A 70,029-nucleotide genomic window follows, 5' to 3' on the forward strand; every position below is an offset into this window, starting at 1 on the left:
ACACACACGCACACACACACGCACACGCACCTTGAGTCCAGCTGTGCTCGGGGCTCTTTGGAACCAATGTTATGGGGATGAGGTTGGAGAGAAAAGGTGACGTGGCTGCAGGCTTGCTCACCAGAACACCACCCTGAGAGGCCTGAGCTGCAGGGAAGAAACTCCACTTCCAGAGTCAGCCACGTTGTGAGGAAGCCCCACCACGTAGAGAGGTCAGATCTGCACCCTGAGGTCCACAGTTCAGGTAGGAAACTGCGGGAGCAATGAGACTTCAGACAATCTTGCCTCCCAGCCGTGGAGTCAGCAGGAGGCGCCAGGCTTCCCAGAAGGGGCCCCAGGCTGTGGAGCAGAGACCGGCCGCCCACACAGTCCTTTCCGAAAAGATCATTGGTTCACGCCCCTAAGCTCAGGGTGGTCTGTTGCGTTGCGACAGGACAGAGGTTGGCTGCCTTGACAAACCCAAAGCATCTCTGATCCTGGGCAGTAGGCAGGAACCAAAGAGACCTTGAGGAGATGGCCAATGAGGGCCTGAGAGAGAGTAAGGGAGATGGGATGGGGAAACAAGACCCTTGCCATGAGATGGCCCAAGGAGAGCAGTGGCCACCTGCAGTGAAGAGTGACAACGTGCCTGGCAGTCCAGGGGTTCAGACTCCGTGCTTCCAACACACAGGGTGCAGGTCCATGAGATGGCCCAAGGAGAGCAGTGGCCACCTGCAGTGAAGAGTGACAACGTGCCTGGCAGTCCAGGGGTTCAGACTCCGTGCTTCCAGCACACAGGGTGCAGGTACAGTCCCCGGTTGGGGAGTTAAGATCCCACACTCCTCACGGCCAAACAGTCAAGACGTCAAACAGAAACAATTTTGTAACAAGATCCAATAAAGACTTAAAAATTCAGTTCAGTTCAGTTCAGTTCAGTCGCTCAGTGGTGTCCAAATCTTTGCAACCCCATGGACTGCAGCACGCCAGGCCTCTCTGTCCATCACCGTCTCCAGGAGCTTACTCAAACTCATGTCCATCGAGTCAGTGATGCCATCCAACCATCTCATCCTCTGTCATCCCCTTCTCTTCCCGCCTTCAGTCTTTCCCAGCATCAGGGTCTTTTCAAATGGTCCATATCAAAAAAAAAAAAATTTAAAAACAAAGAGGACTTAGCTGGTGGTCCAGTGTTCCGGAGTCTGCCTGCCAGTGCAGGGAACACAGGTTCGATCCCTCATCCCGGAAGATCCCACAGAGCAACGGAGCCCATGGGCCGCGACTACTGAGCCCGCGTGTGGCAACAGCTGAAGCCTGGGTGCCTAGAGCCGGTGTTCTGCAGCAGGACAAGCCACCGCATTGAGAGGCCAGCCCACCGCAACTGGAGAGCAGCCCCCTCTCTGCAACTGGAGAGAGCCCACACACAGCAACAAAGACCTCCTGCAGCCAAAAACCAAATAATTGTTTTAAAAAGAAGCACAATTGAATGTTAAGAAACAAAGAAAGGAAATGGACCTAATTAACTGAGTGGTCTGGCAGATATTTTCTGTAAAAGGCCAGAGAGTAAATGTTTGAGATGCTGAGAAGTATAAGGACCGTCTCTGGTGCAACTCTGCAAGTCTGTGGTCGCAGCTCAAACTCAACCATCGATAATACATAAATCATCAGGCGTGGCGGCATCCCAGTAGAACTTTGTTCACAAAAGCAAGCGGCAATTGGATGTGGGCCGCGGGCCATAGCTGGCTGATCTTTGATCTAGCCAAGGCTCCCAGGAAAAATAATGAAACGGCCACCTCTCTTCTCCTTGCTGCCCAGGATCAAATGCCAGAGGACAGAGGTGAGCCAAAGGGAGAGCTGAAATTTTTAAGAAAAAAATTAGAGAAAATGTAAAGGCACCACGACCTGCTGGGTTTCCAAATGGAAGTGTTTCTCGTTCCCCAGCCTGGTCAGAGTCTGCAGTGTCTATGACGCTTTCAGTGGCAATTTGTCTCAAAATGAAAAATGGCTTCTGGAAGAAGACCAACTCTAGAGCAGGGCTCCAGGATCCTTTATCAGCATTTGGAAAGAGCCAAGGGGGAACCTTACAGAGAAAAACCCTCTAAGGAACCTAAAGTATGTCTCTTTCATTAAACAAAAATGTCTCTGTCCTTACACAGTCAACAATAGGTTTGGGAAATCTCAGGAACCTCCGAGGGACCTCAAGACAGAGAACAGCTTCTCCTAAATAAATGTGTGGCTGTGTCTGATCTAAGGAACTGAACATCAGTAAGATTCATGGGAAACCCACAAAGTCTTAAGAGGATTATACTAGTGGAAACACAGAGATGGTAATAAATACAGATGCTCTTGGACTCTGAACGACTGTGGTCAAGAAGACTGAGAAAGTCACTTGGTTGCAAACACAGGTCACTTCTCACGGCAAAGGAGGGATGAACCAGGAGCCATGGAGTACAGTCCCCAGGAAGGGGAACGAGCCTATTCAAGCTGGGCTTCAGAATTGCCATCAACTGGAGACTTCCACAGGCTTCTTGCTTTTTACATTCCCCACTGTTGTGTGCTGGCTGTGGGCAGGGGTGGGGATACCTTTATCCTTGGCTCACAGATCTTCAGGTGGTTTTTCTTTTTTGACTCCGTGCTCAGGGATCGAGGAACCGCACGCAGCAGGTCCACACTTGGGCCTGAGGTTCGTGACAAGACCCTGCGCCTCGCGTCCGGGCCTGAGGCCGTGAGAGTGAGCCTTTCTGGGGGCGTGAAGGGAGGTGGGTGTGTTGTACATGAGAAAGGAACATAAATAATCTGTGGTCAGAAGGCAGACACTGTGGTCTTTCTGAAACGTCCACGACTTCCTTGGGGCTCCTCCCACGGAGAGGTGGAGGTCCGTGTCCCTTCTTGTATCTGAGCAGGCTTGAGACCTGCTTGGAAGCAGCAGCAGGTGGTAGAAGTGAGATTGCCCCGAGGTGGCTTTGCCTCCACCACAGAGGCCCCGGGTGCTTGGAGTCTGAGCCGCTGTAAGAGCTCCAGCCTCCCAGATGGCCGTGCTGTCGGGCAGCCGTGTGCCGCAGCCCTCAGGCCTCCTCTCACGTGAACCACGCATGTCACTGGCACTTCCGGCCTTCACCCTGGTCCTCAATGGAGCATCGTGACCTTCCTCATCACCATCCCTACTCCGACCCAACTCTCCATCTAGTTCAGAGACCCCGAGTGTCTGGGCTGAGGACACCATTGGCTGTGCACAAGTTCTCCGCAGCCTTCCCTCCCCGAGGCCCCCCCTGCTGCCCAAGCACACCCTTCGTTTGGCCCAGCAGCAGCCCCTGCCGCCCGCCTGCTGGCCCAAGCCGTGGTCCCCTGGACCTCCCACGAGTCCCCGCCCCGGGCCTGCCTAACTGGCCTGCCAGCCTCTCTGGCCACACAGGCTTCCAGGAGGGCCGGCCGTGCCCTGCTTTGGTGCTGTTGACACTGCCAGCCTCACGGCCCATTTTGGCCTGTGGTTCTGTGGTGCCCTCTCCCAGCTCGCCCGCCCTAGTTAGAATATCAGCCCCAAGCAGGTGCAGGCCGGTGTTTGGGCCTTGGCTTTAACCCCCAGCCCACCCAGTGTCTAGCACAGGACAGGCGCTCTAGGAATTTGTGTTGAATGAGTGAATGACCTCTGAGGTCAGCCAGGCCCCTCTCCCATGCCAGCCCTGTCTGGCATGGTCCATGAACCCAGCAGAGGCGCCCTGCCCCCATCCCACCCAACTCTTGCAGGATTGGAATGGGGAGACGAGGCCTGCTTTTCTGGGATCCAGCTGGGGCTTGCAAAGCATGCAGACCCCAGATGCTCCCGAAGGCCCTGCCTCCGTCTTCGTCCTGCCCATCCAGCAGCTCTGACCTTGGCCCGCTGACTCAGCATCTCTGGGGTTCTGGGGCCACTCCCTGCCCAGCGGCGGTAGTTAGAGCTCCCGGGGGTGAGCTGCGCTGTCCACCCGCCCGCTGCCTCTGTCTCCAGCACTGAGTCAGACACACGGTCTGACAGAGCTCTCCCCACCTCCTCCCCACATCAGTCCTCCACCTCATCACCCCGACTCGTAAAGGAGGGACTGGAGCTCTGAGGGGAGCCGCAGCCGTCCACACAGCAGGGAGGAGAGTCTGGATTTGAACCCAGGTCCGTGTGGCTGTGTTGCTCAGCCTGGACAGGGTTGGGGGGGTTTCCCTCCTGGGGATCTGACCTTGCCCCACGGGTCACATTACCATCTGTGGTGCTGGGGTCAGGGGAAGGTGTCAGCTCCCCACACCAGGGAGCAGTGAAGGCAAGGGGACCACGCTGCCTGCCAGGTGCACAGTAGGTGCACAGATGGCTGATGGGGGCAGTCACGGCCCTACGTATGGTGTAGGTCCCCTGCCTTGTTACATGAGCAGAGTATGCTGACCTCCAGGGGTGTCCACCCAGGGTCACTGGGTGATGACCCCTCAGTGGGCAAACAAGAACGGACCTACTGTGTGCGCCACACTGCACAGGGAGGGGCCGGGTCGGCCCTGGCTGCGGGGTCCCCTGCCTGCCTTAGACCTGCCCCCGGAAGTGCAGAGAGGCAGCCCCAGTCCACACAGCTATCTGTCCCCTCTCCCCACGCAAGCGCCCAGAGGCAGCACCTTTGAGCTGTCGCTCACTGTAACCCGATCAGCCACAGGACAAGGATCTGAAGCCCCAGGACAGCAGACATCTTAATTAGCGGCTTTTCCGGAGCAGCCCGAGCCCCAGACATCTCCTAACTTGTCTGGGCTTCCCGGCTGCATTGCCGGAGGCTGCTTCGTCACCGAGCGGCTCACCATGCATGTGCTCCCCACGCGTGTGCTCCCCACGCGTGTGCAGGCCTGGACTGTGGCCTGTGAGGCTGAGAGATGCTGACGCTTACACCTGGGACCTGCCTGGCCCAGGACACACCGTCGTCTCCCTTCCGTGTGCGCAGACTTGAGCTACCGTCCACAGAGGCAGTCCCACAGGGAGCATGGTCCTGGGCAGGAAGGTTTGGGAAGCTGGCGCTGTCAATGGACAGTCCAGCAGAGAGTGGTTCCCAAACCTGGGCAGTCGGAACCTGCCAGAACCTGATGCGAGCTGGGGCAGGGACTGTTTCCTGGGCCAAGCCCTGGACCTCTGGGTGGGGGTGGGGGGTACAGCTAGTTTTCAGCTAGTGACCGACCGGGAGAAGCCACCCCCAGGGTCCCCTGTGACCCAGAGCTGATGTACCTGGCAGGGGTGCTTCAGGTGGGCCTTCGAGACCAAGGGGGTCCGAGGCAGGTGAGCAGGAGAAGGGGAGGACAACTTGAGCGGGAACGAAACAGCCTGGACGAGGCCTGGCCACATGAACACAGAGCCTTGCTCAGACGCACTGAGTCCAGTGAGGCAGAGCGTGGCGGCGGGCGACCGAAGAAGGGAGCACGCAGGAGGGGGCCAGGCCAGGGGCACCCAGCCGAGCTCAGCTCAGCTCAGGGGGCCAGTGTGGACAGGCGCTGGGAGAACAAGAAATCACCTCCCTTCCAGGAGACGCAGCGGCCGCCTGGGGGACGCAGGGCAGCCTCTGCAGCCAGGCCAGCTTCAAGGCCCCTCTCGAGGGGGTACCAGCCTATGCGTGTGGGCCCCTTGCCTCTCCGAGCGTCAGTTCCCTCACTGGCAAAGTAGAGAAGCCCCTATACCTTCCTTCCTGCCACAGACACTCAGCGGGGCACATTCCCATCTTCACAGCCACCCAGGGTTGGGTGGAAAGAGCTCTGGAAAAGGGCTGGACGTGGTTCAGGTTTTTGATCATGTCATAACACCCAAGTCAATGACACCTCCCGCCATCCGTACCGCATCCACGAGCAGCTGAGGCATCTGAGTCTGCAGGCCTGGGATGGGGAGACCTCGAGGGACAGGGAAGGAAGACGCCAGCTGAGCCTGTAAAATTCAACTGCCAGAAAGACCGAGAGCGAATGAAGTCGAGACAGCATCGTCAGCAACACGAGAGCACAACCGGCCTCAGGGAAGACTCGGAAGAGCGTCAATTCAGGCGCGTCTCCAGACAGGAAGCCCTGGAAGGTGGCCCTCTCACCGGGCTCCTCCTCCAGCCACCGCCTCCATACGCACCTCCAGGGTATCCCGGCACGTTGCTTCTGCTCTGGGGTTCCAGGGGTCCAGCTCCCACAGGGCCCGAGGACACTTCCAGAGGTGGAGCATCCACGTGATGGAATTACCCGGTGACCACCTAGCTGGTGCTTGAATTCTTACTGGCCACGTCTGTGCCCAGCGGAGGGATCAGGTAAGGACAGGAAGGGGGTGGGGGGAGTGGGGCGGGTTGGGGTGTGGTCACCTGGCTCAGGAGAGCATCATGTCTGAAGATGGGGGAAGTTTGGGAGGGGATGAGCCCCCCATTGGGAGGTGTCAATCTCGCCTGAGGGCTGCAATGGAAGAGGCCCTCCTGGGGGTGAAGGGGGGACAAAGGGCTTGGTGATGAAGCGGCTCCCTCGGACCCTAAGACAGGTCCCCAGAGGCCCCGCCTGGCCCCTGAGGACGCCATCTGCACTCCCCGCGCACCAAGCTGGCTGCGCCCAGTGTCTTGGCAGGACCTCTCAAGAGCGGCTGAGGTCGTGACCCCTGCCCTGTCCAGATGGGCCTGGGCTGACCCCGTCCGCGACGAGCGAGGACAATGGCCCCTGTTGTTGGCCGGTCGCCCTCGGCCACATTCTGCAGGGACCTAGTGACCCTGAACAGGGGCCGTGAAGAGGTCCCCGCTGACTCAGCGAGATGTCCACTCACTAATGAAGGGCCGTTGGAAAGGGCATTGACCTTGGTCAGCAGGCAGGAGCCCTCCATCCGGGGGGCTACCACAAGGAGAGAGAGAGAGAGGGTGACGATGTCTTACCTGCCCCCCTGGCCAGAGGGCTCGCCCAGCAACTCTGGAGACCACTGCCTGGGGCCGCCAATGTGAACATCAGCCCCAGAGACAAAGCCAGGACAGGGACACAGCTCAGGGTCAAGGCACCATCCCCAGTGATGAGGAAAGTGGCAAATGACCACACAACCACAGTGATCACAGCCAGGACCAAGAGCAGCCCCAGTGCGCTGGGAGGGCAGAGTGGCCTTAACCTAACCTGGAAGTCAAGGAAGGCTGCCTGGAGGAGGTGACTTAGAGCCAGGTCTCCAAGGATGGATGGCTTTGGACAGACATCACAGAAGGAGAAGGGGTTTGCAGATAGGAAGCTGTGTGGACAGTGATCTGGAGGCAGAGAAAGAGTCAACTGATAGTCTGTCGTGACGGCAGTACCAGCTGCTGACGGGTGAAGGGGACAGTGGGAGGCCCCGAGGGCCAGAGAGAGACGGTCAGATGAGTTAGAAACACCCGCTCTGCGTTGGAGCGGGGGACAGCGAGGCCAGGAAGCCAGTGAGGCGTGGTGGAGGGTTCTGGAGAGGGATGATGTGGGGTGACACAGGAGGCAGGAAAGAGGCAAAGGTGTGGGCCTGGTGATGGTCCAGGTAGAGGCGGGTCCGGAGGACTTGGACTCCCGCGGGCAGTACTGCAAAGCCAGACCGGCTTGCAGAACTGTGGGCGAGGCCGCCGCAGCCTGAGCCAGAACGCGCGGCGGGGCGAGGCCGCCGCAGCCTGAGCCAGAACACGCGGTGGGGCGCACGGCCGCTGCAGCCTGAGCCAGAACGCGCGGTGGGGCGCACGGCCGCCGCAGCCTGAGCCAGAACGCGCGGTGGGGCGAGGCCGCCGCAGCCTGAGCCAGAACGCGCAGCGGGGAGGGCACACGGCACAGGGACGTGAGAACAGCTGGCATTTCTGGGGTGTGGAACCCGTGCAGGGGAGGAGCATGACAGGGGTCAGGGGCCCGCTGGGGACATGTGGACCCCAGCAGGCGCTCCAAGTAGGGCTGGAGGGGCCCCTCGGCAGGACAGAGGGTCTGGGGTTTACAAAGGAGAATAAGCCATAGGTAAAAAAACCTCTGCGACCTCTGCCCACATCAGGCCGGGACCTGGTGCTCAAGCTTGGGCGAAGGCCAAATGCCATCCCATGCTGTTCCATGCAGTTGCACGCTGTTCCCTTCAACTGCTATCAAGGCGGGCCCACAGACACAGGCAGAAGGAGGTACACTCCTCCTCAGTCACCTGGAACGCAGGAGCTGTGTCACTTTAGACACATTGCTGTCCCTCTCTGAGCTCCAGTTGTCTCCTATCAAACGTGTTATCTGACCTCTGTGCTGCTTGTCCCCCGCAGCCATTTGTAACCACACGTAAAGATGCAAAAGTGCCTTGCCTTCCCAGGGATGGTCTCTGTGAAAACACATCCTCCTGGGGGGAGTTTAAATGCTCTTTCCAAGCACGGGTAAGACATCTACACAGCTCGACAACCAGGTCGAAAGACGAACCTCAACAAAGTTCAAAGGGTAAGTGTTATCTAGACTACGTTCTCCAGAGTGAACAGTGAAAGTGAAGTCAGTCAGTCATGTCCGACTCTCTGCGACCCCACGGACTCCTCTGTCCATGGGATTCTCCAGGCAAGAGTACTGGAGTGGGTTGCCATTTCCTTCTCCAGGGCATCTTTCTGACCCAGGGATCGAACCCAGGTCTCCTGCATTGTGGGCAGACGCTTTACTGTCTAAGCCACCAGGGAAGAATGATGTTCTCTAACCACAACGCAATCAATTTCAAAATTAAAAATAAAGCTCATTTAAATGTACATACCTAGAAGTCTGTGCATCCGGTCACAGAAGACCTGGACACAACTTAGCGGCTAAACGACAGTAACAGCATGTAAGCCTGTAAACTTAGACACAGTCCTGAGAATCTCCTGTGTGAAAGAGGAAATGATAAACCATCTAACGGTGAATGGAGATGAAAATGTTGTCCTCTGAGAAAATAAGATAGAAAAGTCCCCAGCAAAACCAAACAGGAAGAACGTGCTGCAGAGAAAGGACACTGGAATGAAGAAGAGAGCAAAACAGACGTAGGACGGCTTTAGAAATCATTGAAGAAGTATTCTTCAAGGAATACTACAATTCAACGTAGTATTTGTACACACAGATACGTTCTGTGTGTAAGGATAGCGGACAGTGTTCCTGGAAATAAATTAATTAGCAAAATTAATTAACGGTGAAATAGAAGACATGGGCAAACCAATAGCCAATGCAGAAGGCGAACTGATTAGCGCAAATACGCATCTCCAAAAGCAAACGAAAGCTATCCAGTTTAAATAGTGTCACAGCAAGTTATCGAGCCCTCAAGGAACAGACAAGCCCTAGTGTGTGCGTTCTGCCTCACTGAATGAGGAGGGGCAGACGGGAAACCAGTTCCTTTTCTGAGACGAGTACAACCTAATGCCCAGAGATAAGTGACAACTCACAAAAAGAAGACGTGGGGCTGCCCTGGTGGCCCAGTGGCTAAGAATCCACGTGCCAAAGGAGAGGACTCGGGTTCCATCCTTTGTGTGGGAAGGTCAGGTTTGATCCTTTGCGTCGGAAGGTCCTGCATGCTCACGGCAACTAAGCCCATGCACCACAACTGCTGAAGCCCGTGTGCCTAGAACCCCTGCTCTGCAAAGAGAAGCCACAGCACTGAGAAGCCGGAGCTCCGCAGCTAGAGAGGCGCCCCGCTCGCCACAACTAGAGAGAGCCTGTGCTCAGCAACAAAGACCCAGCACAGCCGGAAAGAAATAAATAAAAGTGCAAAAAACACCAAAAAGCGGATGCTATACCAATTTCAATTACAAACATAGATGCAAAATAATCTTAAGAGGCAGATTTGCAAATCAAATCTAGCAGTGTGGAGAGCTACAGCTCCTTTTAGTTTATCCCACAAACGCCAGCAGAGTTCTCAATTCAAAATTTTAGTGATAAGCAATGGCATATCAAGAGATGAAGGGAGGACTATGCTATGCTATGCTAAGTCACTTCAGTCATGTCTGACTCTGTGCGACCCCATAGATGGCAGCCCACCAGGCTCCCCCATCCCTGGCATTCTCCAGGCAAGAACACTGGAGTGGGTTGCCATTTCCTTCTCCAATGCATGAAAGTGAAAAGTGAAAGTGAAGTCGCTCAGTCGTGTCCGACTCTTAGCGACCCCATGGACTGCAGCCCACCAGGCTCCTCCGTCCATGGGATTTTCCAGGCAAGAGTACTGGAGTGGGGTGCCATTGCCTTCTCCAGAAGGGAGGATGGATGTAAAATAAAAAATCAATTTGGTCATTTTAAGAGATGCCAAGCAAGCATTCAATAGAATTCATTCACCGATGTTTCATTTTCAAAATAATTAACTATGAATAGAATGAAAATTCCTTATTTGGGTAAGTTTAAACAAAGTACAAGCTGCACTGCCAAACCAAGGGACCCAAAAGGCATCAGGACAAGATCACTTTTCCTGCGACGTGTGACAGCGCAGAGAAAGCAGGGAGACCATCAGACAGGCGGCTCTGCTGCCCTAGTTCACCAGGGATGCAGGCTCCTCCAACCTCCTGTGTGGTTTTCACACATCCCAGGGTGTAGTCTTTGCCCACCTGGTAAACGTGGGCTCACCAGCACCACTTCCGCAGAGAGGGAAAGTAACAGAATTTGCACACATCACTTCTTGGGCATATGACCAAATCAAGACCGAAAAGTACACTTTCCATCTGGTATCCTTGTGCCCTCTAAAACCCGGAGTGGTTCTACTACCAGAAAAAAAAGTGAAGGGAGAAGGGGTAGCTGGGGCGATTCCCAGGCTCTACCACAGCCAACAGAAATAATCTATCAGAAACATAGATTATTTCCACGTATTCCCATTAAAGTCACGAACAAGGCAAGGATGTCCTCGTCATTTATGTTCAACATTGTACTGATGGATGTAGATGATGCAATAGGACAAGGAAAAAGTCAAAGAAGCAAGTGTTGGAAAATACTATGACTGGTCACATAGAAAGCCCGAGATAATCTATGAGCAAACTGGTACAAGGAGCACAAATAACTCCACAGGAACAACTAAGAGCAGCAAATTTGCTGGATACAAACACTGCAGATTTTCCAGATGCCACCAATGATCAATAACAAAATCATTAGAGAAAAGATCCCAATCTTAAGCAAGTCAAGCTATAACCTTTAGAACTATGCACGCTGTCTACTGGGGAAAGTTATGAAATATAATATATTCATGGATATAAAGACTCAGGTCATAATGATGTCAGTACTCCCTAACTTAGCCTATTCAATAAACTTTGAATAAAAAATTCTAACAGAGCTTTTTCCCCATGAGATTTGGAAAGCCCGTACATAAAGGTAATAGAAGGAAAAGGATCAAAAACTTTAAAATGTTTAGGAAATGAAAACGTATAAAAGCATTACTTTAAAATTGTTACAATTAACAAAGAGTGTGAATGGGTCAAGACAGAACAAACTGGAAATCTCAGAAATACAAAGAGATGGTTGGATGGCATCCTTGACTCAATGAACATGAGTTTGAGCAAACTCAGGGAGAGAATGAAGGCCAAGGAAGCCCGGAGTCTCGCAGTCCTTGATGTAGCAGACACGTCTTCATGACTGAACAACAGCAACAGTGGAAACGTGACTTTTGACAAAGGAAGGAACACAGATCATCAAGAGAAGGGCAGAGCCCACTCCAGTGTTCTTGCCTGGAGAATCCCAGGGACGGGGGAGCCGGTGGGCTGTCATCTATGGGGTTGCGCAGAGTCGGACACGACTGAAGCGACCTAGCAGCAGCAGCAGAGCATCCAGCACAGGTGCTGACTGGGACCATGTGGGGGCTTTCCACGTGAAAAACGGAATTCCTACCTCACACCAGACACAAAAACCAGTTTCCAGGGCGTTAGAAACAAAGATGAAAGAACTACACAACTTCCAGGGGAAGAAAAGCAGAAGGTAATATCTTTATGACCCCGTGTGAAGTGAAAGTTGCTCGGTCGTGTCTGACTCTTTGCGACCCCACGGACTATTCAGTCCACGGAATTCTCCAGGCCAGGATACTGGAGTGGGTCGCCACGCCCTCCTCCAGGGGATCTTCCCAACCCAGGGATCGAACCCAGGTCTCCCGCCTTGCAGGTGGATTCTTCAGCAGCTGAGCCACAAGGAAATTTTTCAATAACAGGGAGGAATTTTTCAATCTAGTACAAAAAATACAAACCATGAAAGGAAACAGCAACAACTTGGACTCAAGTCCACACTGTCTTTTGAGTCCTCTCTGGAACCGGGCAAGCCATCACTTCCGGCACATCCTATTGGCCCAAGCGGACTCCACCCGCAGAGGGAGGAGCTACAAGGTCACGTGGCAAAGCTGCAGAGAGACGCAAGGAGGGCAGAGAGCTTGGGCCACTGTTCCCTCAAGGAAGGCGACTGAGCAAGGTGGTGGAGTGCAGTGCAGGTGGAGTGCAGGGTAAAGCGTCTGCTTGCATGCAGGAGACCTGGGTTCAATCCCTGGGTCAGGAAGATCCCCTGGAGAAGGAAATGGCAACCCACTCCGGTATTCTTGCCTGGAGAATCCCATGGACGGAGGAGCCTGGTGGGTTATGGTCCATGTGGTCTCAGAGTCAGACACGACTGAGCAACTTCACTTCACTTCTGGGAAAGAAGGAGCCGGGGTGGCTCAGGTTCAGCTCCTCAGTCCCGCTGTGACCCACCTGCCCTACAGCTCACTGAGCCAGAACCGGGAGGGGGCAGAGTGCAGCAACCCGCAACTTAAGTACAAAGAGCTTCAGCAGAAAAACACTGAGCTTTTGATGCAATTATTTCAGATTAATTCCCCAATTCATTCCACAGGGAGTGAATACCAAACAAGACGACAGCAAGCTCAGTGGAACAGGGCGATTAAGGCAAAACCAGAAGCATTTAAAGGGGCTTCCCTGGAGGCTTAGGGCATCCCAGGTGCTGCAGTGGGAGAATCCACCTGCCAGCGTAGGAGACACAGGAGATGCGGGTTCGATCCCTGGGTCAGGAATATCCCCTGGAGAAAGAAATGGCTGCTCACTCCAGCATTCTTGCCGGGAAATCCCATGGACAGAGGAGCCTGGTGGGTTACAGTCCGTGGGGTCACAAAGAGTTGGAGATGACTTACCGACTGAACAAGAAGAAGCCTTTAAAACTGTGCGTAGGCTCCAGGAGGGCAGGTGTGGCACCCACCCAGCCCCCAGCCCCGGCACCTGACACCAGAGAAGAGATCAGAGCGGATACCCAGGCTGGACACAGACCACCGAGGGCCCCAGTTTGGAAACCCGAGCTTGGAAGCCAAGGTCAAAAGGAGATTTCAAGGAGCCCCTTTCACGCCGGCCTGCAGAGCCGACTCACCCCAGAGCTTTGAGGACGGAGGTGCTCATTAATCACTCCCTTCAGCAGCGCAGCCGGGCATGGGGCACAGCTGGTCCAGGTGAGGGGCCGGCCCTCCCTCACCAGAGCCCTTGCTACGCTGATGAGAGAGCCTGGAGGGGAGCAGGGGGCACCGGGGACCCTGTGATACAGGGTCTGTGGCTGCAAACGTCTGAAGGGATTTCCTTCCAGAAGCAGCCGCGGGGTGATGCCCCAGGGTGGGGATGGGCGCGAGCAGTGTGCACTCGAACCCCTGTAAGACTCTGCGAGGGGCTCGGCGGTCACTCGGGGACTCTGGAGAGAATCTGGTGGTCCCTGTGACCCGTTCCTGCAACTTCCACGTTGGGTCTGTCTGTTCACCCAGACCAGGAAACACGGGAGGTGCCCTGGCTACCCACCCCCCTACCAGGCATCGAGTCCTCCAAAACCTTGCCCGCCCACTCCCCCAGGCCCATGTGGCTGCCTGCAGTGACCCCCGCAGGCTCCTGGCATCCAGAGGATGTCCTCACTGCTCGCCTGTGGCTCGTGCCTCCCCCGACCAGGATCGACTCACCTCCCTGTACCGCCCAAACCCCTGCGTGGTTCCCCTTTGTCTGCAACACAAGTACTCTTCCCAAACCAGGGACTCAAGGCTCAGGGAGACCCCCAGACTCAGCCCTGACCATGTCCCCTGTCCCAGGGGCCAAAAAGGACCACACCGGCTTGGTATTCCTGTTCCTGTGTTCCCACTGCTCCCAGAACCTCATCGAACTGGCGAGTTCCAGTGGATCTTGTAAGACTCTCCGAAGTGACAACACCTCCAGGAGGAAGGCTTCCTGGAGGTCCCAAGAGGAGTTGATCCCCCACCTTTGTGCGGCAGCCGGCAGCAAGGGATTCCCCTCTGGCTGAGAGGGGACGACTTCCCCCGTGGCCTTGTGCTGACGCCCTTTTCATTTCCACAACCACAGTGCCCAGAACATGGGGATAGGTGAGACGTCTCCCCCAAGGGGGACTCGCTGAGAGCTGCTGAGATGAGATACGGCCCCCAGCCTGGCTCGATTCTGGCCTGGCGACCTGCGAGAGGCCAGGCCTGGCAGGGGCGTCAGCCAGGAAAGGGCTCCCTTTCTGAACAGAGGATGCCAAGGATGCCAGCTGCTCTCCCCGGGGCCCCTGTGGCCTCCCCGAGCCGCTCCGAGCCCCACCGGAGGGGGCAGCTCTGCCAGAGGTCACTGAGGCCTGGACACACGGCTCCCAGGTTCTGGAGAAGGCAGGTAAGCTGGCGGGGAGTAGGGGTGCCCTCTGTCAAAGCCCCCCATCGGAGGTAAGGCCCTGAGCCACACACGACGGCTCACGTTTCGTGGCCTGAGCTGGTCCCGTGACCCCCGGCCAGCGCACTTTCCCTGCCTATAGGGGCCGCCTCCCTGTGTCTCGCCACCTTCAACGACTCCCCACCCCGCTTGTTTCTGTCTCCTCTGCAGGCAGAGCCCGAGAGAGCTGATGCCCAGGGTTCTGACACTTCCAGCCCCTGGAGGACACCATGGCCTGACAGGCAGGCAGAGAGGATGGAGCTGTGATGCTGGGGGATGAGAGTCTGAAAGTAGAGAAAGGGCCCAGTGAGTGAAAACTGGGCAAAGACACACTGGCCTGGATGCCGCTGTCAAGGAGAAAGATGGCCCTCCTCCAGCTCAGTGCAGACCTCTGCCCTTCCCTGGACAGCACGAGGGTGGCCTTTTTTCTCCTCCCATCACCCGACTCCAGAAGGGCATCATCCGTCCTACAGGTGCGTTCCTGCCCGGGGCTGGGACAGAACTGCTTGTTCCCAAAGACTCAGGTCCATCCTGTCTGCTCTTCAGCTTCAGGGTCTGTGAAATGGGGTTTCTAAGCCAGCACCGCCCTTATCATGAGCCTGCCACCCACGCCCCGCCTGCCCGCCCTGACTTAACTCCTCCAGGGCCACCGGGTGTGTCCAGACCTTTCCTCCACTAAGCCACGGGCGATGAGCTTGGCACAGTCTGCCCAGGCACCCCCGTTTCCCTTATGCGTCAGTCTCCTCGGGGGCTCCATTAAACCCAGCTTACAATTAAAGAAATGTGATCAGAAAATTAGCTGGCGTGTGAGACCTGGGTCTCGGGACAGTGACAAGAGACAGTGTCTTCTGCAGGCTGATTAGCCCCCTCAGCCCGCCGCGGGGTTAAGCGGAAGAACACCCGGATTAATCCAGATTGACAATTATGACCATTTTTTTCTCCACCATCAAGCTTTCTCTTGTGGCTCCCTGCCAGGAAGGTATTGTGTTCCGAGACGAAAATACTTTTCATTTTTTCTACAATTTCCGTTTAAAAAGTTCCAAATGTTCAGCCATATGATGTGAAAACTGAACTTCAAGAAAATCCTACGGGGGTTTTGACGGTGGAGAAAGCGTGGGGGTCTGCTCCCCTGACCCAGGCCAACAGAGGATACAGTTTCAGCCTTTCTTCTCTGCCCACCCCTGCCGCCCTAAGGAGACAGGCAAGCCGGATCCTCCTCGCCAAAGATGGGAGCCTTGGGGGGAGGGGGGCTAGGGGGTGGAATCCGCCAAGACGCTCAGGCTTGGGAAACTGGCCCCCAGCGTGTGGGTTTCCAGGGCAGAGCCCTTGAGTCTGGGAGCCGGGAGACCTGGGTTCCGAGCTCTTGCCTCTGCTCACCTCGATTTCCTTGGCCCAGTTCAGCTTAGTACATCACTGTGTTGGGCAGTCTTCCAGAAGCACAATTAACTTGCTTAATCCTCTCAAAATCCCATAACGCAGAGTTCTTATTTCCACTTTACGGATGGGTAAACTGAGGCCCAGAGGGCTTAACAACTTGTTCGGGGCCCACCGCAAGCAAGAGAAGTCTGAATTCAACTCTGTGGTGTGGCTCTGGTGCATTGACTGGCCGGGGGCTTGCAGGTGTGGGGCTCAGGGGTCGCCCCAGACGGCTCTGCGGCCCCAGCGGGGACCTGCTGCCTGTCTCTCGCTCAGTGTGCCAGCCCCCTTCATCTAACTCCATAAAGAGGAGGAGAAGATGGGCAGTCACGTCCAGCTCTTTGCAACCCCATGGACTGCAGCATGCCAGGCTTCCCCGTCCTTCGCTATCACCTGGACTTTGCTCAAACGCTTGTCTATTGAGTTGGTGTCAACCAACCATCTCATCCTCTGTAGCCCTCTTCTCCCCCTGCCCTCAATCTCTCCCAGCATCAGGGTCTTTTCCAATGAGTCAGTTCTTCACATCAGGTGGCCCAAGTATTGGAGCTTCAGCTTCAGCATCAGTCCTTCCAGTGAATATTCGGGACTGATTTCCTTTAGGATGGACTGGTTGGACCTCCTTGCAGCCCAAGGGACTCTCAAGGGTCTTCTCCAACACCACACTTCAAAAGCATCAACCCTTCAGCGCTCAGCCTTCTTTATATGGGTGGCAAAGAACTGGACACGACTCAGGGACTGAAAAACAGCAGCACCAACAAAGGTGTGCATCGCATACTCGTAGCTTCTCCAAAGCGAGTTAGAAAAACAACACGTGTCGTTTGCACCTGCTGCTTAGTCGACAGGGACTAGAGCTTGTAGGTGCGCAGGAGCCAGGGAAAGAGCCAGGAACCCCACCGGTTGTGAAGCCTCATGACTATTTTACGCTTAACCACGATCAGTTGTGTCCATTACTGTCTGTCAGGCACCGTGTCGGACTCAGAGGAGCGCTCAGCGTCTGCTGAGTGAACAAGTGAGTGAAAGGCCCATCATTTCTTCACCCCCAGCAACCTCCAGGGTCCACAGGGGGCCACCGGGCCACCCCGGCCGTGCTCCCCTCGACGTCCCCAGGGCCTGGCACCTCCGCGCTTCACCTGGGTCTCCTGTACTTCCGTTTGTGTGCAGCACACGTGACGGTGTCCGAGTAACACTGCACAGCAGCAGGAGGACAGGGAGCGGCCGGAGCACAGGGCCCCCGCCGCGCGCCCTGAAGATGCCCGGCTGAGCCCGCGGGGCAGAAGCAAGCCCCCGAGCCTGGGCAGGCATGGCCCGGCTGCAGCACCTCGCCCCCAGATTCTTCCTCCTGGAGGGGGGCCCTGGGGGCTTCACCACTGCACAGGGAAGGCAGGGGGGCTCAGGGAAGTTCGAGAACGGGCCCCAGGGATGGAAGGAGCACCTGCACTCCCAGCCCCGGAGTTCAGACAGGCCGAAGTCTGGCACGGGCACTCAGACGGCCTGTGGCTGGGTTTTCTCGTGGCGTCTCCTCCCCCGGGCTCACCCTGTGGGATCTGTGCCCATGGTGCCCCCAGAGCCGTGAGCTGCCGCTTGGTTAAACTCTCGCAGGACATTCCCCCCCTACACCCGGACTCCCCACCCCAGTCCCAGCAGTATCCCCTCTGCCTTCATACCAGCCTGAGCCCTGGGGAGTCCACTGGCGAGAGGCTCCTCTGCTCCCATCAAGGCTCAGGTCACCACTCAGCGGATCATTCAGGCTGAAGCCAGAATCTCCCCCTAAATGTCCCACTAATTCAGACCAGGCCTGAGCTGCTGAACTCTATCTAGGGAGCCTCAAGGAGTCACGGATGCAATGCATCAAATGAGGAGCACGTTTGCACTGCTTGGCCCCGAACAGACAAATGGAATTCTAGACTCTCTGGGGTGGAAAAGATCTTAAAAGGCATGCTATCCAGCCAGCCCCATCTACACCACCACCATCCAGGACTTGGAGCGCCCCACACGACCGAGAAAATTTAACACTGATGCCAGCCTCTTACACACCTCCAGGGATGGGGAGCTCACTACGCCACAGAGCACCCTGCTTCCACTGTCAGCGCCTGAGGCCTGTATCTCCCCTTGCAGTCCTCAGCACGGCCCTCAGGGAGTGCATATCCCCTCTTCCCAGCCACAGTGCTCCCAGGCCCTGAAGTTCCTGAGGTGGCGAGGCCCAGTTGCTAATGTGGCCTCGCTCCGCACCCTGGGAGCAGGGTGAGGACTGAGCACAACCTAATCACTCTCAACCTCTGAGCAACTCAGCTACCAAGAAGAGCCTGCAAGCGGCCTTTCTGTGGGGCCACGTGCCTGACCCAACCCTGACTCTGACCCAGCTACAGAGCATGCACGCTGCAGGCACTCTTGGGAATGCCCCTTCCGGGAGCTGGTGCTTTATCCACAGGGGCTGGATTTAGCCCTACAGGCAGACCTAAGAGTGAGTACCATCCTTCCCACTACACAGGAGAGGAAACTGAGGCTCAGAGAGGGACAGCAATTTGCCCGAGGCCACCCAGCCGGGGGTGACAGACCCCCCTCTGCCAACTCTTAACCAGAGGGTGGACTGAGTCTGCGTCGCCCGCTCAGCAGACCCCGAGTTCCCACCGTCGCAGCTGCCTCAGTGCCCTGGCCAGCAGCTAGGTCCCTTTGCCTGGGGCTCTCTCTTGCTGCCCGAGTTTCTCTGCCTCTGTGCAGCCAGAAGCGCCAGGGAATCCATCACGTCCCCCACCGCCCTGCCTCCTCCTGGGAGCAGCCCTGCCAGACTGGCAGGGGTTGGCGGGTCCGAGGGGACTCGCCCCGCTTGCCCGCTTGGAGGCCTGACAGCACAGCAGTTGCGGTGTCCTCCCCACGCCAACGCCCCACGCTTCCCGGGACCCCATTCCAGCAGGCACTTGTCCATCGGTCTCTGACGCAGTGTCCGCCTCTGAGAACCTGAACCAAGACACCAAAGGTCTGAGACTGAAGACTCTGGGATACCCCAAACTCCACATTAGTTGGGTGAACCCTGTGGGCTGCTTTGCTTGCTTTTTGTATGTTTATATTCTTGGAACTTCACATCGAAGCTTTGGGGTCTCACTTGACTTCTGGAAATGAACAGAAATATATCGAAAGGGAGTTTGGGGTGGAAGTGACCTGAAGGTGGTGGGTTGTCCCCAGTTCTAGGAGAGTTCCTCAAGTTCACCTTAAAAGTCATAACGGGGCTTCCCTGGGGGCCCAGTGTTAAGAACCCACCTGGCCAATGCAGAGGACACCAGTTCGGTCCCTGTTCCTGGAAGATCCCACGAGCCCCAGAGCAACTCAGCCTGGGAGCCACAGCTGCTGAGCCCGAGTTCTGGAGCCCAGGAGCCACAGCTGCTGAGTCCGAGCTCTAGAGCCTGGGAGCCACAGCTGCTGAGCCCGAGCTCTGGAGCCTGGGAGCCACAGCTACTGAGGCCACGCTCAGGAGCCCGGGAGCCATGACTAGAGAGTGGCCCCGGCTCACTCCAACCCGAGAAAGCCTGAGCAGCAACAAAGACCCAGGACGGCCGACAATTAATTAATAAATTCAATTTTCCAAAAAGTAATAATGGAAAGAAACCCTTGATGTCAGCGTCAATGGCTTATCACCCAAATGTCAGAAGATATGGAATGTGCCCTGATTCTGGACCCTTCCAACAGGGACGAGACAGACAAGGGCCAGGGGGGGAAGGGCCCTGCTTCTAGAAGCTCCAGGACCCAGCCTTGGAGAATGAATGGGGGCCCTGGTGGCACCAAGTGGAGCCCACGTGCCACAGACGTGCTCACGGGGTCACACAGATCCCCAGGGCCCAGCGGAGAACCTCAGCGGGCCACCACCTGACCTTGCCAAGTTGCAATTTCCTTGTAGGTTTGCCTACAAGGATGAGGCAAACCTTGCAGCATCCGGCATCCAGATGGGAAGAAAGAAAGAAAGGAAAGAAAGAAAGTGAAGTTGCTCAGTCGTGTCTGACTCTTTGCGACCCCATGGACTGCAGCCTGCCAGGCTCCTCTGTCCATGGGATTTCCCAGGCAGAATACTGGAGTGGGTTGCCATTTCCTTCTCCAGGGGATCTTCCCAACCCAGGGATCGAACCTGGGTCTCCCGCTTTGTGGGCAGATTCTTTACTGTCTGAGCCACTAGGGAAGCAAGCCCCAAAGGAGCGCAAGAGGGAGTGGGGTAGATGACGGTGGACTGGAAGCTTCTGGGGTCCCACGGAGCTCCCTGTCTGCAGAGAAGGGCTGGAACGGATCAGACCAGCCCTCACGAACCTAATGCAGGGGATGGAGTTGACGACTTGGTTGGGAGCTCCCGGTCCCCGAGGTCATTCGTTGGTTTCCCTGGCTGGCCGCCCTCCCCAGCTCCCCTCCTAAGCACCTACTACGCGCCAGGCATGGTGCCCGCAGCGCACAGCCACGTACCCTCAGCTGACACTTCCCTGAGAGCATCTGCCAGAAGGGATTAAGAAGTTGCCGGAGGAAGCCCTGGCTTTGTTTGGGAACTTTCCCCCAGCTGAGAGGGAGAGGCAGGGGGAGGAAAGAATGACCAATTATGCGCTGTGTTGTCTTCAGATGAAAGGCCCTTTCTGTGGCCTCCCCGTCTCCTGTTTGGGCTGTCAGCAGCGATTTGACGAGGAATGTTACTCGGCCTGACCTGTTTTTTCAAGACGTAACCTATGTTGTGCATCATCTCAGCCCGGGAGAAGACCAGCCAGCGCCCGCCCTCACACAGCCCCCGCCGGCTGAACTTCAACTTCTAAAACCAGGAAAACTGATTGGAAAAAAATTGCCGGGAAATCTCCCACTAATGATATTTTGAGTTCAGAAGGAGGGGGGTGCCGGCGGGGGAATTAAAGTGGCTTTAATCTGATGCTCCCAACATGGATTTCAGTGCTGAATGGTCAATTGTTACTAAATTCTAATTGGTTCTGGGTCACTCCCTTTGAAATACTGGCTGCGTTCTGTTCATTTTTTCAATTAAATCTTAACAATTCACATCTGACAAAACTCAAAAATCTTGTCAAAAATTGTTCGGATTTGTGTAGCGAGAATGTGCAAGAAGCAAGATGGAGCTGGGAGCAGGGAAACTTTTATACCAAGGAACAATTTAAGGGCTAATTATGAGAATGCTGATTTTATTGTTTCCAGACTCCCATCCTTCTAGACATAAAATGAGTCTTTCTCATCAGCTTACCAAAAAAAACACTTCGGAGGAAACCATAAAGGCTGCAAATACCATTGCCCAAGTGATGATTGTTCCCTGGATTTAGAAATCCGAGCCCTTTTCACATTTCATCTCTCCTTGCGATGTTTTATTTGATTACCTGAGGTAACACAGAAGTCGGTATGATGCAGGAAAAACAAGGGCTTCGCAGCAGGCAGACTCGGGTTCAAAGCTGGCTCGGCCCTGCTGAAAGCGGGTGAAAGTTTCCCGCCGAAGACCTTGCCTCTCTGGGCCTGAGTTTTCTCATGCTTCCCAGGTGGCGCGGTGGTAAAGAATCCGCCTGCCCCAGGCAGGAGCTGCAGGAGCTGCAAGTTCAATCCCTGGGTTGGGAAGATCCCCTGGAGGAGGAAATGGCAACCTGCTCCAGTAATCTTGCCTGGAAAGCCCCATGGACAAAGGAGCCTGGTCAGCTACAGTCCAAGGGGATTGCAAAGAGTTGGACATGACTGAGCGCACACGTGTAGCTGAAACACTTTGCTGTATGCCTGAAACTAACGCAACGCTGTAAATCATCTATACTCCAATAAAAATTTAAAAATAGCCCAGCCGGCTCTGAGAAGGCCTGGGCCCCCTCTGACCCCCTAGGGTTGGGGGAGGCTTGAGCCCTCTGCAGAAGGACGGGGCAGCCCCAGAGAGGATGGCAACTCTTTGCCTGGGGTATGGGAGTTGGTGCAGGAATCAACCCCCACTCCAGCAGCTCTTAGCCAAGGGCTGGAAGGCTGGGGTCAGACCCCGGCTCCCTGGACCCTTGGAGTGGCAGCTCCAAGATGGCAGGAGGGCTCCTTGCCCTATGGGTAACTGGCTTGCCACCCCTTCTGCCTCACCTCCCCACTCCCGATGCTGGTGTGTCCTGCACCCCTAAATCAACCCTTTACATTCAGCTCGTTCTGGGGAACCTAGCTTTTGGCTGCCCTTGCCCTCCCAACTGGAGAGGGAGGTGAGGCAGTCAGGTAGGTGCAGGGGGCTTTCCACAATGTAACAACAGAGGGTGGCGGGAGGCTGTGGAGCGTGTCTGCCCGGAGGGTTTCGGTTTGCAGGTCTCTCTGGGTGCCACGTGGAGGACTGAGGACAGGTGGGGGTCAGGGTGGAGAGAAGAAGGGGCAGGCAGGGAGATGACAGTGTGGCTGGGAAGAGGGAGAAGGCTGGAACTGGCAGGACCTGGGGATGGGGCAGCAGAGGAGGAGGGCAGGAGGGTGCCAGGGTTGACTCCGCACGACTTATCCGGCTCTCGTCATCTGGGCCAGTTTCAAATTCAAACATCATCAGGGTCCAGTAAGTTAAACCAGCGATGAAACACGAACTACACACCCACCAGAACGGCTAAGATTCCAAACACTGACAGCACCAAATGCTGGCAAAGACAGGGAGCAAGAGGAACTCTCACTGCTGTGAGAATGCAGCATGGCGCCTCCCCCCCCCCCCCCCGGGAAGAACAGTGGGGGGTTTCTTAGCAACCAAGCGTCCTCTCACCAGATGGCCCAGCACCGGCACGCCTGGGTACTTACCCACATGAACTGAAATATTATATGCACATAAAACCTGCTCACAGGTGTTCATTGCAGCTTTATTCATAGTCACCACAAATTGGAAGCAACCAAGATGCTCTTTAGGAGGTGAACGGATAAATAAACTGAGGTACCTCCAGACAATGTAATATGTTTCAGGACTGAAAAGAAATGAGCTATGGGGCCAAGAAAAGACAAAAGGGAACCTTAAAGGCATGTCACTAAATGGAAGAAGCCCATCTCAAATGGCTACAGAGTGTACGATTCCAACTGTGTGACATTCTGGAAAAGGGAAAAATTGTAGCGACCGTACAGAGATCGGCGGCTGCCCCGTGGTTGGGAGCAGGGGTGAACAGACGGGGTGCAGAGGCGTATTAGGGAAGTGAACCAGCCCCGTGTGACACTGATGGTGGATGCACGTCAGCGGTACATTGTCCAAACCCAGAGTGGGCACAGCACGGTCAGCCCTCGTGGCCTCAGTATTGGCTCATCGGTGGTAACAGTGTATCCCACCAGCGTTAGGGTGGGATAGGCAGAGGTTAGGCAGAGGAGAGGAGCAGAGGTTATCAACAGAGGAGTCTGCGGGAAGCAGGAGGGAGCTCCTGACTTCCTGTTCAATTGTTCTGTAGACCTAGCGGCAGTGTAGTGTTAGCGGCTCCGTCGCATCTGACTCTTGACGATCCCAAGAACTGTAGCCCGTCAGGCTCCTCCGTCTATAGGATTCTCCAGGCAGGAATACTGGAGTGCACTGTCATTCCCTTCTCCAGGAGATCTTTCCAGCCCAGGAGTTGCACCTGGGTCTTCTGCATAGCAGGCGGATGTTTTACCATCCAAGCCACCAGGAAGCCCCTGTCCACTTAAACATCGCTCTGAAAGTAAAGTCTTCATTATTATTATTTTTTTAATTCCTCAGTTGGTTGCCCCAGAGCTGCTGCATGAGGAAGCCAGAGCCGGATGGAGCCCAGCTCACAGCCCAGGGCCCAGGAGCCCACACTGTTCAGGGAGCCTGGAGGAGTCCCACCCAGCTGGGGGTGGGGGTGGAGGGCTGGGAAGGGAAGGGGAGCTGATGCCTGGAGCCCTAGAAAGAGGGAGAGGTCAGTGATACAGGCCACTGGGAAAACTGGGCTGGGGACAGGGCAGGGGAGTTGATGAGGCCCTAGAGACAAGCAGTAGCAGACCTGGAAGGCTTCCTGGAGGAGGGGTGCTCTGGTTGAAACTTGAGGGTCAGTGAGGAGGCTCCCTTCCCTCAGGCCAGTCCCAAGCGCTGACCGAAGTCCCAGCCAAGATCTAGCACATCTGTGCCTCCTCCCCACCCCCCATCCCACCACAGGCCAGGCTTAGGACCCCCCACCCCCTACTGAGGCTTCCCCTGGCTCCCTCCAACCCCTGAAGCATCCTCTTTCTGGGCTGCTATCGTACAGCACAGACCTTTCTGGGGCTTCCCATAGCCCTCAGGGGAAAGCCCTGCGCCCACCACACACATCTTCCCCCGGGGCACAGCCAGGTACGTGCCAGCTGGGGAAGACACAGGAACCTCTCCAGGCAGCTGGGAGCTGCCAGGTAGGGCCCACTGACCACGGGCTTGAGCTGCCCCAGGCAGCATGTCCTGCTCTGGGACCTTTAGGGACAAGAACCCCTCTCATCCTGGCAGAGAGGCAAGGTGGGTAGGTGAGCTCCCCTCCTCCCCATCCTATCGAAGAAGAGACTGAGGTCTTCACAGAGGTCCCTCCTGACCGAGTGCTTCCTGGGGAGGGGGTCTTTAGCCCCCAGAGTTCAGCCCACTTGCGCGAAGAGGGCTTTTGTCCCAGGGGAATGGATTCCCAGGGCCTGACTCAGGGACCTAGGCCTCTGGTCTGGCGATCCGCTTCCCTCCCCCTCCCCCGGCAGGTTGCAGCCAGGTAGGCCCTCAGCCATGTGTTCTCAGTCCTGGGAAGTGGCTGGGGGCACCGGCGGGGGGGTGGGGGGGGCGGTGCACGGCCTGGCAGGGCTGGGCTGCCCTGGGAGTAGAGGCCACCTCTGCAGTGGCTGTGACGCTCCGCTAATCCATTACTGAGCACCTCAGCTGCCACCGGGCAATTAGCGCAGGGCCTCCATCCTGATGGCTAATTGCACTAACTGATGGGGTCGGCACGGTTCCCCCCACCCTCCCCCTCGTCCAGGATGGCTTCGTGCCTGGGAGCCAGGCCTCCAGCCTCCCTGTCTCAGGGTTCTCTGGAGCGTCTCCTCCTGGAAGCCGCAGTCTGCAGACCACTCGGCCAGCCCTCTGTTCTGGCCAGGACTCGACCCCAGTGGCCCCTCCCCTCCCTTCAACTCTGACACCTGTCCTCCGTCTCATCTCTGGGAAATGAGTAAGGGAACTTGACCAAGACTAAATGCAGAGACCAGAAGGCCTGAGTCAAGGCTCCATGAGGCGCTGGGAAACGTAGATGCCCGTGACTCTCCCAGCCTCGGTGTCCTTGCAGGGCAGGTGGGGTGATGCAGTAACTGGGAGATGTGAAGCGTGGTGCTCCAGGCCTGGTCCCAGGTGGGGAGCTCGGCAGACTATCTGGGGCCTTGACAGTGATGGCGATGGTGATGACGGTGATTACGGAGGTGGCGGTGGTGACGGTGGAGCGCCAAAGAATTGATGCTTTTGAACGGTGGTGTTGGAGAAGACTCTCGAGAGTCCCTTGGACTGCAAGGAGATCCAACCAGTCCAGCCTAAAGGAGATCAGTCCTGAATAGTCATTGGAAGGACTGATGTTGAAGCTGAAACTCCAATACTTTGGCCACCTGACGTGAAGAACTGACTTATTTGAAAAGACCCTGATGCTGGGGAAGATAGAAGGCAGGAGGAGAAGGGGATGACAGAAGATGAGATGGTTGGATGGCATCTCTGGCTCAATGGACATGAGTTTGAGTAAACTCCGGGAGTTGGTGATGGACAAGGAGGCCTGGCATGCTGCAGTCCCTGGGGTCGCAAAGAGTCGGACATGACTGAGCGACTGAACTGAGACTGAACTGATGGTGGTGATGGTGGTGGTGAGGGTGGTGAGCTGATATGATGATGGTGGTGGTGGTGGTGAGTGTGAGGTCATCACGGTAAGATGGTGGTGAGGGTGAGAACATCAGGGTAAGATGATGCTGGGCATGGGGATGAGGTGATGAGAATGGAGTTGATAATGGTGAGAACGATAAAAATAGTGAGGGTGATGATGATGTCTCCCTGTTCATGGTCCAGGTTACAGAGCAGAGCCTCTCTACTAAGCAGCGATTAAAAACCTGGGCTCTGGAAACAGCTGGCTTATTAAAGTTCTGCCTCTGTCATGTGGCGGCCTCGTGACTGTGAACCTCTTTCTTGATCTGTCTGTGCCACTGTTTCCCCAACTATACCCGGAGGACAATGGCAGTCCCAGCCTCACTGGTTGGCATGAGGTTCAAGTGAGTCAATAAATACCCTACTATGGCACATGGCGGGCTTCCCCTGTGGCTCAGCTGGTAAAGAATCCACCTGCAATGCAGGAGACCCCGGTTCGATCCCTGTGTTGGGAAGATCCCCTGGAGAAGAGAAAGGCTACCCACTCCAGTATTCTGGCCTAAAGAATCCCATGGACTGTATAGTCCATGGGGTCGCAAAGAGTCAGACACAACTGAATGACTTTCACTTTCACGACACATGGCAGCTGCCAGTTTTTAATTATCTTAGATTTAAGAATCTCCTCAATAGCTGCATCAGAGTTTAAAGATTTTTGCTACAAAGGACTCTATCAAGAAAGTAAAAAGATAATGCAAAGAATGGCAGAAAATATTTACAGAACATTTATATGCCAAGAGACATGTATCCAGAATTCATAAACATCTCTTGCAACTCAAGAATAAAAAAGACAGGTAATCCAAACTAAAAATGGCCAAACGGTGCAAACAGACCTTTCTCCAAAGAAGACACGCACAACCAACAGATGCATGCGAAGAGGTTCCACGTCATTAGTCGTCAGGAAAATGCCAGTCAGAACCGCAATGAGGCATCACTCCCCACCCACTAGGGCGACTGTTAATAGAATCAAAAAGACAAGTAATGTTAAGTGTTGGTGAAGCTGTAGAGAAATTGGAACCCTCGTGCGCTGCTGAAAGTAAGATGGCACAGTCATTCTGGAAGAGTCTAGCCGTTCCTCAAACACATTAGCCTTGCCATTAGAGCAGCCTTCCACCTCTTAGGCGTGTGCCCAGGAGAGCTGAAAGCATACACCCACACAAAAGCTTTGTACAAATGTTCACAGCAGCAGTGTTCCTAATAGCTAAAAAGTAGAGAGCACCCAAATGTGCATACATTGATTGCTGAACAAACAAAATGGTATATCCAGGCAACAGAATGTTATTTGGTCATAAAAAAGGAATGAAGTTCTGATTCCTGTTCTGATTCTGATTCCAATACGAATGAATGTTGAAGACATTATGCTAAGTTACAGCAACCAGATAGAAACGGCTGCACGTTGCATGATTCATGTCTACGAAATGTACAGGATTAGCAAGGATGTAGAGACAGAAAAAATCCGTGGCTTTGGGGACTGGGGCAAGGGGAACGGAGGGCTGGGTTTCTTTTGTTGTTCAGTCACTAAGTCGTGTCGACCTTCTTTGCGATTCCATGGACGCAGCACTCCAGGCTTCCCTGTCCTTCACTATCACTCAGATTTTTCGCAAATGCATGTCTATGGAGCCAGTGATGCCATCCAACCATCTCATCCTCTGTCGCCCCCTTCTCCTCCTGCCCTCAGTCTTTCCCAGCATCAGAGTCTTCTCCAATGAGTCAACTCTTCCCATCAGGAGGCCAAACTTTGGAGCTTCAGCATCAGTCCTTCCAGTGAATATTCAAGGTTGATTTCCTTTAGGAGGGACTGGCTGGATCTTCTGGGTGTCCAAGGGACTCTCGAGAGTCTTCCCCAGAACCACAGTTCACATGCATAAATTCTTCAGCACTCAGCCTTTTTAACCTGGGTCTCTTTTAGGGGGAATTGAAGTGTTGTGAAATTAGAGATAAAAAAAGTGAAAGTCACTCAGCCGTGTCCAACTCTTTGTGACCCCATGGACTATTCAGTCCATGGAATTCTCCAGGCCAGAATACTGGAGTGGGTAGCCTTTCCCTTCTCCGGGGGATCTTGCCAACCAGGATCAAACCCAGGTCTCCCATGTTGCAGGCCGATTCTTTACCAGCTGACCCACAAGGGAAGCCCAAGAATACTGGAGTGGGTAGCCTATCTCTTCTCCAGCAGATCTTCCCGACCCAGGAATCAAACTGGGGTCTCCTGCATTACAGAGGATTCTTCACCAACTGAGCTACCTAAATCTAAATACATTAGCAATCACTGAATTGTACACTTTAAAATGGGGTGATTTTATGATACGTGAGTTATATCTCACTAAAGCTGTTATTTTAAAAGAGTTCCCCAATAAATCTTGACAGATCAAGAAGAAGGAATTTTTTCCAAGTGGGGAATGAGGGGTCAGTGTGATTCTGTGCTGCGAAAGGGCTTCCTCGGCCTTGACCCCTTCGGCTGGCTGGCTCTGTAGCACTGTCTGCATTGCCTGGTGGTCCAGGAGGGACCCTCACTTCAGTGTCTCCTTTCAGGGTTCTGATGCCAGGGACAGATGAGCACAGCAGGTGGGAAGGGATATTGGTGAGGAACGTCCTTCTATGGTGGAGACCCCAATCCCACAGAACCCCTCCCTCCTTTGGGAATCTTAAGGAACATACCCCTCAACAACAGCGAAATCCTGTTCAGCTGGAGAAAAGCATTCGGAAAGTTTTATCAGGTTTTTCTTCTCCCCAGCCCCTACCTCACCTTTTCTATCTACCTGCTGGAGATTTCCCAGGTCCAGAACTGAACAGTCTCTCCCCTCCCCTCCTCAAAGCCTCGTCTCTCCCAGTGTCCTCTACTCCCCACAGGTGAACAGTCGAGCCGCCCCGTACGGTTGCGCGGGTTGCCCACTGCTCAAGTGCCTGGCCGAGGGGGTGGGTCAAGGCTGAAATCCAGCTTGCTCTCTGCTCACTCTCACCAAGCCGAGCAGCCTGGACGGCAAGCCTTCTCATAATTCTCATGAGGGTGCCGCACAGGCCAGCTGCCACTCTGGAGGGAGGGACGAGAAAGGAGGGAGGGGGGTGTGAACCGTCTCAACTGCTCCGAATCAGTGCCCACAGACATTCTGAAATGTTCCCCCTGGAGCAACTGGAAACAGATGAAAGTGCATTCATCATAACAGGCTAAGTTCCACAGCGATAACGAGCAGAACCTCAGGCAGGTTAGCACAACTAAGGAATATGCCTTGCTCACGCTGCACGGCCCGTGTGGGGACGCTGCTGCGTGTGGTCGCCCAGGGACGCAGGCTGACGGAGGCCCCACCCGGGGACCCGGGCTGACGGAGGCTCTGCCTTACTGTAACTGTTCATCCAGTACATGCAGTCTCCTCAGCCTCCAGAGCCAGGGGAGAGAGGATGGAGCATCATCCAGAATTTTCCACCACTCCTTTCTTCCCACTTCGTGCTCGTCAGGACCAGTCACCTGCTGCCCCCGCTGCAAGGCTGAGAGATGCAATCGTCTCTGTGCCTGTGGGGGAGAAAAACAGACACGGGGCCCCAGAGTCCCCTGGGAACTTGTCAGCTGCAGGTTCTCAGGCTGGGAGTCCGGGTTTAGCAGACTCCCAGGGATTCCAGTGCAGGACCACTCCCCACTCACCCTGCCAAGGGAGCACTGACCCACACAGAGTGAGGGGGCACTGCAGCATCCCGCACCCCAGGCAGCCTCTCACACTCCCACACCAACACCCCCATCCACCATTCTGAGCACCAGACCACGCACAGAGCTCCTCTGGGTCTTCATGTGTCAGAAATATCTTCCCCACCCCTTACCCTATTCTTCGTAGGTTTACCCTTTAGGCTCAGTTCCGATGTCACCTCCTCCAGGCAGTCTTCCCTGATCCTCTAAGCGGAGGATCTGACCCTTCCTATGAGCTTTAACATATCTTTGTTTCAGCTCTTCTCTTTAGCCCGTTTGTTTTTGGCTGTGCTGGGTCTTCGCTGCTGTGGGGGCTACTCTCCATTTGTGGTGTGTGGGCTTGTCTTGCTGCAGAGCACGGGCTGTGGAGCATAGGCTCAGTAGCTGTGGCACGTGGGCTTAGTAACCCGGCAGCATGTGGGATCTCGCCGGGCCAGGGATCCAGCTGGTGTCCTCCTGAGTTGGCAACTGAATTCTTCACCACTGGACCATCGGGGAATTCCTTTAGCCAAGTTTTGTTTATAATGACTGGTCTCTGCCAGGCGCCTGCTGTGGGCAGGACACACCTAGGGGCCACTCTGTGCCAAAGCGGCCTGGAGACACAGGGAGAAATAGACTCAGTTCTTGCCTCGGAGTATCAGGCCCAGGGTTCTCAGTGTGCTGGCCCAACAGGGACTCCCTACCTCACCTGCTTTTCATTCTCATGGCCACATCAAAGGCTCTGAGAAGTCCTGCAATCAAAGCAAAAGCTGGAGTCTCATCTGACCAGATGTCTCCCAAGAAAGAGGCTTCCAGGTGGAGCTAGTGGTAAAGAACCCACCTGCCAATGCCAGAGATGACGTAAGAGATGAGGGTTCAGACCCTGGGTGGGGAAGATACCCTGGAGGAGGGCATGGCAACCCACTCCAGTATTCTCACCTGGAGAATCCTGTGGACAGAGGAGCCTGGCGGGCTACAGCCCATAGGGTCTCAAAGACTCGGACGTGACTGAAGCAACTTAGCACACATGCTCCCAGGAAAATCTGATTCCAGCAGTGACTTGAGAATCACCCGTTCACACAACCAGGAACAAGATGCCCCAGGAATGCGGTTTGGACGATGCTGTCCCAGGTGAGGGCACAGGTAGCCAGCTGCTTCCGCAGGGAGCGTCACCACTGGACTGGAAGCACCAAGCCACGCTTCCGGGAGGTGCTGTTCTGAGAGCAAGGGCGGGGCTGCTGGCCAAGGATTTCCAGTGAAATTTCAGCCTCTAAACTGAGACGTGCACAAGTGTGAAATGTGTGTCAGATTCAAAGATGGCACCAAGAACATAAAGTGTCCCCAGTCTTGATGTTGATTACACGTTGAAATGATAATGATCTTGAACACAGTGGAGGAAATGATTGTTTAATTATCTGCACCTGTTTCTTTTTATGTTCATTTACTTCTTTAATGCCGCTACCAGAAACTTTAACTTGCGTGTGTGGCCTCTTACATTTTCTGCTGGGCAGTGTTGCCTGTGATATTTTAATAAAATGGAAGTGAAGAGTTTGTAGGAAGCTTCTACAATTCTTTTTGGCATATCTGGAGAGAGACCTTGGAATGCCCTTGTTTAACAAAGGAGAAAACGCAGGCCCAAAGAGGGCGAGCCAGTATCCTGGGACCACAGAGCATGTTGTGGGTGGAGCCAGGCCCGGAACTTAGCACTTGCTCCAGACTGGTGTGGACGAGTCAACCACACTCTGGCAAACCTAGACTGGGCTCCCCAGACACCCCAGGGCTACTCAGGCCTGCAGCCCGCCAGAAACAAGGCAGGGGTGACATCTGACCCTGGGCTAAAGACTACCCCAGGGCCGTTAACAAGGCAGCCAGGAGACATCACTGGGCTTCCCTGGTGGCTCAGATGGTAAAGAATCTGCCTGCAATGCAGGAGACCCAGGTTCGATCCCTGAGTCAGGAAGATCCCCTGGAGGAGGGCATGGCAACCCACTCCAGTATTCTTGCCTGGAGAATCCCATGGACAGGGAAGCCTAGTGCGCTACAGTCTAGGGGGTCGCAGACTCAGGCGTGACTGAGCGACTAACACACTGGCAGGAGACACCGTTAGGGCTCTTGCTAGCTCTGCAGACCAAAGCCTGCTGCCCAGAGAGGGGCCCAGGGTCCTCACCACTTGGCCATCTGGCACACGGCCCCACCTTCCTGGTGAGCAGCAGGGGGCCTCTCACTACAAAGAGAAAACTGTTCCCCTCTGTTACAGAGAGGCTCTTCCAAACCTGGGGTCTCCTGAGCAGCTCATGTTACACCAAGACAGAAATTCCTTTCCTCCAAACAGAACAGTCTGTGCCCCCCCGGGCGTGGAGGTGCCGGGCCTGCAGGCAGGTGCTGCGACCCAGGAGTCACGAGGTGGGGTTGCCTCTCGTGATGTGCGGTATTTCAGAGTCTCAATGCTCCTGCTTCTGCAATGGGGACAACAACTGCCGTGTGGCAGGCACGTGACCGGGACGCATGCCAGGAACAACGGCAGCTGTGGAAGGGTGAGTCGAGCCTCCACATTCACAGGTTGGGGAGTCCTACGCCCAGGACTTGAGAATGCAACCTGACGTTGAGAAAGCGCCTTTGCGGAGGGGATCAGGTAAGCCCACAAGCCGGGGTGATGATGAGAAGGGGAAATCTGGGCACACAGAGAGGATGACGTGTCGACCAGGGAGAAGACAGCTGTGGGACAGGTCCCGGGGAGCACGAAGAGCTGGCGGGAGCCGGGAGGACTCTCCCCAGGAGCCTTGTGAGGGCTCAGGGCCCGGCCAACACCCTGACTTACGACTTTTGGTCCCAGAGCCGTGAGAGATGAAATTTGGCCGTGCCAGCAGCCCCAGGACACTCACGCAGCAGCGGTGGGGCCCCAGGCCACACCAGGCCCCCAGCTCAACCTCAGCAGACCCGCGTCCACCACCCTGTGGCTTCCCCTCCAGCCCCCCAGCCCCTCCCGACTCATCACTCCAAGCCCCCCACCCTGCGGGCTGCGCAGGAGGAAACAGGGAGCTCAGAGGGGCTCTGAGTGTGAGCACCCCTTTTCCAGAGGCTGTGCTGGCCGTGGACCCAGTTTAGTCACCCTGTGCGGCCTGTGGCTTGTCCCTTGACCCCGCTAGCAATGCCGTGTCAGGCCCAGGTCCTCAGCCTTTGCTTCCAGTCATGTGTGCCCCGTGGGGGCCATATGGTGTGCAATCTGGGGGGACCCCTGGTCCTGGCCCAACCCCTGGCCTCTCTGGGCCTCCTCGGTCCTTGGCTCCCTCACTCCAGCCGCCCCCATCCCACCCTCATTCCGGAGATGACACCACGAGGGACCCCCGGGGCTGGCACCCACGGGGCGGGCTGTGAGAGTGTCAGAGGCGACGGTGGTGCATATGGCACTGGCGGTGAGCCGCTGGAAGGGCAGGGCCCCCACCCAGTGCGTGGAGGGGACACGGCCCCTCAGGGCACGTGCTGCTCTGGAGAGGGGGCAGGCGGGCTTTCAGAGGGAGCCCCAAGCTGAGCTGAACACTCAGTCAAAGCACTGGGCCCACAGACTTCACACCTGAGCACACCTGTCCCCCCTCTGCCGCAGGGAGCCCCTGCTTGACTTGGGGAGTCCCAGACACCTCCTGGGCTGCTCAGCTCTGCCCTCTGACACCCCGTCTAACTGGAAATATTCCACCTCCTGGGATTTCTTCATCCCGTGGTTTTCTGCATCCAATGGCCCTGCTGACATGCATCGTGGCCCCTCAAGGCCAGAGGGATTCAAACCAAGGACTGCCCCCTCCCCTGACCCGGACTCTTGGAACGAAGCCCAGACTCCTGGCCAGGGGTCAAGACCACGCATTCCTCCAGGCCTGGCCACAACACCCAGCCATTCCCGCTGCACCCAAGCACAACCCAGCCTGCCCTCATTCACCCCCTGACCTTGACTCCACCACCTCCTCCGTCTGGAACATTCTACCAGCTCCCCGCCCCCAAATCTGGGTAACTCCCTCTCACCCTGGGTGCCGGCTCCACCTCCTCGGGAGCTGCCCCGCCCCTTTGCCCAGCGTCTGTCTACACCGGCGGCCACACTTACAGCCCCGTGGCCCCATCTGTGTTCCCTCCATCTGCCGTCTCTCCTGCTAGACTGAGACCCCCTACAGTGGGGACTGGGGTTCCTGTGTGCCATGGACGCCCAGGAAGGCACAATGCTAGGAGCTGGGCTGCAGCCTTTGGGCTCATCCGACTCCTTGGCAGGACCAAGGGGCCCTCGAGTCCTGGGCTGACCCCCCAGGGTCCAGTGTCGGGGGAGATCTGCGGATGCAGAAACCGCGGGGAGGGGTAGTTCAGGGCCCCTCCCAGGGAGACACCGTTCCTGAGCAGGGAAACAGGCCCCGCGTATATCTGATCCAAGCCCGTGCACCGCCCTCCCATGTGGGAAGGACGGGAGGGACCAGGGTCTTTATGGGAGAACGAATGACCTGGGGGCGGCAGGGACCTCATTCTCTCACCCCGAGTCCTTTGCGCTGGAGCCTGGACTCAAGGACCGCCCAAGGTCCCTGGGCCAGGAAGGACGGCCCTGCAGGGCTGCGGTCTTCATCCCACATGGGACTCACTCTCCTGGCCGGCCCCAGTTCCTAGGAACCCCCATGAAACCTGCTAACTCTAGCCTGTCTGTGGAGGGTGGGGAGGCCGGAACCCCATCACCCACTGCCCTCACATCTCTCCCAGCCTCAGATTCGGACTTGGGACAGCCCCCAAGGAGCCCCAAGGCCAGGCCAGGAGCAGGCACTCGAACCCAGGCCCTGTCTCAAGCTGGCACAAAGAGGAAACCCGGCCTCTGAAATCCTCGGGGGAACAGACGGAATCTTTAAAGGGGGCTGGTCCCCCGGCCCTGGGAGGGACTGACTCGGGCCACCCATGGGAGCTCCTTGGAGCCGTGGGTGAGAAGTGGGGAAGGGGCATTGAGCCTGGGTTCGCAAGCAATCACTCAGGTTATTTGGGGTAACAGGCTTCGGGTTAAGCCAATTGAGTGGCAATTTGTAGTAAAAATGACAGATGGGCTCAGCCAGTGGGGCAGACATCCAACCCACGCGGTTCAGGGAGGAAGTGAACTGGCCAGGACGCTGGCGCACCAGCCTGAGTCTCAGTGTCTGCGCCTTGTGCTCGGCCAAGGACAGGGGGTCGACGCTGCTGTCACTTCCTGTGCACCCCACTATGCCCCAGCCACGGCAGTGGGGGGGTGTTTGCACGGCCTTTTTCCCTTATTTCCCGGGATCCCCTCAGTCAGCAAGAGCTAAGGGAGGAACTGACAGCTCGGAGAGGTTAAGGACTTTGTCACACAGCCAGAGAACGGGGTCCCGGACTCGTCCTGGTCTGTCTGACGATAGCCAGGCTCCCAACCCTGAACCACCCAGTTGGCGCACGAGAGCTCTAGCCTGGCCTGGGCGTGGGGACTGAATACACCCACCCCTCTGGCTGAGTTCAGTGCAGCTGCTGGTGGGGCAGTGGCCAGGGGAGAACTGGGGAGGTTGGTTCCAACTGAAGGCCTTGGTGTTGTTGCTGATTTGTGACTCTAGTTCACAACTTTCTCTGGGCAAGGCTTCCTAGTTGCCTCCCAATACCCATTCCCCATTCTGCTTTAGTAACAACGTTCTCTCTGAAATGTAGGGGTGGTGAAAGAGATAAAGGTGGAAGTCAGTGAAAGGAGCCTCTGGGAATTCCTAAAAGAGGGGAAGAAGCCCCTTTGCCTATTGCTTTTGCCCTTCTTCTTGAATGGAACAAAGATGTGAAGGCTGGAGCCTCAGCAGCTGTTTTGTGACCTGGAAGATGGACCTCATGTATTAGGATGGTAGATAAGAAAGGCAGGAGTCCCTGGGTCCCTGGCGTCTTCACAGAACACCACACAAGCCCACTACTTCCAGATTTGTTTTATGCGGTTGTGGCCAGTTCTCAGTCATCAGCAGCCAAGTGCAAATGCTGATCAGCCCAGCTTAGAAAGGCCTCCTGTATTAGTTAGGAAATTGACTCCATTTCCTAAGGAAATACCAAGTCATAGTGGCTTATGTAAGACAGAAGGTTTTATCTCACATAAAAATGCAAGCTGATAAATGGTCCAGGGAGATGGGCAGCTCTGCTTTGCTCTAAGTGGCATGTCCCCACCAGACCTTTACAAGCCATCCCAGGCAGCCAGGAAGGGGAGAGAAGGGTGCCAAGGGCTGCCCAATTCCTAGCTACGAGAAAGGATTTGCAGGTAGCACTGGTCAGAACCCTGTCATCCAGCCAGGTGAAGAACTGAAAGGGTGGCTGGGAACCATGGCCTCTAGCTGAGTGAGCAGTGAGACTTGGTGAAAGGCAGAAGGGGAGAATCCATATACCTTCCCTCACCTGGGATCAGGGAGAATCCATACACCTTCCCTCACCTGGGATCAGGGAGAATCCATACACCTTCCCCCACCTGGGATCAGGGAGAATCCATACACCTTCCCTCACCTGGGATCAGGGAGAATCCATACACCTTCCCTCACCTGGGATCAGGGAGAATCCATACACCTTCCCTCACCTGGGATCAGGGAGAATCCACACACCTTCCCTCACCTGGGATCAGGGGAGAATCCACACACCTTCCCTCACCTGGGATCAGGGAGAATCCATACACCTTCCCTCACCTGGGATCAGGGAGAATCCACACACCTTCCCTCACCTGGGATCAGGGGAGAATCCACACACCTTCCCTCACCTGGGGTCAGGGAGAATCCACACACCTTCCCTCACCTGGGGTCAGGGAGAATCCACACACCTTCCCTCACCTGGGGTCAGGGGAAAACTTAAGAGCACTTTCAGTCTTTTTATGCTTTTTCATTTTGCATTTGCATCTTGAATTGACCTGAAATAAAACTTTCCTGATAGCTCAGTGATTAAGAATCCGCCTACCAGTGCAGGAAACACAGGTTCGATCCCTGGGTTGGGAAGATCCCCTGGAGAAGGGAATGGCAACCCCCTCCAGTACTCTTGCCTGGAGAACCCCACAGACAGAGGAGCCTGGCGGGCTGCAGTCCACGGGGTCACAAAAGAGTCAGACATGACTGAGCAACTGAACAGCAATGAAACACAAGCATAGGCCTGTCTCACAGCCCCTCCTTCCCTCCTGCCCCCGTCCACAGCCGCCACCCGGATGACGCGAGGGAAATGGACCCCACCCACGCTACCGCCTCTCCCTGTACTGACCCAGCCTTTGGTGGGTCCTGGTGACCCAAATGTGGTGAACACACATCCTCGCTGTCCAAAATCTCAGTGAATGGTCAGATTGCTGCCGGACAGGCTGAAACGTGCACAGCTGACCCGGAAGTGTGAGGGCCGTCCTACTCCCCACAGGGACAGAGCCTTGTGCCTGGAGGACCCAGTGGACTGAAAAGCCCCGAGGCTCGTAGAGGCTGCTCAGATCCTTCTACACATTCCCGTTATGCCAGTGAGACCAGCACCAGGGCGGCCTCTCCTCTCTTGACCTGGAGGGAGGAGGTCAAAACTCAGACGGAGGCCTAAGCCCCTGAGCCGGCTAGGGCTATGCATCAGCCGGGCTAGGTGTGCATCCTTCACACTCCAGCCTGGATGTCACGGTCAAGGTCTAGTTTAGGTGAGAGTCACACTTAAATCAACAGATTTTGAGGGAAGCAGATTACCTTCCACAGTGTGGCTGGGCCACATCCAGTCAGCTGAAGGCCTTAAGGGCAAAGGGCAGCATATTAAAAGAGTAGAGACATCACTTTGCCAACAAAAGGCTGTCTACTGAAAGCTATGGTTTTCCCGGTAGTCGTGTACGGATGTGAGAGTTGGACCATAACGAAGGCTGAGCGCCAGAGAACTGATGCTTTTGAATTGTGGTGATGGAGAAGGTGCATGAGAGTCCCTTGGACTGCAAGCAGACCAAACCAGTCCATCCTAAAGGAAATCCACCCTGAATATTCATTGGAAGGACTGATGCTGAAGCTCCAACACTTTGGCCACCTGATGCAAAAAGCTGACTCATTGGAAAAGATCCTTATGTGCCAAAGACTGAGAGCAGGAGGAGAAGGAGGTGACAGGGGATGAGATGGTTGGATGGCATCACCGACTCAATGGACACGAGTTTGAGCAAGCTCCAGGAGACGGTGAAGGACGGGGAGCCTGGTGTGCTGCGGTCCATGGGGTCGCAGAGTCAGTCACGACTTAGCTACTGAACAACAGTGCAAAGACTGAGGGCCCCGGAAGTAGAGGGGTTTTCGAGATTGCATCCTAGAAACATTGCCTGAGGTTCCAGCCCGCTGCCTCCAGGATTTGGGCTCACACTGCAGTTTCCTCTCTTGAACAGATCTGCAGCCTGCCAGTTACCCTACAGGACTCAGAGTTGCCAGCCACACAGTCACACGCACCAACTTCTTAAAATAAATCCCCTGTCTCCCCCTCTCGCTCATATAGACACACATTTGTGGTGTGCGTGTTCTGTTTTTAGTTGCTCAGTCACGTCCAACTCTTTGCGACCCCACGGAGCCCGCGAAGCTCCTCTCTCCATGGGATTCCCCAGGCCAGAATACTGGAGTGGGTTGCCATGCTCTCCTCCAGGGGATCTTCTCAACCCAGGGATCAAACCCAGGTCTCCCTCACTGCAGGTGGATTCCTTACCAGCTGAGTTACCAGGGAAGCCCATATATATATATATATATATATATATATATATATGTATCCTACATTTTTCTATATGTACATACATATGTACATTTTTTTCTACTGGTTTTGTTTCTCTGGAGAACTCTAAGACCTAAGAGCAATATGAAGAAAAATATGTATTACTTCTCCTGCCAAGTTAAAAAACTTGACTATACGAAAACAAAAAGAATTGCAACACATTCAGCAAACCTCCAACTCTTTCTGCAGATATAACCACAGTAAGAAATGCATTTTACATCCTGAAATAAGTCTACACGTACAGAAGTGGGAAAAGCAATTTCAGTCAATGCTGATTCTAAAAGCTGAGCAGCACCGGGTTCCTTTTCCCCTAGTGTCGTTATTATGCGCAGAACACACATGGGCAGGGCGGCACTGATACCCACGTCACCCCCGCCCCCGACTGTGAAAGCCGCACAATGCCCCTGCCCCACCCCTGGGCTTTCTCCACCGCACCTGAACGTCTTTGCCCCCCAGTTCCATACAGATGTATTTGCCAGTCTCCACTGGCTCATCACAAACCTGAAGAAGCAAAACAATTAGATTTGCTTTACAGATCTGGATTTCCTTCCCTAGCTTGCTGGCCACACAGACTTCATCCACATCACATGGCTGATAGGAGAATTAAACCACAATCTCATTCACTATTTATCCAACAACTATTGATTAAGCGCCCATTGGGGACAGCCTCTAAGCGGCCTGATTGGACGGCAGAGCCCCAAAGAGCTCACAGCCTCATAAAGGAGTCAGATAAGAAGTAGTAGCGACCCCAGACTAAGTGGGGCTGCAGGGATGGAGGGGTCATCGGGCCTGGTGGTGGGGTGGGGTGGGGCGGGAAGAGGGTGGGGAGCCAGGATACGCTCGTTGCACGGTGAGCCCTGGCTGAAGGAGTCCCACTGGAGATAAGGAATGTTGGCTTTCCCTGGCACTGAGTGCCTGGCACCTTCATTAAACAGGGCTTTAATGAAGACCAGGGAGACCACGAGAGGATTCATCGTCACCCTTAGGGAACCAGCCCCAGCGAGGGGCCACATTTCAGTAGGATCCCTCAAAATTCAGAGTCCATGCTGGACAAACCCACCTGCTCCTTGCCGGTGGGAACCAGAGTGGAACACATCCCAACGGTCGCAGGGGAAGACTCAAAAGCGTTTGGAGATAAGACCCTGGGAATGATGCATCCCGCCCCTCTCAAAACTCCTGGAGGGTGTCTGGAGCATGGGAGGGGCCAGGAGTGAGGGGCAGCTGACTGGCCAGCAGCAAGCCTTGGGGATTGGTGGCCTCGGAAACTGGAGCCAGGCTGGAAATCAGAGGGTCTTATGTAGAAGCCCCAGCCTGCGGCCCACCTCTCCCCCTCCTCCCACCCATGGGATGGAGGTCTCTGGGTGTTAACACCTCCTAGAGGGGACTGGTCCTCGGGAAGGGAGTTTGGAGACAGATGAATGGCAAGTATAGAGAAAGCCAAGGAGATACACTGGTAGGAAAGAAAAAGATGGGTCCCAACTCAGCCGGCTGTGGAGGGCAGGTGTGGCAGGTGGCGCTGGGAACTCTGGGTCCCCATCTCCCTACAGAGCTTGGCATTTTGAGGAGGAGGTAGGAAAGGGCTATGACCACTGCACTGACTTGTGAGCAAGTTACTTCCCATCTTCCAGACTGGAGGCCACGGGCACTTGACAGGCTTCTTCTTCTTTTTTTTTTTTTTAATATTTATTTGGCCGTGCCAGGTCTCAGCTGTAGCAAGTGGGATCCAGTTCCCCGACCGGGGACCAAACCCCGGCCCCCAGCACTAGGAGCTCGGAGTCCCAGTCCCTGGGCCACCCGGGGAGTCTCTAGATTCCTTTTTAAAAATGAAATCAAGAAATAGTCTAAGGGTGCCATTTAGAAATATGAGCAGGTTAGGAACAGGAAGAGCTGGCAAGGTTAACAGCTGTCTGCTGTTGGGGGTGGGGTGGGGAATCGTTTCTGGTTGGTGTTTTTTGTTGGGGGTGGGGTGGGGAATCGTTCCTGGTTGGTGTTTTTTGTTGGGGGTGGGGGTGGGGAATCGTTTCTGGTTGGTGTTTTTTATTCTCTTTGTGGGAACAGAGGACATTTGAAATTGTGTGCATGCATCACTTTGACAAACTTTTTAGGAAAGGGAACAGCGGTTCTCCCGGTTTAAATCTTTCAGACGTGTGTGTGTGTTTTCCTTTCTTTATAAAAAAAATATTTGGATGATGGTACATGAGTGTGTACGTTTGTCCAAGCTCATCTAACTGTACTCTGAACATTTGTACTTTTCTCTGTAGGTAAATTTAGCTTCATTTTTTAAAAGGATGAGGGAAGGGAGAGTCCTCCTACAGCAAACTTGGTTCTATCTGGGAACTTCCCAGGTGACTCAGTGATAAAGAATCCCCTACCAATGCAGGAGACACCAGTTCAGTCCCTGAGTGGGTAAGATCCCCTGGAAGAGGAAATGGCAACCCACTCCAGTGTTCTTACCTGGGAAATCCCAGGGACAGAGGAGCCTGGCGGGCAACAGTCCATGGGGTCACGAGAGCCCAGCATGACTGAACACGCATGGACAAAGTGCTGCCCATGAATAATAAGGAAAAAAAAAAAACAAACCCAAACCATTGGAAACTATTTCTGGGTAGTTAACTAGGCTTGTGGTGCCCTAACTTTTTTTCTTGCCTATATATTTTGAATTTTCTACAACAACGAATAAGAAACGAAGAACGCTTCCTCGTGATATCAGACGCGGTCCAGCCTGGAGGTGTCGGGGCAGATCGCGCTGGGCGCCCTTCGCGCAGGGCTGGGGCCCGCGGGGCCTAGAGGGCTCCAGGGTTTCGCCCTGGAAGGCAGGGCCACCTGGCATAGGCCCCTCGCAGCCGGGGAACGTCGAAGGCGGTGCCCCAGCCTCCCCTTGTCCAGGCCATGCGCTTCCTCAGTTTTGCTTTCAGGGCCAGCTCCGTTCCCGTGGCCGACCTGGAGCCAGTCGGCCTCCCTGCTGATGGAATGGGCAACCGAGGCGCCCCGAGGGTGCGGGACTTCTCAGTTTCTGGATCCTTCTACGGTTCTTCCCAGGTCCGAGTTTGGAAGGCCGATGATCTGACTTCGTTAAGTGTCGGGATGACCGAGATCTAAGCTCCGCATTTTACGCGCCAGGGAGGGCAGGGTCCCCAAGGGTCCCCAAACCGCCGCAGACCCTCCACCCACCCGGCCCTCGCCCCTCCCTGCGAGGAGCGGGCTCCTCTTGAGGCGTCTAAGCGCCCTGGGAGGCGGACCCGGGTTGCAGGAGCCGCGTCTCTACCGGCCAAGAAAGCTCTGGGCGGGCGCGCCGCCGAGGGGCCCGCGGCCGGCAGAGGCGGAGGCAGGGGAGCAGTGAGGACGGAGGGGCGGCTTTTAACGAAAAAGTTGAATCATCAGCAAAACCATTAGGACTAATGCGATGTGCACAAGCTGCGGGATCAATGCCGGGCCTCGGGGGTCGCGCTGGGGGTGGGGAGGGGGCGGCCGGGCAGACCGCCCCTGGACGAAGCGAAGCTCAGCTCCCGCCCATTTGGGGAAATGGATTTTCACGATTTAAGAAAACTCAGAACCAAAGCGAGCGAGGCCCGGATGTGCTGACGCTGCGGTTCCGGGAGCTGGAGCCCCGAGAGCGGCTCCGGGAAAGGGGGCGGCGAGAGGCCGAGACTCGACTCGGAGACGAGGCGGGGGGCGCGGGAGGCGGGGAATCCGAGCGGCGCGCGGTGACCTTGGGCAGAACCGACCCGGCAGTGAGACTGAGGCTGCGCTCCTGGGCCAGTGTCGGTGGGGTCCAGGCCGTCCCTGGGCCCAGGTTCTCGGCGCCCGCCGGCTCAGGCCCCTGTGCGCCTGGGAGTAGCCGAGGCAGGCCCCTCGCGCGGCGGCGGCAGGACACGAGAGGCTCGGCGGGGACGCACCCTGAGTTCACCACCTCCTCCGGCCGCAGGGTGAAGCCTCCCTCTCTGAGGTCTGCAGACACACACACACAGATACACACGGAGGCACACACGCCTACACACACACGGAGGCACACACACACAGAGGCACACACACACACACAGGCACACATGCACACACACCCAAAACCCCGGTCTTTTCTCAGCCCTGAGAGCCCCAGGCTCAGATGATTGGCTTGGAGGTCCTGAGGCCCAGTGCTTCCCTCCTCCAGGTCCTCCAGGAGGATGACTTCCAGTGAAGCCACTCGGGACATCCCGGAGGAAAGCGGGACCACAGCAAAGGGCAGCAGCACGGTCGGTCGTGGCCTGCTTCTGCGTCGCATCCACCAGGGCCTCCCGGCCCCCTCCTCTCTTCCACTCCTGGGATGGGGCTTGCCCCCTGGCCCTGCAGGGAGACGTGGCCTCAGGCTCCCGCGGTGCTTGTCTCTGCCTTTCTTGGGGCCACATTGGGTGTATCTGTGAAATGGGTACAGGAAATGAGATTGAGACTGGCAAGGATCCCTTTCAGGGAGCTGGAGACTTTCTGGGAAAGGGGCCTGGAGGCTGTCGCCAACCGCCCCTCCCCCACACACAGAGGAATGGAAAGGTTTTAAGGGGCCCCTGTCTGCATAAATAATCTGAATCATCACGGATCAGCGTGTTAGCATCAGTCCGTGGCCCAACCTCTCCCATCCTGCAGCTGGCCAGGCTGCCTCTAGGAGTGCTCCCCCACGCAGGACCCCGAGGAGCTGGGGCTCCCCTCTCAGACCCCACTAAGGCCCCGTGGGTCCCCACCATTCCAAAGGGCCTTAGAAAATCCCAGGGTAGGCACTCCATGGTGTGGGGCCTTCCCAGGGGTAGCCTGGGTACAGAGGCACTGCCCGCAACCCACATGGGGGGATGGAGATAGGGAAAGAAAGTCCGACGGGGGTAGGGAGAGGTGGGCTGGGTGGGTGCGAGGAGGGCTGGGGGTGGGAGGAACTGAACCTGAAGGCGTCTCTCTTCTGAGCCGGCCAGCTGCCCTCACCCTCACATCTTCCCAGAGCCCCTCCAAGGCAGCCCGCCACGCACAGGGCTGAGCTCTGGAGCACACACACTGGCTCATGTCATTTCCCTGCTGGAAAGAGCGCTGGACCCAGCTCTGTCTTCCCCCACGCTGCAGTCTGTGTGATCTGGAGTCGGTGGGCCTGAATCCTCAATCCTAAGCTGGGGACACTGCTCGCCCTGCCAGGCTGTCGTGGGGCCGCACTGACAACCTGGGTAAAAAGCTATATCAGCTCCCAGCTCCAAGAAAGCTGCCCCAAGGTAACGTGGATGCGAGCAAGGGCCATCCACCCCGACTCCTGAAAAGAAACAGCGGAGCAGGGCCCCTTGGCCCAGGGCTCTGGGCCGGGCTCTGTGTCCACCTCCGGATGCCAAATCTCCGAGGCCAGTTGGGTGGCTGGAAAGGAAAAGGGCCAGGGAGGCCTCAGGCATATCCCTCCTCCCGGGCCCCAGCCCCGGCCCCTTGGCCAGAGCTAGCAATTGCCTATCGTGGGCACGTGGACAGCCTGGGTCTCTGCTGGGAAGGAGGCAAAGTTCAGAGGATTTATGGGTGCGGGAGTGTGGGAACTTGGACCCTGGAGGGGCAGATGCCGCTGGCTTTTAGGGGAGCAGCTGTCGTTCGTTAGGGGGGCCTGCTGCGCATACAGTGCACCCTCCTGCGGGGCGAGGGTGGGCGGCCCCCTCAGGTGTCCTGGAGCCCCAGTGCGACCATGACTAGGCGCGCGAATGGGGCTGGGAGCGACTTGCCTCGGCGCTCAGGACCAAGCCGGACCGCAGCGGCCTGCCCTGCACAGGCCGAAGGAGAGGGAGCCTGCGAGCTGAGCGGGTGGGCGGTAGGCGTCCCGCCCTGCTGTCGGTGCGGAAGGCTGTGTGACCAGCAGCAGCCTCGAGCCCGCGCCCTGGCCCCACGACCTTCACCACTGCCGCCTGCCCACTCCACAGATGGGCAAGGTGAGCTCAGAAAGGGGAAACGACTTTCCCGAATCCACGCAGACGCAGACGGCCGGCGAAGGCTGAGCACGGTTGGGCACTCTTAAATCCGCGCCCCGTCTTTCTGGGAGGGAAGAGTGCTTGGGGGTGGGGGGTCGACCCGAGGGGCAGACAGCACAGAGCGGAGGGTGGTGGCGCGGGGCGGGGGGGCGGGGAGATGCCCACCCCAAGGTCCGAGACTCGAGGCGAACCGCCATCTCCACCTGCGCACGGCCGCCCGCAGCGCCTCTCCTCCTTGGGGGTTTAATACTGCCTCCTCCGAGAAGCCTTCGGGGACCCGGGAGGGCTCAGGCACCTCCCTCCTTCCCGGCCCCAGCCCCGGGCCGCTGGGCTAGAGCTCGGCGTCAGAGGTGCCGGATCGGGGACCCTGTGGACGCGCGCGCGGAGCCCGAGGGGGAAGGGGAGCGGGAAGGAGCGAGGTGAGAACCGAGGGGCGGGGCGCGAGGGCCGAGCCAGACTCCGAGACGCCAAGGCGACGCCAGGTGAGCTGGGCAGGGGGCGGGGGGCGGGGGGGCCGCCGGCGGGAAGGGGGGAGGCGGGGCCGGAAGGACTGCGGGGAGGGGGCGCCCCCTCCCCAGGGCCGCGGGCCGGGAGGGTCCACAGCGACGCCGGTCTAGCGCTCCGAAGCCCGGCGGCCCGGAAGCAGAAGGCGGCCGCTCCGCGCCGGCCGCCCGCCGGGTCCCGGGAGCCGCAGGCCTGGCGCCACTGCCCGTTTCCCTCCTTTAAGCTCGGTTAGCTCGGGGCGGGGAGAGGGGACACTCGGGCCTGGCGAGGGGACAGCCTGGATCGAGAGCCTCCAGAGGGGCAGGCGCGGGATCCGGACACGAAGCGGCGACCCCGACTCCCACCAGCCCGATCGAGGCGACGCGGGGCCTCGGTGGGCGGGGGTCCTTGCGCCGCCGCGTCCCGGGGGCGCGCTCTTCCGCCCAGAAATAAACCTTTCAAGGCGGGGGTGGGGGCCCAGCCTCCCCGACTCCTACCTGGGGCCGTTCGAAGGGGGAGATAATCGTGTCCCGGACAGGGGGGCGATGGAGCCCAGGAGGCCGCGCGACAGCGGAGACGACGCACCGGCCGACTCCCGAGCCCGGGAGGAGGAAAGCGCGCGGAGAAGAATGCAGACGAGAGACGCAGAGACGGAGGGGACAGAAGCAGAGACGCGGAGCGGGCAAGGAAGCGCGCGGCCGGCCGGGAGGGGGCAGCGAGACCCCGCGGAGTCCCGCAATTCGGGGCTGGGTCGCCCGCATCCCAGAAGCCCCCACCCCCTCGCACACCGAGTCTCCCGGGGATGGAGAGGGCCCTTCGGACCGGTCTGTCTCTCCAGAAGGAGCCTCTCCCCAACACGCCCTCCAGGGGTCTCCCCACCCCGCCCCCCCCCAGCCTTAGTCACCGCCCCCCACTTTAGTCTTAGTGTCGGCGCCAGGGGCCGAGAGCGTCAAGGAGGTTCCGAGACACCGCACACGCGAACCCAGGGCCGGATGGGTGGCCGCAGGGCTTAGTCCCCCGAACCCGCAGCAGGGTCGGACCTGAGACCTGGGCTGCAGGGGTTGCAGGAGACCCCGGTCCGCGAGCGACTCCCACCGCGAAGGCCGGGAGGCGGCGCCAGCGACCCCCGGCAGTGCAGACCGGTCTTCTGCGGCTCTCGGAGGCCTCCCGGGCGGGGGTGATGGCGGCACCGGCGTTCAGGACCCAGAGGGCCGCCAGGGCCAGTAGGAGAGCGATGTGGGCAGGGACAGGTTCCCGGAGACAGAGAGGTTGAAGACTTAATGAAGCATTGTCTGCGGAGACCGAATAAATGGGTTTTAATGCGCCCTTCGAGTAAGGATGGGGAGGGAAAAAAAGCAAGCGGGGTGCAAACAAGGTCAGATCCGAAGGAAATAAACCTGTAACGAAAATGGCCCCGGGCGGAGAATCCGCTGCTAGGAATACACACCCGTGACGTTTCTGCGAAGTCAGTTGTTAAAGCATTTTTATTATGGAAGTTTTCAAATACAAAACAAAGTAGAGATAGCCTTGAAATGAACACCCCACCCTCCCATGTACCCACCTCCATTCAACAACGATCAATGCCCGGCTAACCCTGTGTGTCTCACTTTCGTATTTACTATTCAATTAATTTGTTTGTTCTTGTTGCCATACTTTTCAAAGAAACATCACATCATTTTACTGATAAATACTTGAGTGCATGTCAACTGATAAGAATTTTTTTTTAAATTAACAATACATCTGTAAATCGCCTCACAATCCACAGCTTCATCTCACACTCAGAAGCAGTTGGCTTTTGATGGTGGAAGTGCAGGCAAATTATCTCTGTTTTGACTTTTCTGCAATTGCCAGATAATAATACGCATTATCACTTTTATAGCAAAACAAACAAAAGCTGAAGCCCACAGCCGCCGGAGCTGGCCGGGGCTGAGCCCTCGCTCACCTGTTTGCTCTCCAGGTGCTGAGCCCAGAGGCCAACTCTTGGCTTCAGATCTTGGCCCAAGTGTCTGGATTCAAAGTTCAGTGCTATCAGAACAGGGTGGCCCCTTTCCAGTCTACCCTTATAGGAGTGTCTCTCTTACCCCCCAGAGGGCAGCGGGGTGTTGTATCCAGTTGTGGGGTGAGCCGCCTCCCGGACCTGCCTTGGAATCCTGGGTTCAGGCATCCCTCCTAGCAAACAAATGCAGGAGGCCAGGGACCCTTCTCTTGTGGACGCCCACAGTGAGGGTGGCCCAAGGATATGATCCAGATGATCCTGGTTGGCCCCCATCAGGGAGGAGTGACCCCAGGACCAGGCACCTGGCCTCCATAGCAGCGCCAGGTGAGGGAAAGGGGATCTGGGCCGGAGTGGCCCAGTGACTGACTTCAAGGAGTCCCTGCCTCAGGGTCTCTGACCTCAAAGCCCCAGTTTCCCTTTGGGAGAATCTCCAGGTGAGGCCAGACGGCCTTGAAGGATGGTTGGGAGACACCTACAAACAGGAGTGAGAGCAGAGCTGGCCGGGCCCTGGTGTCTCTCTCGGGCCCCAGCTGACCCCTCTCAGCCCCTTCCTTCTTGCCCAGGTGGGCCGCCTTCTTCTGGGTAGGTTCAGAGCACCAAGACTCTGGGGAATCTTCTCCCCCTGAAGCCAAGCTAAGCTTTGGGGGAGGAGGTTGGGGGGGAGGCACGACAGTCCCTGACCTGTATCTGATGAGGAGGGGAGACCCTGGGTGGGAAGGAGTCGGGGAATCCCCACGTGCAGAGTAGGAGAAGAGCAATTCCTGGAGAATTCATCAGTCCTTCACCAGGGCTTTGGACGAGGTGGGTAGAAGTGAGCTCAGGTGCTGCCCACTCGCTCTCTCAACCAGGATCTGCAGTGGTCAGGTGGGGCTGGTCGCACAGAGCAACCCAGGAGGAAGGGGAGGGGGGAGGGGAGGGGGGAGGTGGGGGAGGGGAGGGGGGAGGGGTAGAAAGAGGGGAGGAGATGGGTGGGGAATGGGACCCGCCTGTCCCTTTTAGCACGTCTGATTCTGCGCGAACTTGGTAGGGAAACTTGCAGGTCCGCCCAGATGTTCAAAGCCTGGTAGACCCAGCTGGGCTCGGGGACTCTGCAGCTAGAAGCCCCTAGGCAACCCACGGTGGCTGGAATAGGGTTTCGTGTAAGGAGAAGCTAGGGTTGGAGGGCTGGAGAGGGCCAGGGCACGCGGGGCAGAAACAGAGCAAAGCCCCCACCAGGAGCGGAGCCAGCAGGCGCCTGGGTGAGGCCGACCTGCGCCCGTGGCGCTGGAGCTTGGAGCCCGGCTCATCCCCAGCCTGGCCCCCCACCCCCTCGGGCTGCCTCTCCCGCCCAGGCTTCGCTGTGGTTTGTGCGGCCCCTGGTGGGACACTCCACACGCTGGGTAATTAGGGGGTAAAATCAGTTTCCCGGAGTCCTGTTGGCCCGATCCCCGTTTGGATCCACTTTCTGTACTTCAGCGTTAGGCTTCCAGCTGCCGACCCTTCCCTCAAAGGGGGAACAAGCCTCCCTTCCACCTCCCGCTTCCTTCCCACCCAGTGGAGCTTGGAGCTGGCAGGCAAGGAAGCTGCTCCCCCGCCCACCTTGTCTCTGCCTCCGGGGAACCAGGCAGTCCTTCAGCCGCGCAGAAACCTCCTCTCTGACCCCGGCGACACTCCCAGGCCGGGCAGCTAGGTTCGCTGCTTCCGGGGGGCAGATCCAAGGGTCTGGAAACGCGGCCCACAGCCCCTCGCTGCCTGTGGCCCCGGGGCCACGCGGCTCCCCAGCCGGCCTGGAGCCGTGGTTGGTGCGGACCGAGCCGCCGCGGCGACCGAGCGGCCCGGGGACGTGGGACCCACACGGTGCTCCGCTGCGCCCTGCGGTCGGTCTGGTCGCCACGACCTGGGGACCGCGCCGGCATCAGCCACCAAACAGTCGAATCCAACGGTTGCATCGCTGGCAACACGTCTTTAACCCGGTTTTAAGGATCCCATTCGTGGTCCGAGTGCCCGGGATCCCCGCAGTTGCCGAATCCCAGCGCTGCCGCCGTGTATCCGCGCGCGGTGCCCCGGCGTGCGGTGCCGCCGGCCAGGAGCACAGAGGCACGGCAGCGCCCGGCCGCCCGCCTGGTGCGCAGGCGGGACCTGCGCTGGCCCAGTGGCCAGCTCTGCGCAGGCATGCTGGTGCACAGCTCTCGGAGAACCGGCAGGGGTATGTCTGCTGACAGTGTGCGGCCGCCGCCAAAGGGACAGAGGCCCAGGGTCCCACGTGGAGCCCCAGCCAAGGGTGCGGTGGAGACCCCGAGAGGGCCCAGTGGGAGAGAGAGAGGGAGGAAGCAGAGATGCCACTGCTTCTCCAAAGGTCTTCTTGGCACACACTTCCGCCCGTGGCCTCTGGTCTGGACCAAAGGCCTCTGGAGATAGCTAGGAGCCAGCTCACTGTAGGGAAACAGATGGTAAGTCGCTCCTAACAAAGTCCAGTGAAACCGATGGGGAAAGGGCAGCTCTCCCTTTCTCCAGGAAGGGCAGACCCCACCCTCAAAGGGAGGAAATGCAGCAGCGGGTGGGGGACGGGTTGGAAGGGAGATGTGAGGCTCTCAGGGGGCCTGCCTGCTCTGGTCAGGCCCTGGGCTCTGGGAGCCTGAAGGTGGGGACCTTAGAGCCCAGAGGAGCAAGGACCACCTAGGCCACTGGCTGCCCGCCCCCACCATCCCCCTGGAGACACCCCCCTCCCCAGCTTGCCAGAGCCCAGCCTTAGGGCACACTGAACCAACTGGAAGGGCTGGGGCAGGGGATGATTCTGGGTCAGGGAGCTGGGCTGCAGGAGCAGACAGATGGACCTCCTTTCCCCCCCACCCCGGGGGGGTGGGGAGACCCCCGTGGCGCCTTCTCCTGGGCTGTCTGTCGCCACCACTGAGAACTCCAAGGGCCAGACTGGCCAGACGGAGGGACCGGGCTGTGCATCTCAGCCGGGAATGTCTGCTCCACTCAAAGACCCAAAGCCAGGGGGGTGAAGACAGGTTTCCAAGGGGTTCCATTCTGACTCAGCAGCGACCCTTTCAAGCAACTGAATGGCTTCTCTCCCCAGACTTGAGCAGCATCTTTAAAGCATCTTTATGAGCACCCCATAAAGCATCTTTCCCTCACACAGGAGACCACTGTTTCCACCCTGCAACAGGATGGCTGCAGAGATCCAGCCAGGGCAACGAGCTAAGCAATAGGCATTCACTCAGAGCCCATAACTCAGGACCTTGCCCAGGGTCTGAATCCCTCAGTTCTAGAGGGACTGCCGATGGCCCAGGGGGTGAGGCCCCGGCCAGAGAGCCCTGCTCCTCGCTGGGCCCTGCTGGGCTGTCTGGCGCCAACGTTTTGTTTTGACCAAAAGAAGGAGCCCCGGTGTCAGAGATGAGTCTCAGCTCCAGGGTAGGAAGGAGCCGTGGGCACAGGGGCCCACGTAGCTGGCAGCCCCCTGGGCCAAGTAATAGATTCTGCCTTCGCCCGACTCCTGACTTCTGGTTGTACTGAAGGTCCCAGAACTGAGCGACACGGGATGGGAGGGGATCCCTTCTTCCACTCTAGGTCCCTCTCCCCCCCAACCCTGACTTCCCCTAAGGCCTCCCTGTCCAGGTAAAGTGGGGGCCTGCCCTGCCCACCTACCCACCTGCCCGCGGCCAGTACTGGAAGGTGCTCCAGGATGCTGGGGATGGCGCCCACCACAGTGCATTCCCAGAGAGGAGCTCAGCCCCAGGGATTACAAAGCAGCGGCAACTGTCCAGAAAATGTCCCTTTTTATTCCATACGCAAATAAGTAGATTCGTTTAAAAAAAAAAAAAGTCTTCGCCGGGATAACCAGGGCCGCAGCCCGGGAGAGGAACCCTGCCTTCGGAATGGACGATCTGACGGAAGCACCACCTGGCGGGATCTTCATCCGTTCCCCTCACCGGAACTCGCTCCCTGGGAATCTCTCTCTGCCCGGATGCAAGGTCAAGGCCATCAGGCTGATCGCAGTGCTCCGGAGGTCGCTGATGCATAGTCCGGGGCAGGGTCATTGTGCCTGGAAGAGTGGGCCCTTCCACAAAGCATCTTGGGCAGCCTGGATTTGCTGTGGACTGCGCCCAGCTGCTGGCTCCGGAGGGGTGCGAGCTGGGTTTGCTCAGAGGTTGAGGCCTGTCCCCGGGAGGGGGGACCCTGGGCTGCAGGGCCGACTGTCTGTGATGCTGTGTTCCCGGCGGGGACCCAGCCTAGCGACTGTCTGTGGAGCCACAATCACCTGCGTCTCTGTTACATTCTGGCCGATCCTCGGACAGGCGTAGGCACGGCCCTCGAGGCAGCAGCCTGCGCTCCGGAGGCGCAGTGGGTCCACCGGAGCGCCCCCTAACCCCGGATCGACCGAAGGCCTCCAGGCTCCACCGCCGCCGCCACGCCCCCGGGGGGCGCGTCCGCACAAGTCCCGATTGGCCTCGAGGCGTGGGCCCGACAGGTCGGGGATGCTCACACCAGGCCGGGCATCTGCGCCCGCAGGAAGGGCGCGGAGGCGGCAGCCGGGAAGGCGGCCAGCGGGTAGGCGAGGGCCCCGGAGAAGCCGAGCAACGGCGGGGGCGGCGCGGGCGCGGCGGGGGCCAGCGGGAAGGGCAGCGCGGCTGCGGCGGCGGCCCCGGCGGCGGGGGAGCTTTCGTGGTACAGCACCGGCACGCGGACCAGGCGCTGCGTGCCCGGCGGGGACAGGCTGGCCGCCTCCAGCTCGGCCGCCAGCTGCCGCTTCCACTTGTTGCGGCGGTTCTGGAACCAGATCTTGACCTGCGTCTCGGTGAGCTGCAGGGACGCGGCCAGGCCGGCGCGCTCGGCGCTGCTCAGGTAGCGCTTCAGGTCGAAGGTGGACTCGAGCTGGAAGACCTGGCTGCGCGAAAAGACGGTGCGCGTCTTCTTCTTGCGGCCGCCGCCCCCGCCGCGGGCCTCCCCGGCCGCCGCCGTCGCCACGGGGGCCTCGGCCAGCTCCGCCGCCTCCTCCGCGCCGGCCGCCGGTCCGCGCGCCGCCAGCTCCGCCGCCTCTCGCTGCACCGCTCGCGGCCCGGAGCCCCTCGGCCAGGCGCCCTCTGCGCGGCCCATCTCCTCGCCCGTCTCCGGTGAGTCCCGGTCGCTGGCTGCAGGGGGGAAAGAGGAGGAACACGGTTGGTTCTGGAGGCTCATCCCCTCCGCGAACCTGTCGCTGAAGCCAGCTGCTCCCCGCACCCCGTGAGGTCTACCACGACCACAGCAAGGAAACAGTCCCCAGACAGCTCCGCCGATGGCGGCGGGTCGTTTTCCACCACTCTCGGTAGATCTCACCCCGCGCTGGTCCGAGAGAGGCCGGGCATCCAGAGGTGAACTTGAAGACCTGAGCTAAGCTCCAAACCAACACGCTGGGAACACTCTGCGGGCGCATCCACAGAGGGAGGAAAAAAGGGAAGAAAAGAAACACCAAAACACAAACAGAAACACACGAAAAAGACTGGCTCCCATAACCACTGGCTTCGAATCGAAACAACACTCAACAGCCCCAGGGGCTCACCTCACAAAGGAAAGAAAGGTCCTTCTGAGAAATATAAACCCGGAAAACCAGCACAGAGACCACCTCACCCCCGGCATTCAGCCCTCCGCCAAGACCCCCAGACCCAGAAATAAAGACTTGCCACGATCCCTCCCCACTCACTCCTAGGAGAAGATGCAGAATTTCCGTTTGCATAGAAACATTCCCATTGATGGAGAATAAGCGAATGCAGATGACCGGCCAACAAAACTCCTCCCTGGTGACACGGGTGGCCTGTTCACCCCCGTTTTCTGTGCCCCTAATCCAGATGTCCACAGAGGTGTGCTCTCTCTGCCCACAGTCAGCTCAGAGGGCGCACAGACAAGTGCAGCTCTGGCTGTGTAGAAACACTCGGCTCCCTCCCGCTACCCCAAGCCCATGAGGCCCTGATTGAATCTGAGGGTGTGGGGTGCAGAAGCCCACAGAACCCCCCCACCCCAGCTCACGCTGCAAGAACCAAGCTCCACCCTGTCTCCCAGAGGTGAATCAATGCCTTGCCCCCCACCCCCAGGGCTGGCAAAGGATGATGGCTTCAGGTGAGAGAGCCTGCCCAGGACTCAGATGCTGGTCCAGACTCCAAGCTCAGCGTGAAAGGGGGCAGCCGCCTGACTTCCGGGCTTGCGATGCCAACTCAGGCCAGCGTCCCTTCTGCCTTGGGCTGAGCCTTCTGCGTGCACAGAGGCCCCAGGTTGGTATTCCTGCAGTCGAGTCTGGCCAGGCCGGCCCACCAAAAGCAGCGGTGTGCCCGCAGTGTAAGCGCTTAGCAGACACTGGTGAGCCGGTGTGAGCAGCTTGGTGCATACGCCCCATGCCCAGCAGCCGCGCAGGTGTGCTGTGTCCCTGCTGGTGCTGCTGCCCGTGGTGTGAGCCCTCACTATGTCTAAAGAGGGGTCAGGTTCCAGGCTGGCAGGTGCACCCCTGATATGGGGGGGTCCCCAGATTCAGAGGCCCTTGTATTGCCACAGGAAGCCAAGCCGGGCCTGCCAGCTCTGGTACAAAACAGGGACCCCCAACCCGCATTATACGAACTAGGAAGGACCACGTCTCTGGGGGCTGCTGGTGGGGCTGGGGCTTGGGTTGGGGCAAAACTCCAGGGGCAGGAGGGGAACACATTTCACCCTGTGAGACCCTTTCAGAAACACCCCCCCAGAAGGGCACTACATTTGATCACTCAATTTCAGGGCAAATAACCAAACAGGCCTGCTGAAGCTTCCTGGAAGCGAAATGAAGAGGGTAGTGGGTCCCGGACCTTCTGGGCATAGGTTCTGAGAGGGGGGTCCCTTTGCAAAGTGCTCACTCCTACACCAAGGAGGGGTTATGCAAGAGGTGACAGGGGTCTAACCACCTACCCCCACCCACAGCACTCTTTCTGTGCTAACTTTTGCTAGGAGCTGAAAGCACTTCAGAGCAGGAGCCCGAGTCCTCTGCTGGCCTCGCGGGATGCACTTTGGCATGCAGGGGGCAGGGGCTGGCAAAGCCCAGGGCTGAGGTTAGCCGAGCTTCCTAGTCCTGCTCCTGGGGGTCCTCCTCCAAAGGGCAGGGCCCCAAGGGAGGCAGCCACCCTGGGGAGGGGGAGAGCAGAACGCACCTCCAGAATGCCCGGGCAAGAGGGGTGAGTGGGTTCTGGGGCTGAAATCCACCACCCCCAGCCTCAGAGCTCTCAGCAGGGAACAAAGGCAAGGGAGGGGGAGGGGCAGAGAAAGGAGAGAGGGGGGTGGTTCGGAACACAGCCTGCTTGCCTGGCACAGCCATGGCCAAGGGGCCGCGGAGACCCAACAGGGAGATCTAGGCCCCTGCCCCAGGCCTGGTCTTCAGCTGGCAGAGGAGACGGGGCTTTGCCGACACAGCTTCTGTGGAAGACTACCGCCCCCAACCCCGCGCTCCAGAGCAGGGGCTCCCCCCACGCCATGCCCCCTTCATTTTGCTGAGTTTGACTCTGCCGTGTCTTCCGCCCTTTATCTTTGCTCTGTCTCCCCATCACGTACAGCTTTCTTTTCGGTCTGCTATTTTTCTTCTTCTCTCTCCCCTTCTCCTTCCTGCTCTCCCAACGCCTTTCTTCCGCTCTTCCCTCTTTGCTTCTGCCTCTCGCCACCGTGTCCCCTCACGTGTCCTCTTGTTCTCGGTTCTATTTCACCCTCCCTTTCTTTCCTCTTCTTTGCTGCTGTCCCCTGTCCCCAGACTGCTCTCCCAAGGCTCTGGGCCAAACCCAGACCCTGCCAAAGCTTCTCCCTGCGTGGGGGACCTTGCCCTGCAGAATGGGCCTCCAAATCTGGTCACCCAGGGGCTCTCCACACGCGCCCATAGAGCCCACCACAGACACAGGAGGAGGGCGGCCCAGAAAGGCCGCCAACGAACCCAAAGTCCCGGAGCAAATGCGATGGGAAGAAGCCGGGCCCCACCACCCGGGCCACCCCTCCCCACGCCCCACTCACTGTCAGGGCTGAGGCCGCCTCCGTAGCCTCCGTGAGACCGCGAGTACCAGCGCGCGGCGCCGCCGCAGCCCAGCGCGTACGGTGGCCCGGGACCCAGGGGCGGCCGGGGACCGAGGCCCAGAGCGCCCGGCCCAAGCAGCGCGCGGGCCCGCGCCTCCCCGCTCGGCCCGGAGCCCGCGCGCAGCTGTCTCCGCCGCTGCAGCCGCCGCCGCCTCGCCCGCTCCGCGTCCTCGTCCTCCGGATCGTCGTCGTCGTCCTCCTCCTCCTCGCGGCCGCCGCCGCCCTGGGCCCCGCTCCCGGCGCCCTTGGCCTCGGCCGCCAGCAGGTTCTCGATGAGGAAGGAGGAGGCGCGGGCCGGCGTGGCGCGCCCGGGCTCCGTCAGCTCGTCCGGCATCGCGGCCGCGGGTCCGTCGGACTCTGCCGGGCTCCTCGGGGTTCTGGGCGCCCGGGGCGCGGCCGGTCCCGGTCCTCGCTGGGGACCGTGGCGCGCGACTTTCTGGCGCACGCGCGGCCCGGCCCTAGAGCCGCTGCCCGGAGCGCTGGCGTCGGGCCCCGCGGGGCAGGCAGCGGCCTCCTTGCCGGACTGCGATCGGCGGGGAGCGGGTGCGTGCCGACAGCCGGCCGGGCAGCCGCCTCGCTCGCCTTTCCCGTCGCCGCGCTGGTCGCCGCCCGGGCCGGCCCCGCTGGGGGCGGGGAGGGCAGGGGAGGGGCCAGCAGGGGCGGGGCGGCGCGGGCCCGGCGGCCGCCGGCTCAGCTCGAGGACGCCGCGCGAGCCCTGCGCGCCGCCACTGCCCGGAGACGCCGCCCGGACCTGGGCGCGCAGGCACTCTTGCGGCCGAGGGCAGGCGGCCTGGGGTCCAGGCGTGGGGTCATGGCCAGTCCGGCCCCGCGTGATGCATTCCCCGGGCCAGAGCCACCCGCGCCGGGGGGAGGGGGGGGCGGGAGGAACGGGGCGGGGCCTCGGCCGAGGTCCCACCCATTGGCTACGGGGCCCCGATGAGAACCAGACTGGCCAATCACTGTCCAGCAAGGACCGTAATTACCTCGTCGCGGGGAGAGTGTTGGACCAAGCGTGAGGAACTGTGTGTGCGCGCGCGCGCGTGCGCGCGAGCATGTGTGGTATGTGTATGTGTGCACGTGTATGTGTGTGCTTGTATGTATATTTGTGCGTGTGTATACCGGGGCAGGAAGACCCGGGGGCTTCCAAGAAACCGCAAGAGAATGGGCTGGTCATTGTTTTTTTTTTTTTTTTTAAAGATCCCGGGTGTCAAAGCTGCACAGTTGAGGCATATTTTAATATTTACACTTAATGAAATATGCTTTTAATGCCAAAAGTAGGACAGAACTCTGCAGTTCTCAGATTCAGTCTCAAAATGTAAGAAAATGCTCCCCCGCCCTAATCCCATTCCGCAGCGCCACGCGTCCGGGGTCACACCCGACGTCACACTGAGTTGCTAGCGGGTCTCCAGCTCCTCCGGAGGCCCCAGCCTTGGTAGGGAAGCGAGAGCCACCACCTCTGGCCGCAGAGGTCTTGGGGGCAGGCCCGACTGTCAGCGCGGGGAGTCCCCTCTCGCTTCTGCCGCGGGGAGCGCCGTGACAACAGTACCTCGCGGCCCACGCCGTCGCCCTCGGCGCTGTGGCCGCTCAGGAGTGAACCTTCTGACGGACTCACCGGGTCGCAGCGCGGACGCGCGCGGGCGCAGCCGGCTTCACCGGACGCGGGTTATCGCGGAGAGATACAGCCGCCTTCCAGGACCAACCAAGGGCAGCGCGCCGCCTGGATTTAGTTTTCAGAACAACCACGGTGGAGGGAGCATCAACCCCATTTTCCAGAGGGGAAAACAGAGGCGAGGAGAGACTGTCCGAGATGGTAAGTGGTTCTGGCCGGCCTGGTATTCCGACACTCAGGGCCTAAGACCCTTCTGGCACCAACACTCCCGGAGTCGAACCAGAGCTAAGAGCAGCGGGTCGGGAGGCCGGGCGGGGCCGAGGCCTAGCGGAGGGAAGCAGCCGGCCGCCGGGAAACAAAACAGAGGGTGCCCAGCGGCCTGGAGACCTCGCGTCTTTTATGCAGACTCCAGGGCCATCTCCCCTGACCCTCACGCCCCGCAGCAGGAGGGGCTGAGATGACCAACCACAGGCACTTACTGCGTTGTTTAACTCCATCGCCTGGGTGGGGACCCGCAGCCAAAGCGGCGAGCCTGGGTCTTAGGGAAGAGCTGTGGTCCCCCACGCCCTGCTCCCTGGGGCGCCCGTGGTCAGGGAGACGCCAGGGTAGAGGTGCCCATCCAGGGGAGGGTGGCCAAGGAGAGAAACGACGGCCCGTCTGTTTGAGAGAGACGCACTGTTCTCCTTGTAATCCCACCATCGGATTCGATGGGCTTCTGAGAGATGGAGAAACAGGCCAGAGAGAGACCTGGAGGAAACGACACGGGCGAGGAAGACGCCCTCCAGGCGACCATCTACTACACGCGGGTTTCCCTGGGCCTGGCCATCAGTGGCTCCGGAGCACACAGATTTTGAAGCCAAGAGCCTGTGTCGCTTCCGTGGTTTCCTAGCACCTTCAGAATGGGGTGAGGGGGGGACGTTCCTCAGAGTCTGGATTTCAATTCTTTTACGCCAGGGCTGCGTAGCCCTGGGCAGGGTGCCTCGCCTCTCTGACCCTCAGTTTCCTCCCCCTGTAAACCTCCGGTGATAAGCACCCCTGCCTGTGCCAGGCTGTGGGGAGCAGGGCCAGGCTCGGGCCACATATTTTGCGGGGGGGGTGGGGGGCGGTGCTGCCTGATGTCTTTCCACCGACTCTGGGGAGCACGCGCGCGGGGGCGGGGTGAGGGGAACTGGGTAGAAGAGAGCCGGCCTTTTTCCCAAGCACTGGTCAAGCACGCGTCCCCTCCGCGGGCCTGGGCGCTGGGTCCCGGCACTGTGGATGCTCCTCCTGGCGGCAGAGCGAGGGTCTCGCGGGGCCTCAGCGGCGAGTGGAGTCGCCGCCGGGTCGGGTAGGAAGGCGTGAAACAGCCGCCCCGGCGCTCGCCCAGGCCGCAGCCTCTGTGCTCCGTGCGGTCCTGGAGCCGGATCCTGCCCGGGAGAGGAGCCCGAGCTCGGCGGCCGGGATTGTGGGCAGAAGCTGGGCGCTCAGGGGCAGACCCGGCTGGCGGCTGCAGCTCCCCAGCAGGAGGCTGATCACTCAACCCAGGAGGGTTATCTTGCAGTCGGGGTTCTCTCTGGAGATGGACTCGGAAGTCTCAGAGCCCTGAGGAGGTTTCTGGCGCTCCCAGGACCAGAGCCTGAGTTTCTGATCACCTTCAGGCACCGCGCAAAAGGGCACGTGAGTGGAGCCTCCCCGGGTCCGCAGGTTGTCACCTCTGTCTCGGTGTCGTGTCTCTGAGGCACCCCGCACCCCCAAGCCACGGCCGCCCTTCCTTACTGCCCGGTCCCCTCTTGTCTTTCCTCATCCTCCGTCCACCACCAGGTGCCTGCTCTGCGGCAGGACCACCGGAAAACCTTCAGCGACCCAGCCTAAGGGGCGCTCCTCTCAACTGGGCACTGAGAACCTTGTCACCTCCCAGCTCAGCCCTAGTGTCCAAAGGTGCCCCCTGAACCAGGGGGAGTGAGCTGGTGGGGATAATCCCAAGAACATAGATCAGAAGTCAGAAACTGCAGCAGCCACTGCCCGTCGTATATTTTTAAATAAACTTTTCCTTTCGGAGTAATTTTAGAGAATGCCCACCTTACAATACAGATTTCATCTTGCTTTTGCTTCCTTTCATCCCTCATCCGAATTCCATTTCTCCTCACCTCACTCCACGCCACCCCACACCCCTGCTGTTAGATATGAATCTACAGAAGCAGTATCTACTGCATACCCCCTCCCTGTCGAAATTTAATCCCCTTAAACTAGGAATTTAATACTGATAAATGTAGCAATGATTTTCTAACCACTTTGACCTAACCCGGCAGAGATGCCTTTGTTCCAGTCACCACAGACCGATCACACATCTCCCCTCAACTCAGGATGTAAAGCAACCATTTACCAGCATGCTCATGGTGTATATGGATTGGAGTGGGTTGTCTCCACTGCATGGTGTCTGGGCCCCAGCTTAGGGGGAGGAGACTTTCCTGAAGGCTCCGTGGCTCCTTTATCTGGGAGCTGCCACTGGTGTCAGAGAAGGGACCCCTCCGCCTGGGCTTCCTCACCACACGGGTTCTCAGTACACGGGTGTGGCCGGCGGTGTGTAGGACCGGGTGTGTGTGGGAGGGGCATGGAATGCCCCGGGAATTCAGAGCCTTACTCTGCGCTCAGGTCACAGCTCCCATGGGGTGCAAGGGGAGGGGCTTGGACCCCATCTCTGGGCCAGCGGATGGTCAGATCATCGGATGAGAAATCCAGGAAGAGACGTGCCCCCAGATAGTGGGCCCCCTATTAGGGGACTTTGGGGTTGCTGCCAGCTCTCCACTACTGCGGATCATGCCAGGATGAACAGACCTATGGGGTGGAGAGTCATCTGGGGGTGCATACCCGCCCTGAGCAGGATTCCTTGGGGGGCGGGTCTACCCAGACTCTGGATCATGAGCACTTCAGAAAGACTCTCCCGACCAGCTGTGTAGTCTTCCTTTCCTCACCTCTTGTGGGCACCTGGTCTTTCTGGACCCTCGTCTGGCTGGCTGGCTTGGTGATGAGTACAAGAAGGAAACCAGGGTGCTTTGGGTCATGATTCTCTGGCTGTGAATAGGGTGAGGCTGCTGCGCTCTAGAGATGAAAGCCGCCCCTGATGGGGGGACCTGGGCAGGGGGAGGGCTGGAGAGCAGGGATGCAGCTTGTGCTGGAAAGCTGAAGGATAGGGTTCTTAGTTTGCAAAGTGATGGGGAACCACTGAAGGCTGCTGGCTGGGGAAGGGCCAGGACTAGAGCTGGGCATCGGGACCAGCACCTGAATGCACTAGCTCGTGCAGGGCGCAGGGAGACAGGGGGGTCGAGGAGGGGCCCCGTCACTGTCCTAGCGGCAAGCAGTGAAGCCTCAGGAGGGCAGTGGCCATGGAAAGGGGCCACATTCATCTCAGGCGTCCACCTGGTGGCCCACAGGCCTGGACAGGGGTGGGCAGGGGTGGGCAGGGTGGTGGAGCCTTGGGACGTGCTTATGGGCTTGTCCAAGGGTCCGCTCCCCACATCCCAGCCACAGACAGTGGCCGTGCAGCTGTGCAGGTGTGCACACAGGCTCCAGGCTCCTTTCCCAGTCCAGTTGCTGAGTCCCACTGTGGTCAGGAGCAAGTCGCCCCGTGCCTTCTGGGGACCTCAGCATCCTCAGCGGTAAAGTGGGAATAACAGTCCCGGCCTGCGCAGGGGCTGGCCAGGGGTTGAGTAGAGGCAATGGGGCAGTTGAGCGAGCCTGAGGAAACGCTTGCTTTTGAAAAAGACCACATGTTTGAGCATGATTTTGGCTGCCTTTTGAGGTCCACCCACCTCCGGAGTGAGTCTCCCTTTAAACACTGAAAAGGGGAGGAAGGTGCTCACAAAGTGTTAGGTGGATGCTTCCCAGAGTTTCCAGTCCCCGGGAGGTTGGGGGACAGGCTTGGGGGAGGCAGGGATGGAGAAGAAGGGGGAAGTAGGGGAGCGGAGGGGAGGGGAGGGGAGGAGAGGGGCGGGGAGGGGAGGGGAGGAGAGGGGCGGGGAGGGGAGGGAAGGGGAGGGAAGGGGAGGGAGGGAAGGGAGGGAAGGGGAGGGGCGGGGCGGGGGACGATGACGTGGCCGGCATCACCTAGCGCGGCAGGCACACAGGAGAGAGGACCGGAGCCGGCGGGAGCCCTTGGTTCCGCCCGGCGGTTCTCAAAGACTCGGCCCAGAGCCTCGTGTGTGCGCAGCCAGAACCGCTTTTCCCCAAGGGCAGGTGACCCGTTCCCAGGCAGAACTGCGGGGACAGCCGAGAAGTCCCCTTCCCCGCGGGAGGGCCCCGGAAGGGTCCCAGCTCAGAGCCGCCCCGCCGGGAGGCCGCCCCCTCCCGCCCTCGGGGTCTTTGCTAGGAGCCCCTATCTGGGCCAGAGCGGCCTCTCGCCCCGTGCTCACCCCCTGCTCACCCCTTCCCCGGGCTTGATCGCTGTGTCTGTCTTGTTCCTGCTTGGGGCAGGCACTCACCAAATCTCTGTGCCCCGGTGCTCAGCAAACCTTGGACCCTGCCCAGAGCTCTCACTGGTGGATGGACCCTTTCTTCCTTTGCAGGCATATTTTGAAGGGACTGGCCAGAGAACACCCACATACCCACCATCTAGATTCCCCCAGGAGCATGTTATTTTCCTTGCTTTATATCACATATGTACCACCTCACAGCAATCCCTGAATTTGGGCCCCAGTCCGGCAACTGAGCAGCAATGAGACGCAAGGCTGTTTGCTATCCCCACGCGCCACCTCCTCTTCTGGAAAAGGAGGGGAGGGACGGGGCCCAGAAAACCACACCATGGATGGGCATTTTCAAGATTATCCTTCATTGCGATGATACAATCACACAGGATTTCTTTGTGTGACGGCCAACCACCGGCTCTGCCTTCTGGACTCTGGACGCCGAGTTTTCCTGTCTCAGTAAAGATATGCGAAGCTGTGGTCGCTGAGACTCGGGGTGCGGGGATGTCTGGCTGGAATGTGAAGGGTACCTCGAGGTGGGGGGCTTTCACCTCGTGGGGGTTTCCACAGCAGAGAGCACAGATTTATGCGTGGTGTTATCCAAACCGCTGGTAACCCTCAGACAACTCGGGCGGCCGGTAACCTTGATGGCAAGTGACTTGGGGTTGGAGAAATGAGGCTGGAACAAAGGGCTGGACTGACCACGGTGCAGGGAACCTCTTCCCAGGAGCCGGAGGGAAGTTTCTGGAAACCTCTTCTGGGCCTAATGGGAGGCCCGCCTGTCTGAACCGTCTAGGCTCACCCGTCTAGGTTTTGGAGTGAAAGCCTGTGGACTATCTGGGAGTGCTGCGGGGCGGGGGAGGGGGGGGGGAATGCCGAGCTCGTGGTGCTGGCAGAACTGTTTGGCGCATAATGGTAGTTACACTGCTTCCTTATCTTGGCCGTGGGCGGTGCACGTGGGGGCGGGGCTCGGAAGCCCCACCCTTTCCCCCCAGACGCCCAGAGCTCAAAGTCCAGCAGGTTTCGCCACCCTCCGCTCCCGCCTGCACGCGTGTGAGCTCATCCTACTGGAAGCCCCGCAAGGACTTGTGGGCAGTGATGACTCAGAGCGCATCTCTGCGGCGACTACTGACCTCCAAGAACTGCGCTTCCTGCAGGCAGAGGAGAGCGGGTTATGTCAACAGTTACCCCTCTTCACACCGCCTCGCGCCACTGGGAAAAGAATGGGTGTTCTTGATGGAGGGGACCTCCCGAGGACCAAGGACGGACTAGGGGAGGCAAGCAAACAGGGTACCCGATGTGCACCAAAGGTGTGCATGGAGGTGAATACAAACAGGCGTCATTGCACAGGCACACGGTACACCAGTTCATTCCTCTGCGGTTGTTCCTGTACGCGTCCGTGATGGAAAGTGGTGTCTCCCCAAAATTCACATGCTGAGGCCCTAACCCCCCGAGTCTCAGAACGTGACCTTATCTGGAAATTGGGTCACTGCAGAGGTAATGAGTTACTTCTAGTGGGGTCACCTTGGCGTTCAGTTCAGTTGCTCAGTGGTGTCCAACTCTTTGCAATCCCATGAACCGCAGCACACCAGGCCTCCCTGTCCATCACCAACTCCGAGAGCTTGTTCAAACTCATGTCCATGGAGCCGGTGATGCCATCCAACCATCTCATCCTCTGTCATCCCCTTCTCCCGCCTTCAATCTTTTTCAGCATCAGGGTCTTTTCAAAGGAGTCAGTTCATCGCATCAGGTGGCCAAAGTATTGGAGCTTCAGCTTCAGCGTCAGTCCTTCCAATGAATATTCAGGACTGGTTTCCTTTAGGATGGACTGGTTAGATCTCCTTGCAGTCCAAGGGACTCTCAAGAGTCTTCTCCAGCACCACAGTTCAAAAGCATCATTCTTCAGCGCTCAGCTTTCTTCACAGTCCCACTCTCACATCCATACATGACCACTGGAAAAACCATAGCCTTGACTAGACGGATCTTTTTTGGCAATGTAATGTCTCTGCTTTTGAATATGCTGTCTAGGTTGGTCATATCTTTTCTTCCAAGGAGTAAGTGTCTTTTAATTTCATGGCTGCAGTCACCATCTGCAGTGATTTTGGAGCCCCCAAAAATGAAGTCTGTCACTGTTTCCACTGTTTCCCCATCTATTTGCCATGAAGTGATGGGACCAGATGCCATGATCTTAGTTTTCTGAATGTTGAGCTTTAAGCCAACGTTTTCACTCTTCTCTTTCACTTTCATCAAGAGGCTTTTTAGTTCTTCTTCACTTTCTGCCATAAGGATGGTGTCATCTGCATAGCTGAGGCTGTTGATATTTCTGCCAGCAATCTTGATTCCAGCTGTGCTTCCTCCAGCCCAGCGTTTCTCATGATGTACTCTGCACAGAAGTTAAATAAGCAGGGTGACAATATGCAGCCTTGATGTACTCCTTTCCCTATTTGGAACCAGTCTGTTGTTCCATGTCCAGTTCTAATTGTTGCTTCCTGACCTGCATACAGACTTCTCAAGAGATGGATCAGGTGGTCTGGTATTCCCAACTCTTGAAGAATTTTCCACAGTTTATTGTGGTCCACAGAGTCAAAGGATTTGCCATAGTCTATAAAGCAGTAGATGTTTTTCTGGAACTCTCTTGCTTTTTCGATGATCCAATGGATGTTGGCAAATTTGATCTCTGGTTCCTCTGCCTTTTCTAAAACCAGCTTGAACATCTGGAAGTTCACAGTTCACATATTGCTGAAGCCTGGCTTGGAGAATTTTGAGCAATACTTTACTAGTGTGTGAGATGAATGCAATTGTGCGGTAGTTTGAGCATTCTTTGGCATTGACTTTCTTTGGGACTGGAATGAAAACTGACCTTTTCCAGTCCTGTGGCCACTGCTGAGTTTTCCAAATTTGCTGGCATACTGAATGCAACACTTTCACAGCATCATCTTTCAGGATTTGAAACAGCTCAGCTGGAATCCCATCACCAGTAGCTCCGTCGCCCTGGCGTGGGTGTGCCCTAATCCACTATGACTGGTGTCCTTACAAAAGGAATGCACTGCAAAGAAGCAATGTGGCTGGGCAGGGACCCCACAAGGCTGGAGCTGATCCAGGTGCCCTGGGAGAGTGCCCTCGAGGGGAGCCCGGCCCTGGCCGCACCTTGGCCGTGGAATTCAGGTCTCTGAGTGAAAGTCATTCAGTGGCGTCCAACTCTTTGCGACCCCAGGGACTACAGTCCAGTTCTCCAGACCAGGATACTGGAGTGGGTAGCCTTTCCCTTCTCCAGGGGATCTTCCTAACCCAGGGATCGAACCCAGGTCTCCCACCCTGCAGGCAAATTCTTTACCAGCTGAGCGACCAGGGAAGCCCAAGAATACTGGAGTGGTTAGCCTATCCCTTCTCCAGGGGATCTTCCTGACCCAGGGATCGAACCAGGGTCTCCCGCATTGCAGGCAGATTCTTTACCAGCTGAGCTATCAGGGAACTGCAGACAGTTAGCTTCTGCTTTGGGGATCACCTGTCCCCCCTCTCCTCTCGCAGCCACGGGACACAGTGCAGCTTCCCTGGCTGTGGGAGGAGGTCTGGAGCTGGACTGATGCTCCCTCCCTGGAGAGCTGGGCGCTGGGATAGGGTAGAAGGATGTCACAGGTGCACACTGTCTGCCCTGTTCGAGTTTTGCACCAGGGGGGAGCACTCCTTGATTTTGCAAAATGAAGTGGACAAGCTTAAAATCCCCAGAGATGCCCTGGCAGAGGGAACTTTAAGGGGCATTTGGCAGAGAAGCTGATGAGGCTGGGGGACCCGAGGCCGCCAGGCTGTGGAATGAGAGCAGAGGACACAGGGGCAAGTTTGGGGGTCCTGGCAGCCCAGGGTCCTCCTGCGCTCAGCCGGCCCTGTGATCGGGGTGGCAGTGGGGACAGCAGGTGTAGAGGGCCTGGGGGGTCAGGAACCATCTCAGAGGGCAAAACCCCACACTGACCGACAGACCCTCTGAAGTGAGGACAGAGGGGAGGTCCACATGGTGGGTGGACCCCCTCAGGCTCCCCCAGGCTCGCGTGAGGTCCCGGGGTTGCCTCCTTCCTTACTAGAGGCCACGGAGGGGCTGGGCTCTGCCTCGGGCCCACCCGCAGCCCCTGGACCGCTCTCGGCCTGAGTCCCTCACCTGATGGAGGAATAAACTGCGCCCAGACAGTGCAAGCGATGTTCGCGGACGATGCTGGTGACAGGCACCCCCGAGGGCACCTGCGACCCGCAGAGGCACCCCTGGCTCTCTGCTGGCCTCTCAGGGCCTCTGCCCTCAACCCAGATTTCCATCCACAACCAAACAGCTTGCTTATTGTATGAATAATGCACGCTCGACACAGAGAATGTGACGAGTGCCTGACGACGGAGCAAATAACACAGCCATCTGGGTGCCGCCACCCAAGACCCCCGCCGACATCCTAGGACCCTCCTTGCCCCGCAGTGTTGAGAGCGGGCACAGCCTGGGCCAGAGACCCACACCCACACCGCACTCACTAATGCACACACAGATACACTCACCTGTACACACATACTCGTATACTCACAGACATACACTTATCTACCCACAGATATACTCACTTATGTGCACAAACCTCAGTTATGTACACAAACACACACACATATATACACACACCCACAGTGGCTGACTTTATTTTTCTGGGCTCCAAAATCACTGCAGATGGTGGCTGCAGCCATGAAATTAAAAGACGCTTACTCCTTGAAAGAAAAGCTATGACAAACCTAGATAGCATATTAAAAAGCAGAGACATTACTTTGCCAACAAAGGTCCGTCTAGTCAAGGCTATGGTTTTTCCAGTGGTCATGTATGGATGTGAGAGTTGGACTGTGAAGAAAGCTGAGCACTGAAGAATTGATGCTTTTGAACTGTGGTGTTGGAGAAGACTCTTGAGAGTCCCTTGGACAGCAAGGAGATCCAACCAGTCCATCCTAAGGGAGATCAGTCCTGGGTGTTCTTTGGATGCTAAAGATGAAACTCCAATACTTTGGCCACCTCATGTGAAGAGTTGACTCATTGGAAAAGAGTCTGATGCTGGGAGGGATTGGGGGTAGGAGGAGAAGGGGACGGCAGAGGATGAGATGGCTGGATGGCATCACTGACTCGATGGATATGAGTTTGGGTGAATCCGGGAGCTGGTGACAGACAGGGAGGCCTCACACCCCTACACGGGTGAACATGCCATCTGTGTCCGGGTGCCAGGTGACACCCCAGGGCTTCTCTTCCATCACGGGCCCCCCATCAGCACCCTGCCATTTCCGTCTCGTCCCCCAAGAACCCGCGTGGCCAGCCTCACGTGCGTCTTTATATATTCTCTGTACGCACTTCACCTACGTAACACAGACGTATGTGAACACAGAGGCACACAGCATGGCAACCAGTGGAGGAAGCCCCGCCACCTTCTGTGGGGGTTTCTGCCCCTCCTTTCTCCCTGGCGTGCATGCTAAGGCACTTCAGTCATGCCCGACTCTTTGTGACCCCATGGACTGTAGCCCACCAGGCTCCTCTGTCCATGGGGATTCTCCAGGCCAGAACACTGGAGTGGGTTGCCATGTCCTTCTCTGGGGGATCTTCCCAACCCAGGGATCGAAACTGTGTCTCCTGAAGCTCCTGCACTGCCGGCAGATTCTTTACCGCTGAGCCACCAGGAAAGCCCTTCCACTGGCCCTAGCCCACAGAAACCCTCTCAGTCCCAGTTCAGCCCCATTCATCCAGGTCTCCGCCGTGTGCATTTACTGGGGGAGGGCCACACATCCCCACCACCCGCCCATTAATGGCATTTCCCTGTCCTAAAGGAGACCAACGCTGAATATTCATTGGAAGGTCTGAAGCTGAAGCTTCAAAACTCTGGCCACCTGATGTGAAGAACTGACTTATTGGAAAAGACCCTGATGGTGGGAAAAATTGAAGGCAGGAGGAGAAGGGGACAACAGAGGAAGAGATGGTTGGATGGCATCACCGACTCAATGGACCGGAGTTTGAGCAAGCTCCAGGAGATAGAAAAGGACAGGGAAGCCTGGCGTGCTGCAGTCCAGGGGGTTGCAGAGAGTCGGACATGACTGAGCGACTGGGCGGCAACAACCCTGTACCCCAGCTTCGGGTTTTCTCAGCAGGTAACCCTGTCCCTGTGTCCACTGCCCAGGAGCTGGTCCTTCTGTTCCCGTGGGGGAGATTCCTGGGATGCGGCTCATGTGCCGACAGCCTGAGTGTGCGTGAGCGCGATGCGTTGCTCCAGGTTCCTCTTCTGAAAGGCTTCACGTTCACATCAGTGCTTGCTGGGAGTGCCTTTCCTTCATCCTCTGCCAACAGGTAGCGTGGCTCCTTTCCATTCTTTTTGCCAGACTCGTGGGAGCAAAGCGGCTTTGACTCTGAGTCAGGGGACGTTTGGTGAGGCTGTGCCCTCCTTCGGTCGTTCCTCCCCGGCCCCACTGTGGGTGAGGGCCCAGTCCGGGGCGGGCAGGGAGCACTGCATTGGGAGTGCCCCGCTACAGTGCCCAGGTCCAGCCTCCCTTCCTCCTCCTCCTTGGGCTTCTCTGAACACCTCTGAGCATCTGCCTCTCCCTGCCACGCAAAGCTCCATCCACGAGCTCCCAGACCAGGAAGCATCTGCACCCACCCGGCCCCCAGCCCAGGGCGCGGAGGGGCCACCGGCACCCTGAGGACCTCGCGGGGACTGCCAGCTCCCTGTCCCTGGGGCCGGCTGTCCCAAACCACAGTGAGCCTCTCGGCAGGTCCTGGAAGGAGGGCATTATTTGCCTGACGGAGGGCTGAACTGTAAGCACCAGATCATCACTGGGCACAGAGCCGTCTCCGGAGCTGCTCGGCCGCGGGGGGCTGGCCAGGGACAGACCATCCCATCGAAGGCTTTCCGCTGTTTCTTATCACAGCGCCTGCAGAGAGCACCCACCTCTGGCATTTGCAGGGTAAATTTGATGACGTGTGAGAAGGATTTTGAAGAGGACTAGGCGGAGTGCAGTATTTAGCTTCCTCCCCACCCCCGAGTTTGTGTGCGGACCCGAGGGAGGGGGGCTCTCCCGAGGGAGCCCCCTGCAGACAGCAGCAGGGACGGAGCAGCATCAGAACAAAGGCCCTTCTCCCGGGTGCCCCACAGCTGCAGCTGGGCTCTGAGTGTCTCCAGGACTCGGAGTTTGGTCTGTGAGACCCCAGGGACCGATCCCTGGATGCCTGGCCTTAACGCTAACGATGCAGCACATGCTGGGGGCTCAAAACCACAGAAATGCAATCGCTCACGGCTCTGGAGGCCAGGAGTCTGAAATCAGCGTGGCTGGGTTGAAATCCAGTGTCAGCAGGGCCAGCTCCCTCTGGAGGCTCTGCGGGAAGACCCTCTCTGCCCCTGGGGCCTCCTCTCTCTGACCAGTCTCCCTCCATCTCCAGCTGTCGGCAGACCTGTGATGGCAGGTGGGGCCTCTTGGAGAGTCTTCTCAAGATCCTTAACTGATCCCGTCCACGGAGCCCCTCTTCCCAGATCAGGGCATGTTTCTAGGTTCCAGGGACTGGGACCTGGGGATACCTCTGGGGACACGATCCAGCCCACGACAGCACTTAAGGCCTCACCACCCTCCGCTGCAGTAGCTCAGGCCTGGTCCCTCTGTACTCGTCGGGGGCATCAGCAGTGAGCTCTTTGGGCCTGGATGAGGCTACCCAGTATCTACAGAAAGTGGGGTTTTCATCTAATTCATCTATTTCTCTATTTTGGCTTGAGCTCGGTCTTCATCGCTACACATGGGTTTTTCTCTAGCTGTGGTGGGCGGGGTCTGCTCTCCAGCTGCGGTGCTCAGGTTTCTCGCGGTGGTGGCCTCTCTCATGGCAGAGTGTGGGCTCTAGCGGTCACGGTCTCCAGAGTGCAGGCTCTGTGGTTGTGGCACACGGTCCCACTTGCCCCTACGGCATGTGGAACCTTCCCGGACCAGAGCTCAAACCTGTGTCCCCTGCGTGGGCAGGCAGATTCTTAACCACTTGGTCCACCAGGGAAGCCCAGAAAGTGGGATGTTTAAATCAATCCGGGAAATCAGTTCAAGGGGAGGGTCCTAAACAATGGCTCAGTATAGACATCTCCTGTCAGGGGTCCTCGAGTTGCTGCTCGCACACCTCTCCTAACAGGGAACTCACTCCCACACCCGGAGCTCACACCATCTTTTCCTGCTCCCACCCCACCCTTACTTATGCATGTAACAATGTGCAGAAACACTGCACTCCGGAGAAGCTGGTAAGACTCCAGCTGTGGGAGGGGCTACCCAGAGCTTCGTCTGTGTGGTCAGGGACAGTCAGGGGCCAGCAAGGAGGGGACCCTTAGTGGGGGAGGAAATCGGATCTGATGCCCTTGTCACCCAACTCCACACACACCCAAATGTGTGTCATCGAAGGCAGTGGGTGATGGCAGCTCTTCTGAATGCTCTATGCCTGGGGGGTGGTGGTAGCCTCATAGCCAGGTTCCAGGATGCGTGAACCCCTCAGAGAGGCCTCTGTTTACACACACCCCTTTGCATGGACAACAAGCCAAGAACCTCCCACTGTGTGCTGCTCTCGGCCCCAACGCCCGTGGTGGAGCCCCTGACGGAGCCACTCCTGAACCCCGGCTGGGGCTCTGACTCGCGGCCTGTGTGGCCACTAGGCCTGTGATTCTCAGCCACGGGGGCGATCTCTCTCCTAACTCACCAGGCTGTTCTAAGCTCCCCTGAAGGACGCATCCAGCCGGAGTCACGGGATGGGGGACGCGATCGCCTGACCTGTGTTGTCATAAGGCAAAAATCCCTGGAAGCGGCTTGCAAGATGGGGGGGCCTGGCTCTCAGCACCTGAGCCCCCAGCTGGCCCCCAGCTCGGAGACGGCGAATGCAGATAGCGAGAAAGTCACTCTTGAGTTAACCGTCCAAACACATTTAACGTTCGAGGCGTCCAGCACCCCATCCTTGGGACCAGGGGAGGATGTGCTAAAGCCAAACATCTTGGACCTGAATCTATAAATAAGCCAGATTTTGCTGGAACGTGCTTGCTTTCGTAGCTGGGCGCACAGAGGACGTATCATCAAAGGCTGATTCATTCTGAAGGCTTGAAAAAGCAAAAGCTTCACCAGGCCTGGAGGACCGGGCCTGTCCCAGGAGCGCCACCGTGTGGAGGCTTCCGGAACTGCCTCGAAGTAACAACCCAACACCTGTCTTGGGCAGTTAGTTCAGCAGTCTCTCAGTCGTGTCCGACTCTTTGCGACCCCATGGACTGCAGCATGCCAGGCCTCCCTGGCCATCACCAAGTCCCGGAGCTTGCTCAAACTCATGTCCATTGAGTTGGTGATGCCATCCAACCATCTCATCCTCTGTCGTCCCCTTC

The 70,029-nt window shown here is 57.7% G+C and overlaps 1 protein-coding gene across 1 annotated transcript; it reads right to left on the reverse strand.

Annotated features, from left to right (window-relative positions):
- Positions 1 to 50,323: 50,323 nt before the first annotated feature.
- Positions 50,324 to 55,365, reverse strand: HMX1 (H6 family homeobox 1). Its single transcript, XM_003586228.5, has 2 exons — positions 54,551 to 55,365; positions 50,324 to 51,693 (listed from the first exon to the last, which is right to left on the reverse strand). Exons 1-2 carry the CDS (start codon positions 54,942 to 54,944, stop codon positions 51,044 to 51,046), a joined length of 1,044 nt encoding a protein of 347 aa, XP_003586276.2. The 5' UTR covers positions 54,945 to 55,365; the 3' UTR covers positions 50,324 to 51,043.
- Between the last annotated feature and the right edge of the window lie 14,664 nt (positions 55,366 to 70,029).

The sequence above is a fragment of the Bos taurus genome, chromosome 6, assembly GCF_002263795.3.
Source record: "Bos taurus isolate L1 Dominette 01449 registration number 42190680 breed Hereford chromosome 6, ARS-UCD2.0, whole genome shotgun sequence".
Classification (NCBI taxonomy): Eukaryota; Metazoa; Chordata; class Mammalia; order Artiodactyla; family Bovidae; genus Bos; species Bos taurus.

Excerpts from the sequence above, each read along its gene's own strand:
- HMX1 (XM_003586228.5), bottom strand. The coding sequence starts at position 54,944 with ATGCCGGACGAGCTGACGGAGCCCGGGCGCGCCACGCCGGCCCGCGCC. Across the intron at positions 51,694-54,550 it reads AGGCGGCCTCAGCCCTGACA|CCAGCGACCGGGACTCACCG; the intron begins GTGAGTGGGGCG and ends TCCCCCCTGCAG.